The sequence below is a fragment of the Hordeum vulgare genome, chromosome 5H, assembly GCF_904849725.1.
Source record: "Hordeum vulgare subsp. vulgare chromosome 5H, MorexV3_pseudomolecules_assembly, whole genome shotgun sequence".
Lineage (NCBI taxonomy): Eukaryota > Viridiplantae > Streptophyta > Magnoliopsida > Poales > Poaceae > Hordeum > Hordeum vulgare.
In genome coordinates this window covers 37245072-37317160 of record NC_058522.1, presented here as the reverse complement: position 1 = coordinate 37317160, position 72089 = coordinate 37245072, and the positions used below count along the sequence as shown (strand labels likewise).

At 44.5% G+C, this 72089-nt stretch overlaps 1 protein-coding gene across 2 annotated transcripts; it reads right to left on the bottom strand.

The window, feature by feature from the left end:
• Positions 1-64648: 64648 nt before the first annotated feature.
• Positions 64649-69685, bottom strand: LOC123400159 (serine/threonine-protein kinase Nek2). Of its 2 annotated transcripts, none has more exons than XM_045094576.1 (15): positions 69247-69685; positions 68425-68566; positions 68269-68335; positions 67884-67949; positions 67732-67778; positions 67605-67650; positions 67441-67521; positions 67299-67341; positions 67157-67206; positions 66998-67079; positions 66860-66909; positions 66510-66583; positions 66368-66419; positions 65801-66259; positions 64649-65573 (listed from the first exon to the last, which is right to left on the bottom strand). In XM_045094576.1, the coding sequence occupies exons 2-15, from the start codon at positions 68508-68510 to the stop codon at positions 65001-65003; spliced, it is 1776 nt and encodes a 591-aa protein (XP_044950511.1). In that variant the 5' UTR covers positions 68511-68566; positions 69247-69685; the 3' UTR covers positions 64649-65000. The 2 variants fall into 2 exon arrangements, with proteins under 2 accessions (XP_044950511.1, XP_044950510.1); XM_045094575.1 differs by having other exon boundaries at positions 69350-69685.
• Positions 69686-72089: the final 2404 nt, after the last annotated feature.

Genomic DNA, 72089 nt, shown 5'->3' with positions numbered 1-72089 from the left:
CTCATGTGCCGGCTCAAGAACTAAGGATGATACCTATTACTTGGCCTTTCGCGGTTTGGGGGCTAGACATGGTTTGCCCCTTTAAGATGTCGTCCAACAAAAAAACTCATATGCTGGTCGAGGTTGATAAATTTACCAAGTGGGTCGAAGCAGAACCTGTTGGTGCTTGTGACGCGGAGACAGCGGTCAAGTTCTTGAAAAAGCTGATCTTCCGGTTTGGATATCCACACAGCATTATTACTGATAATGGTACTAATCTATCACAAGGAGAGATGCAGGAGTTTTGCCACCGTGAGCACATCCGTCTTGATGTCTCTGCAGTTGCTCATCCACAATCTAATGGGCAGGCGGAACGGGCGAATCAGGAAGTATTGCGAGGAATCAAACCCCGACTTATGGTTCCCCTGGAACGCACCCCAGGGTGTTGGGTTGAGGAGTTGCCTTCAAAACTGTGGAGCATCCGGACCACCCCAAACCGTTCTACAGGTTTTACTCCCTTTTTCCTGGTATACGGAGCAGAAGATGTTCTTCCCACTGACATTAGGCATGACTCGCCCAGAGTTGCTGCTTATGTGGAACAGGATAACGAGTTGGCGTGTCAAGATTCATTGGACGCTTTGGAGGAAGCATGCGACTTGGCTGCCGCCCGATCGGCTATTTATCAGCAAGACTTGCGGCTTTACCACAGCCTCCGGGTCAAGAGCCGAACCTTTCAGGAGGGCGACTTAGTGCTTCGATTGATCCAAAATCGCACTGGCATGCATAAGTTATCACCACCATGGGAAGGACTGTTCATCGTCAGCAAAAGCCTTCGCAACGGGTCATACTATCTGGTGGATCTTCGGCCTGATCGGCCAACCACGGAGGCTGAGTCAACTCGCCCCTGGAACATAGCCCACTTGCGGCCTTATTACACTTGAGCTATTGGCTCTGTTTTTTCTTCTCTTGAAAAATTGGAAGTTTTTCATTTTTATGAAGCGATAAAATTGATGCCCATGAACTCGGGGGCTTTCCTGCTATTTCATCTTATTGAAAGTATGGATTTTTTATCCTGCTCCTTAACAAGTCGCCCAAGCATGGACGCTATCCATACCAGAGAGCATAAGTCGCCATGCACTTATTACAACACTGGGTATCGATAAGCCAAAGAGGATCAAGTCGCTACAAGCGCGTGATTCAAACATAGGCGCCTTATATGATTTTGTGGATTAGGCCGGCTTACTTGGGGGCTATTTGTTCCCAAGTCGTTTTGTGGTAAGAGTGTACACGCTTCTACAATCCTATGACCGTTCTTTCCCCTAATCATAGGTCACTTGGGGGCTTCCTCTCACTGAGATCAGCCTTACTACCCATTTGGCCTGCGAAAAATTACCGCATTACAAATGGTTATACTGGACTGTGTGTTGGCCGAATTGCCATATGGACCCATGAACTCTTGGCGAGTTACTCCGCTTTATGGACCCTGAACTTGCCTTGGTTAAAACATGTGTGGTACCGGCTAGCGCCCCACATGGAAAATAGAGAAACCATTGGTTCACTGAACCTGCTTCATTGAAGCTTGACTCGTGCCTGATCAGTCGGTCTAAATACTTGAGCTTTTTTATACAAAAAGTCTCCCTCGGGTAGCACTTGAGTTTATATAACTCGTCCTATCCTGTCGCGACTTGAACGAGCCGACGAAATTCCTACTTTCACCTTTCTGGCACTGCCACAAGGTTTTTCAAATTTTTCAGACTCACCCTAACATCCTGAGTCGGTTATTATTTATTATCATCCATTACTCACTGAGGTGGTTTGATGTATGTTTTTAAGCCTAACAGGTTGATGATCAAAATCACTATTGCCATGGCGGGTCAAGCATCATAAGACGCCCTGAGGGCGACACAAGGGTTTTAAAGAAATCACGGAACAAGGTTGTTTTCTACGAATGACTTATTACATGGCTCTGATGGCCAAATCCATGAAAAACTACTCCACTGATGTCCCCGGGTCAGCTTGCTTTGAGCTCTGACCGACTTCAATTTGCAAGTCGCCCAATACCCAATTACACTTGGATAAGGTGGCGAATTCATCTTCATCGTTCAAAAATGATGAGAGATCCGCCTCCAAATCAAAAGGGTTCTTGGGTCGACACAGAGTCAAGCTGGTTGTCACAAAGGTTGGCGGATTTATTTTCTTATTCTTGTCATCATAAGCAGCTTGATACTTTGATAAATCCAAGCTTGCTGCAAGCTGAGTCGCCGCCAAGTGGGATTCTTTGACAACGCGCTGATAATCCTCTTGAGCAAATTCTGACCTGTCGTCCTTGAGCTGGCGAAAGCCTACTGCTACTTCTTCGGGTTTTAACTCTGGAGCGTATGCTAAGCACCCACTCAACGTAGTCCGTACCCCTTTTCGGGCAGCTGACCGGGTTAGCTCACCTATCTGAGGCGGAAGGGTAGATAAGCAGCCAAGCATCTTTTTGATTGATGTTATGGGTTCCTTGGCACCCATCACTGCCTTCACGGTCAGCACGCTTCCGGTATACAGTTGCTCTGTTAATGTGTAAATCGCCTTCAGCATCAGGACACAATCATTCTGAATGTTGGCGGCTCTCGGACCTATACAAGGGATAATGATGGTCAGTAACTTCTTCATACCAAGTTATTGTTTACAAAGTGCAAGATCAGGGTTTTGTTTCTTACCAAATGTCGTGGATATAAGTCTGACAGTAGAAAGGGGGTAAGATAACGGAGCATGATCTATCAAGATGCACATGGGTGACACGGTGGTTTTAGCGAGTTCGGGCCTCTCACAGTGGAGATAACAACCCTACGTCTCGTGCTCCGGAGAGGCTTTGTTTTATCTGTCATGGACATGAGTTACATGGTATAGAGAGAGCCAGAGCTCCAGGGAAGGAACGAGCCCGCAGGGGGAGAAGAAGAAGAAGCTGTCCCTAGCTATGTGGAGGGGGTGGCTTATATAGAGTGCGCCACCTCCTCACCTCTTATGTTACAAGATGGGGCATTGATGCCATAATGTCAGCCCACTAGAGATGTCTTGTCGACTGTTGGTATCCGCATGGCCGAGTGAGTCATACGGTCGAGTGGTTGACTGTCATCCGAGTGGATGGAATGTACTTGTCTGAGTGGATCAGTACCAAGTGGATTAGATGTTGTCACGATCCAGTAGGAATTTCCCTTGTAGTCCTTAAACTAATAATGAGGTGCCCTTGGGTAGGACGTATTGGTCAAACCTATGACCCTACCCTAGGGCTATATCCCCGTCACCAAAGATAGCCTGTGCCATGTTGGAGATATGTTGCTTTAAACCGGCCAGCTCTTATTGCACGGCTTCCAATTTTGCTTCAGCTTTTTCCGCTCGCTTTACCGCGGCGTCTTGATCAGCTTGAGCCTTCTTGTGGGCGGCCTTCAGCTTCTCCATCTCAGATAAGATTACTTGATATTTTTCTTCTGATTTTGCCCGTGCATCTTGTTTGTCGGCTAAATTTTTCTTTTAGTCGCCAAATGCCGACTCAGCTTGGGCAAGAGATTCCTGTAAAAATATATTATCAAGGGGCAAGTTTCAGAATTATTGCAAGCAACATCTCTGACACTTGGGGGCTAATGTATAATTTTTTAGACAAAAATATACAATATCAAGACCCGGCTCATCTTTCAACTGATGACCCGGCCCTTGGGGGTTACAGGTTGAAAGATTTTTTCTAAAAACAAGACCCGGCTCATCTTTCAACAGATGACCCGGCCCTTGGGGGTTACAGGTTGAAAGATTTTTTCTCAGTGACAAGACCCGGCTCATCTTTCAACAAATGACCCGGACCTTGGGGGTTATAGGTTGAAAGATTTTTTCTAATATCAAGACCCGGCTCATCTTTTAACAGATGACCCAACCCTTGGGGGTTAATGAGGATGGTATGCATTAAGGCGTACCTCATGTCTATTCTTCATCATAAGGAGTAGACTCTTCTCCATTTCATAACTCGCCTCCAGGCGACTTGCAAAGCCGGAGCAGGGTTCTTTAAATTCAAGATTTTCATATTGAGATAGCTTGGCCTTGGAAATTTCATGTTGAATAGAAGGCTGGGTTGATGTTGGTACGTGCTTCGACAAGACTGCTGAAGCCGGCTTAGAGAAGCTAGTACCAGTGATGATTACAGCATCTGGATCCTCTGCCGTTTTCAACAGACTCGGCGGATTGGGCGTTTCCGTGCCTTGGGAGAATTCGGGAGATCCGCTTGGTCATCGGATTTATCCTTTGCCGGGTTATCCTGAGTCGGCGCCAGTTTTTCAATAGGCTCCGGAGCTGTAGTGGAAGTTGACCCGCCAGTTTTCCTTTTCTTTGCTTGTGCCCTAAAAGAGGAGGGGTGTGCTTAAAAACATACATCATCATCATCAGGACAATTTAAGTGTTATAAGAATTTACCCTGGAACGCGGATCATCGGCGGAAGGGCTGACATCACTGAGTCGCCTGACGAAGGGGGAGAATTCTGCAAAAGTAATACCTCAAGATATGAGCAAGTTATAAGTATGATCCGAAAGGAAACAAAAGGGGACGCTGTTAAAAGGATACCTCATTCTGCCTCTTCTTGGTAGGAGCTTTCGCTGGTAACCCGGACACCAAGTCTCCAGAATGACTCCGAGTTTTCCGATTGGAAGCATATTGTGTTTTCTTCAAAAGGAAATTAGGATCCAAACAAGCATTTGGGTGAGACATGGGAACCTTCCCACAAATCCTTCTGGCCGGCTTAGGCGAAGGAAACAGAAATTACCTCTACGGAGTCTTCTTGGCTTTCGTTACCCTCATTCTACACAAGAGATACAGAGGTGTAAACACAAAATTATAGCAATGAATGGCAAGACAAAGAAGATAGAATTTTACCTCTGAAAGTACATCGCCGACTTGGGATTCGTCCGCATCAGCGGTTCAGTAACGGCGGCTTTGCCTTTGCTCTTGGATTTCTTCTTTGGGAGCGGCCTGGCTTGCTTCAAGGCCACCTTTTTCGGCCTCTTGGACCAGAATTTGTCACCTTTCTGAAGTGGCATTTTTATTATGAGAATCATAATTCGAGTAAGTCGGAAAGAATAAAGTAAAGGCAGGTTAAGTTATTTACCTTAGGTGCCGGGTTGATCTTGCAGAATGGCTTAAGACCTATTTGGCCACACTTGGCCAAGGGCTCACCGGTCAGCTTCTTGATGATGGACACAATATCATTTTCTGTCAGTGTTGTACGGAAGTAGCACTGGGGATGGTCCAAGGTGCCATCAAACTCACACATTAAGCCGTCTCGGCGACTTAAGGAGAGGTTGCGCTATTCAACCCAGCAGCGGATCAAATCAATCCCGGTAAGACCGTTGTTTGTCAGAGATCGTAACTCGGATAGCACCGGGATAAAATCTGACTCCTCTTCTTCAGTAAGCTTGTCTGGAAGTTTCTTGGCAATAAAACCAAGACTCGCCCCAGCCTTTGGGATGGCCTGGCATGGCGAGTGATGGGAATGACCTGTCCCTGCGGCGTTGAACGTTGACGCCTCCAAGTTCCAAGCTAGGGCCATTGGAAAATTCGGTCTAGCGATTCAAATGAAAGAAATACCAGAACAAAGGAACGGAAGGTTCCATCCGCAAGTAGGCTTCGCAGAACACTTGGAACTGACATAAGTTACTAATCGAGTTAGGTCCTAAGTCTTGGAGGCGGACGTTCATGAAAGTCATGGCATCTCTGAGGAATTTTGACCCTGGCGGCTTAAACCCCCGTTCGAGGTGCTCAGCAAAGACAACTATTTCCCCTTCCTTCGGGTTGGGAATTTCTTCTCCAAACCCGGATCGCCATCCGATAACCTCTTTCGGGTCGAGATTTCCCGTCTTCACACAATCGTTGAGAAAAGCTTCATCAACTTTGGTCGGGAGCCAATCGGCTTTGAAAACGGTACCCATGGCTACAAAGGAAAAGATTACGGGTAAATTAACTCACCGAGCACATACTGAGTGGTTAAAAGATCAATTAATTCACCGAACATTTGTCAGGTGACTAAGGGAGTGTGTTGACTCGCCAACAAGGGGCCGGGTCAGAATACAAGGGTGATTTAGGAATTTCCTTCTGCTTAAGAGAGACGACTCAGAGCTTCAGAGATGTTTGCTAAAATGGTGAAGTACGGATCTACAAACAGGTTTTATACAGCAAGCAGTAACATATAGATCTACGGAGCAGGCGAAAGTGAATGAAAAAAGGCCTGGATAAAGTAAAACAGCCTATGGCTAGGGTAAGAATAGTAAAGCTGATTTGATAGAAGCCTCTTTAGATCCTCAAACAGGAGCTGATCAACTGAGGCTATGGTCGATGCTACTGTACCTACTATTATCGTTGTGAACTAATCAGCGATTATGGGGGCATTCGAGGTGTTCTAAAGAAACTGGCAAGCAATGAACCTCGAGGAGCTAAGATCTACCTCTAATGGCGAAGGACTGACCTGATGATGGCGACCGGAGGCGACCGAGGAAGATCCGCGGCGAGTGTTGCTCGCTTAGTCGGCCTAGGGATGCGTCGGACGCGGTGGCCGGAGACGGAGATCCTCGGGCGGCGATGGAGTTCTTGGTGCAGTTGCGAGGAAGAAGGCATCGACAAAATGGGTAGGAGGGAATGTTCCATGTCCCCTTCCCCCAGCCTATTTATTGGGTCGGGCGCTGGAATCAAGGCGCCTCGTGCGGGAACTAACGACGGGATAAAGATTCGCTATAATGGCGCCCAAAATTTTTGGGATATCTGTGACGAATGATCCGTTGGGGATTACGTCATCATTTCTTCCGAGATTAAAGGGATAAGATGATGTCAACAAGAAGTGGTTCGGCGACTTGGGTATCTCCACGATAGGGTGGCGGATAAAGCGTATGATGCGTAAAAAGAGCAGAGTGAGTCGCCCCTCGCTAGGTGAGAGTTGACATGAACAGGTTCAGGTCGATCTGGGGCCTAATGTTGGGGATATTATCTGTTGTCTGACCCGCCCTAGTTGGGTCGGGTCACCAAGCGGGCGACTCATCCTTTGGCGATTCAAGCTTTGGCGTGTGAGCCCAGGAGCTAGATGGCGGTTCAAGATCCTCGTGGAGAATCAATCATTGGGAAGGCCTCTAAGTCTTGGAAAGCATGGCGACTTAGAGAAAGAAAGAATCATGACTTGCATGATTCTAAGTACTCTTGTAAACCCTAAGGGCTTGACCTGTATATAAAGGCGAGTCCCGGGGAAGGAGAGGGCATGTTAGAAATCATCGAGTGCTAGGTCAGGCGAGTTACGCCCACCTTGTAATCGAAACACCATCAATACAACACAAAGCACGACGTAGGCTTTTACCTCCTCTCGAGGGGCCGAACCTGGGTAAATCTCTGTCTCGCTCTCGTTCAACCCATTTAAGTCGCCACCAAGGTGCGATGGCTCCAACACTAACTCCTTTCACGAGGACATCTTCCGTGAAAAAACCACGACACATGTCTTTGCATATTTATAACCGCCATCCTTTCGAATTGTCCAACGTTATCCATGGACAGCCCGAGTATGTGTAGATTGGATTCGTTTTCCCGTATGCTGTGCTCTGGATCCGATGCGGAATTTCTCAGTGCCTCCCTGTTGTTATCCGGGTACACATCCTCTCTGCTTATTGCTGAGACGTGTATCAGGAGAACAACGAGGAGGTGCTGCCGAAATTCTGCATCGCATCTGGAGCAGAGCATGGGAAAACGAACCCAATCTATACATACTCGGGTGGGATTAGGACCTATCTTTACCTATTAGCATGTCATTAACATGGCGAGGACAAGAGGACAAGAAAGAGGAAAAATGAAAAGAAGGAATAAGAAGAAGAAGAGAAGAAGAAGAAGAGAAGAAGAAGAAGAGAAGAAGAAGGAGAAGGAGCTAGCCCTCCTTCTTCTTCTCTCCTCCTTCTTTTCCTTCTTCTTTTCTTCTTCTTCTTCTCTTCCTTCTCCTTCTCCTTCTCCTCCTCCTCCTCCTCCTTCTTCTTTTTCTTATCCTTTTCTTCTCTTGTTGCTTCTTCTCTTTCTTCTTCTACGTAGCTTATTTTCCCCAACATAGACATACTTAGCTAATTGTCCTCCAAAATGACATAATTAGCTTAGTTAGGTAAAAAAATCATAACCTTGGTTAGCTCATTAAAATGACTAATTTAGCTCCAAAATGACATAGTAAGCTCATAATGGCCTATTTAATAAAAAATGACCTGTGCTTACCTAACTATCCTCCAAAATGACATAATTAGCTCCAAAAAGGCACAATTAGCTAATTTAGCTCGAAGAAGAGGACAAGAGGAGAATAAAGAGGAAAAATGAAAAGAAGGAAGAAGAAGAAGAAGAGAAGAAGAAGGAGAAGGAGGAGAAAGAGAAGGAGCTAGCCCTCCTTCTTCTTCTCTCCTCCTTCTTTTCCTTCTTCTTCTCCTTCTTCTTTTCTTCTTCTTCTCCTCTTCATTCTCCTTCTCCTTCTCCTTCTCCTTCTCCTCCTCCTCCTTCTTCTTCTTTTACTTCTCCTTCTTCTTCTCTTCTTGCTTCTTCTCTTTCTCTTCTTCTACATAGCTTAGACTCATCCAACAAAGACTAAATTGGCTAATTATCCTACAAAATGACATACTTAGCTTAGTTAGGTGAAAACAACATAAGAACCTTGGTTAGCTCATTAAAATGACTAATTTAGCTCCAAAATGAAATAATAAGCTCAAAATGGCATAAGAACCTCGGTTAGCTCATGAATATTATATACTTAGCTCGGCTTCCACCTAAATGACATAATTAGCCAATTTAGCTCCAAAATGCCTTAATAATCATAGTTGGCTCCAAAATGGCATATTTTACCCAAGTTAGCTCTAGAATGGCCTATACTTAGCTTGGCTTCCACCTAAATGACATAATTAGCTTAGTTAGCTCCAAAATGGCCTAGTTAATAAAAAATGACCTATACTTAGCTAATTATCCTCCAAAATGACATAATTAGCTCCAAAAAGGCATAATTAGCTAATTTAGCCCAAAGAAGAGGACAAGACGAGAAGAAAGAGGAAAAATGAAAAGAAGGAAGAAGAAGAAGAAGAAGAGAAGAAGAAGAGAAGAAGAGGGAGAAGGAGAAGGAGGAAGAATAAGTAGAAGAAGGAGAAGGAGGAGAGAAGCTCCTTCTCCTTCTTCTCCTCCTTCTTCTCCTTCTTCTTGTCCTTCTTATTTTCTTCTTCTCCTCCTCTTCCTTCTCCTTCTCCTCCTCCTTCTCCTCCTCCTCCTCCTTCTTCTTCTTATTCTTTTTCTTCTCCTTCTTCTTCTCTTCTTACTTCTTCTCTTCTTGCTTCTTCTCTTTCTTCTTCTACGTAGCTTATTTTCCCCAACAAAGACATACTTAGCTAATTATCCTCCAAAATGACATAATTAGCTTAGTTAGGTAAAAACATCATAAGAACCTTGGTTAGCTCATTAAAATTACTAATTTAGCTCCAAAATGAAATAATAAGGTCAAAATGGATTAATAATCATAGTTGGCTACAAAATGACATATTTTATCCAAGTTAGCTCTAGAATGACCTATACTTAGCTAAGTTCTCTCCTAAATGACATAATAATGCTATGTAGCTCCAAGATGACCTATTCCACGTAACTTAGCTATTAAATGACCTATACTTAGATAAGTTCTCTCCGAAATAACCTATACTTCTCTTCTTCATCTAGTATTGTTCTTCTAACTTTCTTATTTGTCATTTTGCAGATTACATTCACTTCACGGGAAGCATGGATTATATTGATGGAATGCTTGAATAGGGTTTCTTGTACCATGGCTTCACGAAAGCTTGTATTGAAACTATTGTAGTATATGGATATATATGAAACTTTGTATGGATGGATGAAACTGGTGTAATATATGGTTTGGTACGGATGCAACTTGCATAATATGTATGTACTATGGATGAAAGTTATTTTAATATGGTTATGAGTACGGAAACAAATTTATTTCTGTCAAAAAATATATATATATATATCCTGATTATTGTGAAAATTGTTGGATACAATAGACAATAAAATAAACAAGGGATGTTTTGAGCCTTTGCCGTCCGCCCACCGACGGCAAAGGCCATAGGGCAGACGGCAAAGGGGGAGGGCTGACGGCAAAGGTGGGAGGGGCTGGGTGCAAAGGTGGAGGGAGAGAGGGGCTGGGTGCCCCCTTTGCCGCCGGCCTCAAACATGGCTGACGGCAAAGAGAGGAGGGCTGACGGCAAAGGTGGGAGGGAGAGAGGGGCTGGGTGCCCCCTTTGCCGTCGGCCTCTGTAACGACCCGACTCAACGAGTCAAGCCTCTGGTGTTTCTGTACCATCCCAAGATCATGCTGGTACACACACAGTACATAATGTATATATTCAAGAGTGCAATCACACAGCTTTAATAATCGAAATCTCATAAAGAGTACTTTATTACAATAACGGAGTACCATAAAGTGGCTGAAGGCCAAACTCATGAGATTATCTAACGAAGACTAAGCGGAAGCATCAGGTAGACGAGTCCATCCGACTCCAAGGGCATGTCGCTGAGCGTAGAATCGTAGCCTCACTCTTGGTCGGAAAAGTACTCTGCAACATGATACGTTGCAGCCGTGTAGGTCAGCATATTGAATATGCTGGCAAATCATCAAGAGAGGGAGTAAAATAATAATCAACTATCTCTACATGCAAATTTGGCCGGTGGAGCTAAGTTTTTGCATAAAGCCAGTTTTATCCTACAACAAAAGGGGTCGAAAGCAAAATATTACTACATAGTTTTTTGTTAACGAGATGGTTCCGCCAACCAGTTCTCGTACCTGAATAGTTGTTAACACCCACATCATTATTAAGTTGTGTCGAGAGTTCAGGGGAAATTCAATGCCTTCGGCTCAAGTTGTCCATGACCGTGGACACGGCTAATCGATTAGGTTGAGTACTCTGCAGAGTTTTGCACACGTTCCCCACAAGATTTGATCGCCTCCGGGTTTGTCCTCGCACTTCAGGGTGTTTGAAGACCGGATGATCAAAACATGGTCTTTCAACGGGTCCCTCTGAATCCCTGTCGGTGCCCATCCATTCCTACCGTTCGTCTACATCTGCTAGCACCGCCTGTCCAGAGTCGCCGCGTTGTCCAGCCAAGCCAGAGCCCATAATGACTTGTGGCTGTGCAGGTAAGCCTTGAGTCTTGAAGTCTCCGTCCGTCCCTTTGAGCCTGGGTGAAGCTTTCCGCAGGATGACATGGCCTCTCCAGCATCCCGGGCATCCACTGGGTTTTCCAGGGAGCCGGTCAACCGTCCTTCACCTAGTGTTGCATTGCGTCCGAGGTCTTGAAAATCTTGTCTTAGTCCGGTCTTGATTATAATATCAATCTCTCATCACTCGTGGCATTCACTCAACCGATAACCCGTCTACTAGAGCATAGCATATATAACATTGTCGTCCCGGGGGGGCAAGTATCGGGGTGTTGGTGTTCCTACCACATGATACTACACCTATGACTAAAGTTTCCAAGTACCTAGGCAGCATGCAAATAGGGCAAAGAAGGTGATCTACTATGCATTGAAAACATAGGTAAAATAACATGATCAAAGATGACTTGCCTTGATGATAGTTGTCCTGCTCGAGCGTCTCTAAGTAACACGCTTCGCACTCCGGATGATCTACCGATACAAACACAAAGCACACCATAAGCAATTCAATCATGCCACGAGTAAAAATAACATCACATGCAATGATTGGCAAACGACTACGCAAAAGAATTTTATCGCGCTCGGTAGGACAGAAACTTGTTTCTGTTGAAAACACCAGTAACAATACTTTAAAAATTCTGAAAATTCTACCACAGCAAGATTTTATCACTAGAAAACAGTAGCAAAAAGAATCAACTCAATATCATTTTTCAAACTCCTGGAATACGCAAAACAGTGTTTAAACGAAATCTGCTCTAACTTATATTTGAGAATTCCCAACACAGAAAAATTATATATTTTTCAAAACTACAGGAAATTTGTGAGCTACTGGAAAAATAATCAATGTCATTGGACGTAGGCATAAAAAGTTGTGATCAAAACAAGATTGAAAGTTTCTGTTTTCGAAATCTGGACAGAAATTACGAAACTCCTAGTGCTAATGAGAGGCACACGTGGCAAGCTTCTAATGGCTGAGATGGAGTGCATGAAATAGAGAGAGAGAGGTTGCTACCTGCTGCTGGAGGTGTTGCACCGGCAAGAAAGGAGATGGCCGGCGAGGAAGGAGGGAGTAGCTCCGGGCGGTGGGGCGTCGGGTGGCGGCGGTGAGGTTCCTCCTCCGCGGGGAAGAGGCGGCGGTGGAGAGAGAGTTCGGGGAGGGCTCCTCCTCCGCGGCGAGGCCGAGGTGCAGCAGCTTTCGGGCTGCTGCCGCCTCTCGTGGCGGCGGCTAGGGCGGCGGTGGGGTGAGGCGCCGGCGGCGGCTTGTGGAGGCGGCGGTGGAGAGACGGCGGCTAGGGTTGGGGAGAGGTGACGGTGGGGGGGGGGGGGTTATATAGGCTTAGGGGAGGGGAGTAGAAGGAAGGAGAGGGAGAACTTTGGGAAGGAGATCATGGGAGAGAAAATAGGAAAGAGAGGGAGAGGTGAACGTGGGGAGTAAAAGGAAAAGGAGGGAGAGAAAGAAGGAAGGAGAGAAATAAGGAAAGGGGAGGGAGGACTCACGTGGGGAGGGAGTGCATGCATGGAAATTGCATGCGTGCATGCATGGGGGCTGGGCTGAGCCCTTGTGGCTCGGCCTGGCAGTTCTATATATATATATATATATATATATATATATATATATATATATATATATATATATATATATATATATATATATATATATATATATAAACAAACAAACAGCAGCAACAAAAAGAAAGAAAAAAAAACAAAACAGAAAAAAAATATATTTTCCTAGCTAACAAATATACTAGAAACAGAGTAGGTACTAATATACGTATATGCACTAGAACTTAGGAGAAAACAAAAAAAACATATACAACTAATATATATATATAATATATATATAGGAATCCTAGTTCCACCTAATGCAACTTTAAAAAAAAAGTTTTATGCAATAGGTCACACAACTCAATCGAAAAACTCAACAAAAAAATACTTCGGAGTTTAGAAAATTTGCAAAACCAAAATGGTGACTTTAACTCACAGGGGAGAAGTCATATTATCTCCACTCCGATAAATTGCCCGCAGTCACATAACGATAAAATTTTCACAAGAACACAATGATGCATAAAATATGGAATGCAAATGAATGATCTATTAACATCCGAATTTACGAAAATTGGGATGTTACAAACCTACCCACCTTAAGATGAATCTCGCCCTCGATATTCGGGTTGGCTAGAAAATAGGTGCAGGTGGTCTCGACGAAGGTCCTCTTCTCGTTCCCAGGTGGCTTCTTCCTCGGTGTGGTGGCTCCACAACACCTTGCAGAACTTGATGATCTTGCTGCGGGTAACTCTGTTGGCGGTCTCGAGAATCCGGACGGGTTTCTCCTCATATGTCAGATCGCTGTCAAGCTGTATGGCCTCTAGGGGCACTGTATCTCTCAACGGAACATCGGCCATCTCGGCATGGCATTTCTTCAACTGGGAAACATGGAAGACATCATGAACTCCGGACAATCCTTCCGGCAGTTCCAGTTTGTATGCAACTTCGCCTCTACGTTCAAGAATTTTGTAGGGGCCAATGAAACGTGGTGCTAGTTTTCCTTTCACACCGAATCTCTTGATTCCTCGAAGTGGAGACACCCGAAGATATGCTCGGTCTCCCACTTCGTACGTTACTTCCTTGCGTTTGCTGTCGGTATAACTCTTCTGCCTGGACTGAGCTATCTTGAGTCGGTCACGAATAAGCTTGACCTTCTCTTCCGAATCTCGGATGAGGTCGGGACCAAAAAGTTGTCGGTCTCCAACTCCATCCCACATCAACGGTGTTCTGCACCTCCTTCCGTATAGAGCTTCGAAAGGGGCCATCTTCAGACTGGTCTGGTAGCTGTTGTTGTATGAGAACTCGGCATACGGTAAATTGTCATCCCAACTAGACCCATAGTCTAGTGCGCAAGCTCTCAACATGTCCTCCAGAATCTGATTAACTCTCTCGGTCTGTCCATCTGTCTGCGGGTGAAATGATGTGCTGAACTCCAATCTCGTTCCCAAGGTTTCATGCGGTTGGTGCCAAAATTTTGATGTGAACTGAGTCCCTCTATCAGACACAATGCTCTTTGGTACTCCGTGCAGACATACGATCCTCGTCATATAAATCTTGGCCAGCTTGGCACTCGTGTAGGTAGTCTTCACCGGAATGAAGTGAGCTACCTTGGTCAAACGATCGACCACAACCCAAATAGAATCATAGCCAGAACGGGTCCGAGGTAATCCTGTGATGAAGTCCATACCAAGCTTTTCCCATTTCCATTCGGGTATCGGCAGAGGTTGGAGCAAACCTGCTGGCTTCTGATGCTCGGCTTTTACTCGCTGACAAACATCGCATATAGCTATGAACTCGGCAATGTCTTTCTTCAATCCTGTCCACCAGAAACTTTCTTTCAGATCCAGATACATCTTGGTGTTACCGGGGTGTATCGAGTACGGGGAATCATGAGCTTCCTGAAGTATCAACTTCCTGAGTTCGGGATCATTGGGCACATAGATGCGATCCTCAAACCATAAAGTTCCGTGTTCATGCTCACGAAAACCTTTAGCTTTCCCGTCTTCCATTTTCTGCTTAATCTCAGCTATCTCTTTGTCAGCCTTCTGTGCTTCACGGATCTTTTCCGTCAAAGTAGACTGAATTTCCAGTGTGGCAACAAATCCTCTTGGAACTATCTCCAATTTGAGATCTCGGAGATCATCGACTAACTCCTGGGGTAATCCTCCCACTGTGAGCGTGTTCACATAACTCTTGCGGCTCAACGCATCGGCTACAACATTTGCCTTGCCTGGGTGATAATGCAATCTCATGTCGTAGTCCTTGATCAACTCTAGCCATCGCCTCTGTCTGAGGTTCAACTCCTTCTGCGTGAAGATATATTTCAGGCTCTTGTGATCAGTGTAAACATCACAACTATTTCCGATCAGGAAATGTCTCCAGGTCTTGAGAGCGTGCACTACGGCAGCTAGTTCCAAGTCATGTGTGGCATAATTCAACTCATGAGGTCTGAGCTGTCTGGATGCATAGGCTACAACTTTGCCTTCTTGCATGAGCACTCCTCTAAGTCCTTGACGAGAAGCGTCACAGTAAACCTGGAAATCCTTCCGAATGTTCGGCAATATCAGCACTGGGCTGTAACAAGACGTTTCTTCAGCTCTTGAAAACTGGTTTCACAATCCTCAGTCCAAACATACTTGGATTCCTTCTTCAACAACTCTGTCATGGGCTTGGCAATCTTTGAGAAATTCTCAATGAACCTCCGGTAATATCCGGCAAGTCCGAGGAAACTGCAGATCTCCTTGACTGACGTGGGTGCTACCCATTCGGTGACTGCTGCGACCTTGGCAGAGTCCACTGCTATTCCTTCTCCTGAGATGACGTGTCCGAGAAATCCGACTTCCTTCAACCAAAACTCACATTTGCTGAACTTTGCATATAACTTATGCTCTCGAAGCTTCTCCAGAACTAGACGCAGATGTTCCTTGTGTTCCTCTTCGTTCTTGGAGAATATCAGTATGTCATCGATGAACACCACGACAAACTTGTCCAAGTACTCCATAAATACCTTGTTCATCAGATTCATAAAATATGCCGGAGCATTAGTCAGTCCAAATGACATGACCGTGTACTCATACAAGCCGTACCGAGTGGTAAAGGCTGTCTTTGGTATATCCTGTTCACGAATCTTCAACTGATGATACCCGGATCGAAGATCGATCTTTGAGAATATGCGAGCTCCAACTAACTGATCAAACAGATCATTGATCATCGGCAAGGGGTACTTGTTCTTGATAGTCACATTGTTCAATGCACGATAATCGACAACCATTCTCAGGGACTTGTCCTTCTTTTCAACCAAGAGCACTGGGGCTCCCCAAGGTGAAGAACTTGGGCGAATATACCCTTTGTCCAATAACTCCTTAATTTGCTTCTTGATTTCTATCAAGTCATTTGCGGGCATCCGATAAGGTCTCTTGGATATCGGGGCTGTTCCGGGTAATAGCTCAATCAAGAACTCAATCTCTCTATCGGGTGGCATGCCCGGCAATTCTTCCGGAAATACATCTGGGTACTCCTGTACAATCGGTACTTCCTCCTGGACTACTCCCGTGAGAGAGTTTACTCGCTTACTCCGGGTCGGGCGCTGAGACACGTACTTAATCCGCTTCTGCTCGGGGGTGGTGAGCAAAATAGACTTAAGGGCACAATCGATATTCCCTTCATACTTGGCCATCCAATCCATGCCTAGGATTACATCCAATCCCTGTGACTCTAATACGATGAAGTTGGTCGGAAAATTATGGTTCCCGATGTTGAGACTCAAAGCATGGCATCCTATCCCGGCTGTCATCATGCCTCCTGGGGAACTGACCTTAATAGGTTGGCTGACGGTTCTAGTTGGCAAACTATACTTTTCCACAACTACCCTTGATATGAATGAATGCGTTGCACCAGAATCAAAAAGTACCAATACAGGATGTGAATTTAGCAAAAACTTACCAACCACAGTATCGGGGTGATCATAGACCTCTTCCACATCAATGTGGTTCACCTGAGCTCGAGGAAAAGGATTGGGCTTCTTTGCTGCAGAGTTGCTGTTGCCGTTTCCATTTCCCTGCTTGTTCTGGGGACAATCAGTGGCATAGTGTCCCTTCTTCTGACACTTGAAGCAAGTGATGTGAGTCAGATCCTTCTGAGTTGGAGCTGAATTCTGCTGAGTGCCAGTACCGCCATTCTTGAAGTTGTTGTTGTTGCGGTGATTCCCATTTCCTCCATGGTTGTGGCCTCCATGGTTGTGCACAGGGTGGTTATGCTGAACATGTCCACCAAACTTACCGGATCCAGTCCCGGTATTCCCTGGATAAGGGGTGTAGCGAGGCTTCTGCTGAGTGCCGGAGTTGAACTTTCCAACCCCATACTTTCGCTTGCGGTTCTCCATCTGCTGATGTTTCCCCTCCAAGATGAGGGCCTTATCAACCAGCTCCTGATAGTTGTTGAAGGTGGCTACCGTCAACTGAATGCTCAGCTCATCATTCAGTCCTTCCAAGAACTTCTCCTGCTTGGCCGCATCATCGGCCACATCTCCAGGTGCATAATGGGCGAGCATGCTGAAATCATCAACGTACTGGGCCACAGTGCGACTCCCCTGGCGTAAGTTGCGAAACTCACGCTTCTTCAGACTCATTGTACCAGCTGAGACATGCGCGGTGCGGAAGGCTTGCTTGAATTGCTCCCAAGTGACTCCATCAATGGGATAAGTGGTGGTGTAGTTCTCCCACCAAGTAGCTGCAGGGCCTTCAAGTTGATGCGCGGCAAAACGCACCTTCTCAGCTTCAGTACAACCAGCAATGATAAGTTCACGCTCCATCTTGCGAAGCCAATCATCTGCCACAATGGGCTCAATGCTGCTGGAGAAAGTTGGAGGGTTCAACCTCAGAAAACAGGTAAGGTTGTCTGCCTGGGGTGGGGGGCGGTTGTTGTTGTTCTGGTTCTGGATGATCAGCTGCATCAGGGTGTTTTGTTGCTGGATCAACTGGGTGAGTTCCGGCGGAAAGTTGGAGGTAGGGGCGCGTCTTGGAGGCATCTGATGTTTGTAGAGGGGTGAGATTAGCATAGAACAATGGTCTAGAGGAATTACACTACCCATATGAATGCAACACACAAATATCACACCACACATTTTATTCAAACATCACAAAGGTTCACACGGGGATACAAAATTCGATAATCCTAAACATCGGCCTAACACGTAAAACGATAAAGTAAATTTGGTGGTCTAGTCTAAGTGTCCTCCTCAGAATAGCATGGTGTCGGGTCCTTCGGTGGAGCTTTCTTCATAGTCCTCGTCGTTGCTGATCACGGGGCTACGTCTCCTTCGGGATGAAGGTTCTCGCCCATGTCCAGTTCCTCCTCGAGGTATGCAACTCGAGTCTTCAGCTTCTTGATCTGCTCCAGAAAATCCTTCACTTCCAGCTCATGCTCATAGTGGGCTTCCCGGGCTGCATCTTCAAGCTCAAGCTCGCGGAGTGACAGTTGCTTGATCTTCCTGGCGTCCTTGATCGCGTGATACTCCAGAGTTCCGCTGTGCTTCTCCAAGGTCTGGGCATAAGACAAGAGAGCGTCATTGGTCTTGTTTGAGATGATGTCTCCGTCTTCATTTCTCCGGGATACAGCGAACAGGTCTGGAGAAATAGGGCAGCCTTTGTATTCATCCTTGATACGTCCGAGTGCACAATGAATCGCCATGTCCCTTCCGAGAATCCAGCTGGGTGCGATGAACTTGAAATCCATCGGCTCAGTGCGCGGCTCGAATGTCCTTCCGGGAATATGCACCTCGATCCTGTAGCGTGAATCCTCCGGGTAAGACGAAGTTGGCTTCCCTATGATAGTCGGCACAGCAATCCTCAAGTCTTTGGTGATCTGCACCAGCTCTTTTCCGAACGGCATAGTGGTGTCGGGCTGGCAAAACTCCATGAACTTAACAGGGACGAAGGTGGTCATCTAAACATTGGAAAATCGGAGAGAAGTCAGAAATGATCAGAAGAGGAAATAGAAGATATAAGAGAAAATAGTTTTCTTCCTAAGGCTTTTCCATTCCTAGAGGTTACGTCCTAAGGTCAGCGTGTGCTCTGATACCATTTCTGTAGCGACCCGACTCAACGAGTCAAGCCTCTGGTATTTCTGTACCATCCCAAGATCATGCTGGTACACACACAGTACATAATGTATATATTCAAGAGTGCAATCACACAGCTTTAATAATCGAAATCTCATAAAGAGTACTTTATTACAATAATGGAGTACCTGGCAGTTCTATATATATATATATATATATATATATATATATATATATATATATATATATATATATATATATATATTTATTTATTTATTTATTTAAACAAACAAACAGTAGCAACAAAAAGAAAGAAAAAAACAAAACAGAAAAAAAAATATTTTTTCCTAGCTAACAAATATACTAGAAACAGAGTAGGTACTAATATACGTATATGCACTAGAACTTAGGAGAAAACAAAAAAAACATATACAACTAATATATATATAATATATATAGGAATCCTAGTTCCACCTAATGCAACTTTAAAAAAAAAGTTTTATGCAATAGGTCACACAACTCAATCGAAAAACTCAACAAAAAAAATACTTCGGAGTTTAGAAAATTTGCAAAACCAAAATGGTGACTTTAACTCACAGGGGAGAAGTCATATTATCTCCACTCCGATAAATTGCCCGCAGTCACATAACGATAAAAATTTCACAAGAACACAATGATGCATAAAATATGGAATGCAAATGAATGATCTATTAACATCCGAATTTACGAAAATTGGGATGTTACAGCCTCAAACATGGCTGACGGCAAAGAGGATAAGCGTGCCGTTAGCATTTGACGGGAACGTGTGTGGATCTGCCATCCTATTTTATTTGCCGTCTGCCCCCTCATGGCAAAGATTCTTTGTCGTCCGCCTTACAAAAGCAGACGGCAAATAACCTCTTCACCGAACATTTTTTTTCCGTCAGCTGACGGACGGCAAAGCCTTTGTCGTCGGGTGTTCCCCCCTTTGCCGTCAGCCATGGTAGACGGCAAATTCTCAGATTCCTGTAGTGCATCCAGAAAACAAGTAGGCGAAGATGGAGTACTTCGACCCCACCTTCCGGCTGCCATCGATCGTGATGGAGAGGCGGTACCCTGCCGGCGTCGTGGTGGAGAAAACGCTCGACGTGTGGACGATCTCACGCTGGAGGAGTGCTAGGGATTTGGCCGAGTGGTTCCTCCGTGCGGGCTTCGTCCACCTCCCAGCGGGCTCGTCGGTGATGTTCCGTATGCAGGAACTGCGTCCAAACTCCAGGTCTTTGTCAACACGGCTCATCGCCAACTTCGCCAACAGATTTGATGCGAACCACCTACTGGGTAAGGTGTTCTGGTGTGAGTGCGAGTTCATCGCATTCACAACCTACAACATCTTCATGGATCTCGACATGATCTTCTCCACCCGCAACGTCATCCATAGCCTCCCCTACTACCTCGGTGAGAATGACATGGAGGAGGAGCACTGAAGAGGAGGCGAACGTCGTGAAGCTTGTCTTTCCCTAGGGTGTTAGGGATTTTAATTTTTATATATTTGTATATTATGTATTGCCCTAATGTGAACATTTTATCTATGTCGTGTTTTAAGTAAGACTATGTTATGCTTGCTACTATTTATATTATGGGTACCCTTATATTATCTATGCTATGCGTGTGCACTATATTCTAGGCCTGAGAAATCTTTTTTTGAATTGTTTGGATTGTTACCATATGTGTCATGCTTTTCCTAAAAAAACGTATTTTGGGGTTATATATTTGTTGAATTTTTTTAGCAACCATTGTTGACTTTGTAGGTGAATTTTTTTTATCAAAAGGGGTTCCCCCCACTGCATTTTATTTCTAAAATGGAGCACACAACATCCAAACATATTTTTTTAAATGTGAAGCTTTTTAGGTGCAATCAAATTAATAAAGAAAAAAATCAACACATGCACTATATTCTAGGCCTCTTTTATCTTTATGGGCCTTCGACAGTCAACGCCTTGCGCAGGCCCAAAGAGAATCAACCGTTTCATTTTGGGCAGACGAGTGAGCGAGCATAAGCAACCTCTCGTGGATTGCCCATCGTTCCAACGGTACGGAGCCATCCATGTGATCCAATGACGCGCGAAGACTGCACACAGTCTGCCCCGAAATTCCTTCCAGAAGACCGTATTTGAGGGTTGACGCTTGGTTTTACGGTATGATCGAACGACTGCAGTTTGATGCTAGAGTTTGGGGAGATGTTGTGGGGTTTTGAGCCGGTCAGCGGGGTTATCTTAGGTTTGACCAACTTTCAAATGACCTTAACTAATTCAAAAAAAACAAAAAAAATATGAAACCTTCGCGTTTTGTCATTTTATAAGACATAGTTACCATAAAAATATAAACTTGGTTTAGGAACATTTTTATGAAAAAACATTTTTTTGAGGTGAGCTACCATTTCCAAGTTCAAATGAGAAGAACTAATTAAAAAATCAAAAAAAAATATGAACCTTACACCCATCATCGTTTTATGTGACTCACTTGCTCGGAAAAATAATAAACCTCGTTTATGGGTATTTTCATGAAAACACCTTTACAAAACATAGCTATCATGAATGAGGTTGCATGAGATTTAATCTAGGATTTACGGCTAAGCATGTCATAGTTTTTCAAAATGGTCTCACATTGGGCATGGACCCTATATTTAACATGCATATGCCAAATATTTTAGAAGGATGTGAGCTTATTTTTTTCATTATTGAAAATTTAAACTATTTTCATGATGATTTCTATTGAAAATGGTCTTCTTACCCTAACTTCGGAGATCATCACTATGCCATATTTCTCATGACTACGCAGATACATCGGATTGATCATCTAACATGTGTAATAATTCAAAATCATTGCACCGTCATGTCACACGGCAATGGATTTTGAATGTTGCTTATAATTCAAAGGTTAGTTCAAATTCAAATTTCATGCCTAAGCATGTCATAGTTTTTCAAAATGATCTCATATTGGGCATGGACCCTATATTTAACATGCATATGCATAATATTTGAGAAGGATCTGAACTTATTTTTTCACTTTTGATATTTTAAACTGTTTTTATAATGATTTCTATTAAAAATTGTCTTTTTACCGTAACTTCAGAGCTCATCACCATGCCATATTTCTCATGACTACGCAGGTACATTGGATTGATCATCTAACATGTGTAATAATTCAAAATTATTGCACCGTCACATCATAGGGCAATGGATTTCGAATGTTGCTTATAATTCAAAGGTTAGTTCAAATTCAAATTTCATGCTAAGCATGTCATAGTTTTTCAAAATGATCTCATATTGGGCATGGACCCTATATTTAACATGCATATGCATAATATTTGAGAAGGATCTGAACTTATTTTTTCATTTTTGAAATTTTAAATTGTTTTTATAATGATTTCTATTAAAAATGGTCTTCTTACCCTAACTTCGGGGCTCATCACCATGCCATATTTCTCATGACTATGCAGATACATCGGATTGATCATCTAACATGTGTAATAATTTGAAATCATTGCACCATCACATCACAGGGCAATGGATTTCGAATGTTGCTTATAATTCAAAGGTTAGTTCAAATTCAAATTTTATGCCTAAGCATGTCATAGTTTTTCAAAATGATCTCATATTGGACATGGACCCTATATTCAACATGCACATGCCTAATATTTGAGAAGGATCTCAACTTATTTTTTCATTTTTGAAACTTTAAACTATTTTTATAATAATTTCTATTAAAAATGGTCTGTGATTTGATTACATCAACAATAAGTGCTCCTATTTTGTCACATCACATTCAAACATCGCATCACTTCACATCACTGTGCATTAACTTTAGTTAAACATTAATGCTAGCCACACTGGTCGGCAATAGTTCAGAACTCTGCCATGCATTAAGTAAAATGATATCTAACTAAAAACATAAAACTAAAATAAAAACAAGGAGGTGCACTGCCCTAGGCGTCCTCATCGTCGTCGTCGGGGCCGGTGAGGTCGACGAGGGTTGGTGCCAGGCCAACCCAGGGGAACATCGTCTCCGAGTTGGTGGCGATGTCGTACGTCGGTGGCTGCACCGCCATTGCTAGGCTTCGACACGGCGCTCCTCCTCCTCTGTCTCGATGTCCTTCTCCCACTCCTCGAGCCTCTTACCCTCTTCATGCTCTCCCGAATGTGCTGTTGTCGCTAGTGCTCCACATAAATCTGCTCCTACTTCGGCATTGTCCCCATCCAAACGGGTGGTGCGCTCACCCACTCGCGCACCACCCCCTCCTATATGTACTCGTGGAGCTTGATGGTGATCGGCGCCGGCTCGATCCTACCAGGGGACGGCGGGGGTAGCGGCGACACCACACAGCTGCCGGCAGCGGAGAGCACAATAGCCTCCACCATCCGCACCTGGTAAGTTGCATCCTCCTCCTCCTCATTACGCGGCTCTTCCTCATTGCTTTCATGGAGGGTGTTAACAACGCCTCCTGGTACGCGGCCTCTTCCTCGTGGTCCTCATCGTGCATGAAGAGAGGCGGCGGGGGTGCAAGCTCGCACGTCGCGGACGCCACGCCGGCGCTGCTCCTCGTGCGCAAACACAAACAAGGCCTCCCAATCAGGAGAGTCTTTAGCATAAGCCGGGTTGAGTCGCTGCTCAGTCGTGAGCTGCTGCCGTCAGCACCTCACCTCCTCCGCATGCGCCCTCACCGACCGTGGCACCGCCGACACTGGGATACTCTCGGATCCAAGTGTCCGCCATGTGGCAGGACCACATCGGGGTAGGGGAGACAGATGCGGTGCTCCGAGTGCCACCTCGCATGGTGCACTGGGACGCTAATCCGCTGTTGAGGCAGACGGGAAGACGAGGCGGGGTTAGCGCATGCCAAGTGGCGGCGAGGGCCTTGCCCTTGTTCTTGCTAGAGCTCGAGTCGGCCACTGAGAAAATGCCATGGTTGCTACTCGCTAGGATTTGTTCCCGGCGGGCTAGGGTTTGCATATCGTGCCGGGGGTGAAGGGGGCAGACTTTGCTTTGGAAGGGTGGAAACTGTTGTGGACTGGCCGCTCCACGGGTTTCCACTTAAAGAAGGACGACGACCCGAAGATGGGTTGCTGACAACCGAGGCCCGCCACGCGTGCGCATTTACTTTAGGATGTGCTGGTAGTTGGAAGGCCACCATGCGTCCCCGAAGCAGACGAGGAGAAAGCGTGTGCATGTCCATTCGGCGTCTTTGTGGCTAGAAATGGGGCGGGCCGGACTCGCTTGTTAGGTCCAACGGGCGACAAAGTCCAGCGTGGCCCCACTCGTCTGTAGTTAATGGTCAAACCATTGACCCGGTGACATCCCCCGGTGTGACCAATTGTGAGTGTTTCAGACAAGGGAGTGGGAAAAGTGAACAAATGATAAGAACGCTGGGATGAATGAGTAGAAATAAGGAACTAGGGGCATAGATGTAAAAATCCCTTTACATAAAGCTTTCAATTTGTTCACACCCTAAGAGATGCTTGAACTCTAGTCTTAGAGTAACGCTCCTCCTTGATGTGACATTCCCCCTAAGAGGGATAAACTAACCTTGGGTTTTGCCGTAGAAGACTTCATGTAGGTGTAGTAGTGGTTGATGCTCATTGTTGATGAAGACCGTCTTGAGTTGGGAGCAATTCTTGTTGTTTCATACTCTTCTCACCTGCATGGGTTAGTCCCATACACAAGTAACAAATACAAGGATATCTATGGACATGGAATGAAGTATATATAAGATGATGTACATTGACACATTAATTACCTTGTCCCTCGCTTACCTTTGAGGCAATGTGTGACTCCATGAATTAATGCATAAGGTTGGAATTGATTGCAACTAGTTCTTGCCAAAATGAATAAGAGTGAATTTCATGGGCGGAGTCACCCTCAAGAACTTATCTAGTTCTTCTTCCTAGGGACCCACATCAACTTGATGGGGATCCTTGGAGTTGAGGTAGCGCTTGATGAAGTAGATCTAGTAGTAGCCTTGGGAATCCACTTGACCATGGCTTGGGGTTCTTCCTCAAAAGACTCAATCTCCTCTTGAAGCATGTCCTTGTCCTTGTGGTATTGTGGTGGAAGGTCATCTTGAGAACTTGTTCCCTTGGGGAGAGTAGGATCACACTTCTCCTTTTGAGGAACAAACTTTGGGTTGGGGTATTGACCTTCTTCCCATTCAACTCCATTGGCATTGAAGTATCCAACACCTTGTATCTTCCCATGTCCTCCTTGCTTGCGTACAATTTCCTCGAATTTCTTACTTCCGGCAAGACTCTTGAAGACACCTCTCTCTATAATCCCTTTCAATAAGTCGTTTTCTTGCTCAAGTGTAACTTGGCTAAGAGCATCATTAGTGGAATCAAGAGAGCTACTAGCAACAACATCATTTGATTTAGCATTAGTGTTGTTGTTATTAGACGTTTCTTGCCTTTGTTACTAGTATGCTTAGGTTTAACTTGTGGAACAAAAGTAGACAAGAGTAATCGTTTGGCTAGATACGAAGAACTATTCTATCAAAGATCATCATTGATTGCTTTTAGAAACTCATGCTCTTGCTCTAAATTTAGATTTAGATTCTCGAAGCGTAGCTTCTCATGAGTTCTTGCAAGCTCGCTATGATCTTCTAGAGTAGATTCATGGGCTAACTTAAGAGTGTTCAATTCTTTAGTTAGACGCTCGATCTCCTTCTTAACAACATCACATGACTTATCTTGACTAGCATGATTATCATCAAGTTCATTATCATTGCTATTACTAGTTTTATCAAAGAAAAAGTCATCATCTCCTAGTAAGTCATCCTCATCACCATTAAAGTCATAGTACTCGGGGTGTGATATCTTGGGGCCTTTAGCCATGAAGCAGTTTCCAATTCCTTCATTTGGTGAATCAAATATGTCATAGCAGTTGTAGGATACAAGTGCTAGACCGGCAACACCTTCATCTTGACTATAGTCGGAGTTGGAGTGGTAGCTTCTCTTGGATTGGTTGTCGGACTCGGAGTCGTATACCCATTCACCAACATGAGCTTGATGTCCTGTTTGTACCTTTACTTCTTATCTGATCCCTTCCTTCTCCAGGAGGGTCCACGTTCATAACGATCTTCTCTACTCCTTCTCTCTCTTCGAGGTGACTCTTCTCTTGAGTTTCGTCTTCTAGGTGACTCTTCTCTTCTTTTGTGGGGGACCAAGAACTCATTGGAATAGTGTGTGGGCCTTCCACAATAGTATCAGTTTTGGTCGCGACTAGATGAACGCTTTGTTGGAAATATGCCCTAGAGGCAATAATAAAAATGGTTATTATCATATTTCCTTGTTCATGATAATCGTCTATTGTTCATGCTATAATTGTATTAACAGGAAATAGTAATACATGTGTGAATAAATAGATCACAACGTGTCCCTAGCAAGCCTCTAGTTGGCTGGCTCGTTGATCAATAGATGATCATGGTTTCCTAATCATGGACATCAGATGTCATTGATAACGGGATCACATCATTGGGAGAATGATGTGATGGACAAGACCCAATCCTAAGCATAGCACTGTATCATGTTGTTCGTATGCTAAAGCTTTTCTAATGTCAAGTGTCTTTTCCTTTGACCGTGAGATTGTGCAACTCCCGGATAACGTAGGAGTGCTTTGGGTGTATCAAACGTCACAACGTAACTGGGTGACTATAAAGTTGCACTACGGGTATCTCCGAAAGTGTCTGTTGGGTTGGTACGAATCAAGATCGGGATTTGTCACTCCGTGTGACGGAGAGGTATCTCTGGGCCCACTCGGTAGAACATCATCATGAGCTCAATGTGAATAAGGAGTTAGGCACAGGATGACGTCCTACAGAACAAGTAAAGAGACTTACCGGTAACGAGATTGAACAAGGTATAGGTATACCGACGATCGAATCTCGGGCAAGTTCTATACCGATAGACAAAGGGAATTGTATACGGGATTGATTGAATCCTTGACATCGTGGTTCATCCGATGAGATCATCGTGGAACATGTGGGAGCCACCATGGGTACCCAGACCCCGCTGATGGTTATTGGCCGGAAGGATGTCTCGGTCATGTCTGCATGCCTCCCGAACCCGTAGGGTCTACACACTTAAGGTTCGATGATGCTAGGGTTATAGGGAATTGTTATAAGAGGTTACTGAAGGTTGTTTGGAGTCCCGGTGAGACCCCGGATGTCATGAGGAGCTCCGGAATGGTCCGGAGGTAAAGATTGATATATAGGATGGATGGGTTTGGACGCCGGAAATGTCTCGAGCACCACCGGCAAAGTGACGGGACCACCGGAAGGGTTCCGGAGGCCCACCGGGAGGGGACACAAGCCCCGGAAGGCTACATGGGCCAAGTGCGGGAGGGAAACAGCCCCTAGGTGGGCTGGTGCACCCCCCACACTTAGCCCAGGCGCACCAGAGAGGGATGGAGGGGAAACCCTAGGCGTTGGTGGGCCTAAGGCCCACCTAGGGGTGCGCCAACCCCCTCTCCTCCCTGGCCGCCGCCCCCTATCCCCTCTAGGGCTGCCGCCCCCCTCAAGGGGGAAACCCTAAAGGGGGTGCCACCCCTCCCTTCCCCCTATATATAGTGGGGGTTTTGGCCTTTGGAGATACGATTTTCCATCTCTCTCTCGGTGCAACCCTGCTCTTCTTCTTCCTTCTCTCCCACGGTGCTTGGCGAAGCCCTGCCAAGAGACCTTGTCTCTCCATCGACACCACGCCGTCGTGCTGCCGGATATCTTCACCAACCTCTCCCTCCTCCTTGCTGGATCAAGGTGTGGGAGACGTCACCGAGCTGCACGTGTGTTGAACGCGGACGTGTCGTGGTTCGGCACTAGATCGGAATCACACCGTGACCTGAATCACCACGAGTACAACTCCATCAACCGCGTGCTAGTAACGCTTCCGCTTAGCGATCTTCAAAGGTATGAAGATGCACTCTCCCCTCTCTCATTGCGGGTCTCTCCATAGGAAGATCTGAATATGGTGTAGGAAAATTTTGAATTTATGCTACGTTTCCAACAGTGGCATCCGAGCCAGGTTTTCTATGCGTAGATTCTATGCATGAGTAGAACACAAAAGAGTTGTGGGCGCTGATTTTGTCAATTGCTTGCCGCTACTAGTCTTATTCTTTTCCGGCGGTATTGTGGGATGAAGCGGCCCGGACCTCCCTTAGACGTACGCTTACGTGAGACAGGTTCCACCGGCCGACATGCACACCGTGCATAAAGGTGGCTAGCGGGTGTCTGTCTCTCCCACTCTAGTCGGATTGGATTTGATGAAAAGGGTCCTTATGAAGGGTAAATAGCTTTGGCATATCATCGTTGTGGCTGTCACGTAGGTAAGAAGGCGTTCTTGCTAGAAACCCAAATCAGCCAGATAAAACTTGCAACAACAACTAGAGGACGTCTAACTTGTTTTTGCAGGGTTTGACATGTGATGTGATATGGCCAAAGTTGTGTTGTTACATGTGTGATGTATGAGATGATCATGTTATTGTAATAGGATTCATGACTTGCATGTCGATGAGTATGACAACCGGCAGGAGCCATAGGAGTTGTCTTAATTTATTGTATGAGATGCAACACCATGTGTTTACTACTTTTACTTCATTGCTAACGGTTAGCTATAGTAGTAGTAGTAGTAGTGGTAGTAATAGTAGTAGTTGGCGTGACGACTTCACGGAGACACGATGATGGAGATCATGGTGTCACGCCGGTGACAATGATGATCATGTGATGCCCGAAGATGGAGATCGAAAGAGCAAAGATGATAATAGCCATATCATGTCACTATATGATTGCATGTGATGTTTATCATGTTTTTCATCTTATTGCTTAGAACGACGGTAGCATAATAAGATGATGCCTCATAAAAATTTCGAGAACGTATTCCCCTAAGTGTGCAACGTTGCGAAGGATCGTTGTCTCGAAGCACCACGTGATGGTCGGGTGTGATAGATTCTAACGTTCGCATACAACGGGTGTAAGCCAGATTTACACACGCGAAACACTTAGGTTGACTCAACGAGCTTAGCATGTACAGACATGACCTCGAATGCAATAGACCGAAAGGTCGAACATGAGTCGTATGGTTGAATATGATCAACATGAAGTTGCTCACCATGACAACTATTCCGTCTCACGTGATGATCGGACACGGGTTAGTCAACATGGATCATGTATCACTTAGATGACTAGAGGGATGTCGATTTAAGTGGGAGTTCATACTTAATTTGCTTAAATGAACTTAATTGTCATGAACTAAGTCTAAAAGTTGTCTTTACAAATATTATAGATCCGATGGACAACGCACCTGTCAACCTCAATTTCAACGCATTCCTAGAGAAAAACAAGTTGAAAGATGATGGTAGCAACTATGCGGACTGGGTCCGCAACTTGAAGCTCATCCTCGAAGCAGCTAAAAAGGCTTATGTCCTTAATGCGCCGCTAGGTGACCCTCCTACTCCCGCAGCGGCCCAAGACATTCAGAACGTCTGACAGACGCGGAGTGATGACTACTCTATGGTTAGGTGTTGCATGTTATACAGTTTGGAAACAGGGCTCCAAAGGCGTTTTGAGCAACACGGAGCATATGAGATGTTCCAGGAGCTGAAACTAGTTTTTCAAGCTCATGCTCGGCTCGAGAGATATGAAGTCTCCGACAAGTTCTTTAGCTGTAAGATCGAGGAGAACAGTTCTGTTAGTGAGCATATACGCAAAATGTCTGGGTTACGCGGTCGTCTGACTTCGCTTGGAGTTGAACTTCCGTATGACGTTGTAAATGACAGAATCCTCCAGTCTCTCCCACCAAGCTACAAAGGTTTTGTGCTGAACTCCAACATACAAGGGATGGAGAAGACCATTCCCGAGTTGTACTCGATGCTGAAGTCTGCAGAAGTAGAAATCAAGAAAGAGCATCAAGTGTTGATGGTCAATAAGACCACCAGTTTCAAGAAGGGCAAGGGTAAGAAGAACTTCAAGAAAGATGGGAAGCCGTTGCCGCGCCCGGTAAGCCAGATACCAGGAAGAAGAAAAAGAATGGACCCAAGCCTGAGACTAAGTGCTTCTATTGCAAGGGAAAAGGTCACTGGAAGCGGAATTGCCCCAAGTACTTAGCGGACAAGAAGGCCGGCAACATTAAAGGTATATATGATATACATGTTATTGATGTGTACCTTACCAACGCTCGTAGTAGCTCCTAGCTATTTGATACCGGTGTTGTTTCTCACATTTGCAACTCAAAGCAGGAACTGCGGAATAAGCGGAGACTGGCCAAGGACGAGGTGACGATGCGCGTCGGGAATGGATCCAAGGTCGATGTGATCACCGTCGGAACGCTGCCTCTACATCTACCGTCGGGATTAGTTTTAAACCTTAATAATTGTTATTTAGTACCAGCTTTGAGCACGAATATTGTATCAGGGTCTTTCTTAATGTGAGACGGCTAGTCATTTAAGTCAGAGAATAATGGTTGTTCTATTTATATGAGCGATATGTTTTATGGTCATGCTCCGTTGGTGAATGGTTTATTCTTGATGGATCTCAATCGTGATGTTACACATATTCAAAGTGTGAGTACCAAAAGATGTAAAGTTGATAATGATAGTCCCACATACTTGTGGCACTGCCGCCTTGGTCATATCAGTGTTAAGCGCATGAAGAAGCTCCATACTGATGGACTATTAGAGTCTCTTGACTTTGAATCATTTGACACATGCGAACCGTGCCTCATGGGCAAGATGACTAAGACTCCATTCTCAGGAATAATGGAGAGAGCAACCAAATTATTGGAAATAATACAAACTGATGTGTGTGGTCCAATGAACATTGAAGCTCGCGATGGCTATCGTTATGTTCTCACCCTCACCGATTATTTGAGTAGGTATGGATATATCTACTTGATGAAGCACAAGTCTGAAACATTTGAAAAGTTCGAGGAATTTCAGAATGAGGTTGAGAATCAACGTGACAGAAAAATTAAGTGTCTATGATCTGATCGTGGAGGAGAATATTTGAGTCACGAGTTTGGCACACACCTAAGGAAGTGTGGAATTGTTTCACAACTGACGCCGCCTGGCACACCGCAACGTAACGGAGTGTCTCAACATCGTAATCGCACTTTATTAGATATGGTACGATCTATGATGTCTCTTACCGACTTACCGCTATCATTTTGGGGATACGCATTGGAAACTGCAGCATTCACTTTAAATAGGGCACCGTCTAAATCTGTTGAGACGATACCGTATGAACTATGGTTTGGCAAGAAACCTAAGCTATCGTTTCCTAAAGTTTGGGGCTGCGATGCTTATGTGAGGAAACTTCAACCAGAGAAGCTCGAACCCAAAGCGGAGAAATGCGTATTCATAGGATACCCTAAGGAAACTATTGGGTATGCCTTCTATCTTAAATCCGAAGGTAAAACCTTTGTTGCCAAGAACGGATCCTTTCTAGAGAAAGAGTTTCTCTCAAAATAAGTAAGTGGGAAGAAAGTAGAACTTGATGAGGTAATTACACCCCCTCTCGAACCGGAGAGTAGCGTAGCGCGGGAAATTGTTCCTGTGGCACCTATGCCAACTGAAGAGGAAGTTAATGATGATGATGATCATGAAGCTTCGGATCAAGTTGCTACTGAACCGCGAAGGTCCACAAGGGTACGCTCTGCACCGGAGTGGTTCGGCAACCCTGTGATGGAAATCATGTTGTTAGACACCGGTGAACCTTCGAACTATGAAGAAGCAATGGCGGGCCCGGATTCCAACAAATGGCTTGAGGCTATGAAATCCGAGATAGGATCCATGTATCAGAACAAAGTATGGGCTTTGGTGGACTTGCTCGATGATCGGCGAGCCATAGAAAATAAATGGATCTTAAAGAAGAAGACTGACGCAAACGGTAATGTGACCGTTTACAAAGCTCGACTTGTCGCAAAGGGTTTTCGACAAATTCAAGGAGTTGACTACGATGAGACTTTCTCTCCCATAGCGAAGCTGAAGTCGGTCTGAATCAGGTTAGCAATTGCCGCTTTTCATGATTATGAAATTTGGCAAATGGACGTCAAAACAACGTTCCTTAACGGGTATCTTAAGGAAGAGTTGTATATGATGCAACTAGAAGGTTTTGTCGATCCTAAGAGTACTAACAAGGTATGCAAGCTTCAGCGGTCCATCTATGGGCTGGTGCAAACATCTCTGAGTTGGAACATTCGCTTTAATGAGGTTATTAACCGTTTGGGTTCATACATGTTTATGGAGAAGCCTGTCTGTACAAGAAAGTGAGTGGGAGCTCTGTAGCTTTCCTCATACTATATGTGGATGACATATTATTGATGGGGAATAATATAGAGTTATTGGAGAGCATAAAGGCCTATTTTAACAAGAGTTTTTCAATGAAGGACCTTGGAGAAGCTGCATACATATTAGGCATCAAGATCTATAGAGATAGATCGATACGCCTCATAGGTCTTTCGCAAAGTACATACCTTGACAAAATATTGAAGAAGTTCAATATGGAAAACTCAAAGAAGGGTTTCTTGCCAGTTTTGCAAGGTATGAGATTGAGTAAGACTCAGTCACCGACCATGGGAGCAGATAGAGAGAAGATTAGTATTGTCCCCTACGCTTCAGCCGTAGGCTCTCTAATGTATGCCATGTTGTGTACCCGACCTGATATAAACCTTGCCATAAGTTTGGTAGGGAGGTACCAAAGTGATCCCGGTATGGAACACTGGACAGCGGTCAAGAATATCCTTAAGTACCTGAAGAGGACTAAGGAGATGTTTCTCATTTGTGGAGGTGATGAAGAGCTCGTCGTAAAGGGTTACATCGATGCTAGCTTCGACACAGATCCGGATGACTCTAAGTCACAGACCGGATACGTGTATGTCATGAATGGCGGGGCAGTGAGCTGGTGCAGCAGCAAGCAAGAAGTCTTGGTAGCATCTACATGTGAAGCGGAATACATAGCTGCTTCAGAAGCGGCTCATGAAGGGATTTGGATGAAGGAGCTCATCACCAACCTTGGAGTGGTCCCAAGCGTGTCGGGTCCGATGACACTCTTCTGTGATAACACTAGAGCCATTGCCATAGCCAAGGAGCCCAGGTTTCACCGGAAGACCAAGCACATCAAACGCCGCTACAACTCCATCCAGGACCATGTCCAGAGTCGAGTAATAGATATTTGTAAAGTGCACACGGATCTGAATATTGCAGACCCGTTGACTAAACCTCTTCCTCGAGCAAAACATGATCAACACCACAATGCTATGGGTGTTCGATACATCACAATGTACTAGATTATTGACTCTAGTGCAAGTGGGAGACTGTTGGAAATATGCCCTGGAGGCAATAATAAAATGGTTATTATCATATTTCCTTGTTCATGATAATCATCTATTGTTCATGCTATAATTGTATTAACAGGAAACGATAATACATGTGTGAATAAATAGATCACAATGTGTCCCTAGCAAGCCTCTAGTTGGCTGGCTCGTTGATCAATAGATGATCATGGTTTCCTGATCATGGACATTAGATGTCATTGATAACGGGATCACATCATTGGGAGAATGATGTGATGGACAAGACCCAATCCTAAGCATAGAACTAGATCGTGTTGTTCGTATGCTAAAGCTTTTCTAATGTCAAGTGTCTTTTCCTTCGACCGTGAGATTATGCAACTCCCGGATAACGTAGGAGTTCTTTGGGTGTATCAAACGTCACAACGTAATTGGGTGACTATAAAGGTGCACTACGGGTATCTCCGAAAGTGTCTGTTGGGTTGGTACGAATCAAGATCGGGATTTGTCACTCCGTGTGACGGAGAGGTATCTCTGGGCCCACTCGGTAGAACATCATCATGAGCTCAATGTGACTAAGGACTTAGGCACAGGATGACGTGCTACGGAACGATTAAAGAGACTTATTGGTAACGAGATTGAACAAGGTATGGGTATACCGATGATCGAATCTCGGGCAAGTTCTATACCGATAGACAAAGGGAATTTATACGGGGTTGATTGAATCCTTGTCATCGTGGTTCATCCGATGAGATCATCGTGGAACATGTGGAAGCCACCATGGGTATCCAGACCCCGCTGATGGTTATTGGCCGGAGAGATGTCTCGGTCATGTCTGCATGCCTCCCGAACCCGTAGGGTCTACACACTTATGGTTCGATGACGCCAGGGTTATAGGGAATCGTTATACGAGGTTACGAAGGTTGTTCGGAGTCTCGGATGAGATCCCAAACGTCACGAGGAGCTGTGTAATGGTCCAGAGGTAAAGACTGATATATAGGATGCATGGGTTTGGACGCCGGAACTGTTTCAGCACCGCCGGCAAAGTGTCGGGACCACCGGAAGGGTTCCGGAGACCCACCGGGAGGGGCCACAAGCCCCGGAAGGCTACATGGGCCAAGTGTGGGAGAGAACCAACCCCTAGGTGGGCTGGTGCCCCCCCCCCACACACACACACACACTTAGCCTAGGTGTGTGCCAACCCCCTCTCCTCCGTGGCCGCCCCCCCCCCCCATCCCATCTAGGGCTGCCGGCCCCCTCAAGGGGGAAACCTTAAAGGGGACGCCACCCCTCTCTTCCCCCTATATATAGTGGGGGTTTTGGCCTTTGGAGATACGGTTTTCCATCTCTCTCTCGGCGCAGCCCTGCTCTTCTTCTTCTTCCTCTCCCACGGTGCTTGGTGAAGCCGTGCCGGGAGACCTCGTCTCTCCATCGACACCACGCCGTCCTGCTGCCGGAGATCTTCCCCAACCTCTCCCTCCTCCTTGCTGGATCAAGGTGGGGTAGACGTCACCAGGCTGCACGTGTGTTGAACGCGGAGGTGTCGTGGTTCGGCACTAGATCGGAATCACACCGCGATCTGAATCGCCGCGAGTACGACTCCATCAACCGCGTTATAGTAACGCTTCCGCTTAGCGATCTTCAAAGGTATGAAGATGCACTCTCCCCTCTCTTGTTGCTGGTCTCTCCATAGAAAGATCTGAATATGGCGTAGGAAAATTTTGAATTTATGCTACGTTTCCCAACACGCTTCTCTTCATATCTTGAGTTGGAGGTTCTCTCTTTGCCTCTACTATTGTAGAACTTGTTGAGTTTCTTGACCATGAGGCTTATGTCTTTATTGGTGACAAGTTTGTCATTTGAGGTAGCAGGAGCATCACTTGAAACTTTGTAAGCACCGCTTGACTTGTTGTGCAGCTCTTCTTTGTCCTTAAGTGACAACTCATGAGCGAAAATCCTTCCAACGACTTTTGTTGGCTTGAGAGCTTTGTAGTTTGGCATCATTTGGATCAATTTGCACATAGTGTCGTACTTCCCATCCAAGGCTCTAAGTATCTTCTTGATGACGAATTTGTCGGTCATCTCTTTGCTTCCTAAGACGGCAATCTCATTTGTGATGAGAGCGAGCCTAGAGTACATCTCAGCGACACCTTCACCATCGTTCATCTTGAATTTTTCAAGCTGACATTATAGCACATCTAACATAGATTCCCTAACAAATTCGGTACCTTCGTGCATATCAATCAAAGGGTCCCAAATTTCCTTGGCATTATCAAGACGGTTAATCTTGTTGAAATCCTCGGGCATAGGTACTTGAATTGAATGTCGCATGCTTGAGAGTTGTATTACAACATCATCAATTCTTCTGCGATGCTTCACGATCTGTCTCCCTTCCGTCACCAAAGAATTCACCTTGTAAACCAACACGAACAATAGTCAAATCAATGGGGTTATGACCAAGAATAGCATTTTAATCTTATGCTTCCAACTAGCAAATGGTGTACCATCAAATTATGGACCCCTACGCTGGTAATTTGCATCACTAGACGCCATATTCTCCTAGGTTATGAAACCAATGCAATGGAGACCAAAGCTCTGATACCACTTGTAGGATCAGAAGTATTTCTAGAGGGGTGATTAGACTACTTGACCAATAAAAACTTAGTCTTTTCCCTATTTTAGTTGTGGGAAAGTTTTATCAATTGTTGTAAGTCAAGCATACCCTACACAGGCAAGTCTAAGAGTATATAAGCGGAAAGTAATAACATGCACATGTAAAAAGAGGGTAGGGATAGGAAGATCAAACGCAAAGGTTGACATGGTGATTTTTGGCGTGGTTCCGATAGGTGGTCCTATCGTACGTCCATGTTGATGGAGACTTCAACCCACGGAGGGTAACGGTTGCGCGAGTCCACAGGAGGTTCAACCCATAGAGGGTCCATGGAGAAGCAATCTTGTCTATTCCATCATGGCTTACGTCCATGATGAACTATCCTCACTCGGGGTAGATCTTCATGAAGTACGCAATCTCCTTGCCCTTACAAACTTCTTGGTTCAACTCCACAACACAAAGTAGGAGGCTTCTAGGAGACACCTAACCAATCTAGGAGGCACCACCATCCAAAAGGTAATAAATGCGGTAGTACGATGAATTCCTTGATCTTGTGCTTCAAAATATAGTCTCCTGAACACTCCATCACTCTCTGACAGATTCGACATGGGTAGAAGAGATTGATTGGGTGGAAAGCAACTCGGGGAGGCTAGAGATCAAGTTTCAAATGGATGGATTGGAATATCTTGATATCAACACATGAGTAGGTGTCTCTCTCTAATAAAAATTGATATGGCAAGTGTATGTGTGTTCTGAGTGCTTCCTCTGCGAATGAGAGGTGGTGGATGTGTATATATAGGCATCTTCAAAAATCCAACTCTTACAATATTATTGCCCAACTCGGTGAAATCGAAGTGAGTGTTGGTGGCACCGACTTGCACAAAATGTGTCAACTTTTGTATTCTTCGTGAGACTGATATAGGAATCTCGGTGGTAGCGATATGGGTGACCTAGGGCAGTTTACAAATCTCGGTGGGACCGATTCCAAGACTCGGAATTTCTGATTCTTGAAAACGACATACCAGAAACTTGGTCACTGGTTTCGGTGGCACCAAAAGGAATATTGGTGGTACCAAGACTCTAGGGTTTGGAAAAGGTTCTGTCTCGTGGAAAATCGGTATGGCCGAATGGGAAAACTTGGTGGCTCCGATTTTGCTGTTTATGCTTTGGACAGAGAACTTTTGTGGGAGAATGGATGAGTATTTTTGGTGGCTATCTCTAAGAACTTGAGCAACTAGTTCATCATAGATACCTCACCCCCTTTTAATAATATTGGCTTTCCTATGGACTCAAATGTGATTTCTCACAAATATAAAATGTTGAGTCTTGTAGCTTGAAACTTGGCCAATACTATTCCTTTCCTTATACCAAGGGGTTCTCCTCACAATCCTTAGCCAATGCATCTTTGAAGTTTTGTGAAATATACTTAGATAAAATCATTAGTTCAATGACACATGTGTTGTTATTAATTACCAGAACCACCTTAGAGATAAGTTGTGCTTTCAAGACCACGTTCAATGCCCTTCTAGACAACTGACGAATTGCGCTAAAAACTGTATCCAAAAAATTCCCGTTTGGATAATATTTTGCCCGAAGAAGTAGAGCACCTAGACTATTAGCATACTCAATCAAACATCATGTTTGTTTTGCTAGCAGGGCTTGATTAAAAGCACGCATATTCCTAAACCACGTGCCACCCTTAGATTTTGGGAGATGATATTTGTCCCGACTACGCCAATCATCTTCCTCTTTCCTTTATGAACTCCCCACCAGTATTGCCTTATCAGTTTTGTTAGGTCGCCATAGACCAAAGTATGCAACTTAAAAACACTCATAACACATGTCATAATAGCCTATGCCACAGACTTAATGAAAATCTCCTTATTACTAGATGACATAAATTGTTCACTCTAGTCTAGTAGTCTTTTACTAAGACTAGCTTGAATTGTCTCAAATCTCCCTTTGTGCATCCTTCCTTCCCGTACAGGAAGACCCAAATAGTAGCTTCCGCCGTCAAACGGGTTTCAAAGAAATGCATGGAACACTTAAAAGGGTTAATATCAAGAATACCCTTTAAAAAGAGTTTAACTAGTCTAATAGAATAAGTAACGAGGTGACACATGCAGAGCCTGAACCTTGGGGCAAGATACAAGAGGTGGTAAGTGTTCTCATCCTTAACCCCACAATAGAGCATGTACAAATTGTAGCTTGGTGATATATATCTCTGTTAATCTGTATCGTCGGGCTTAGACGCTGCACACCATCTAAAAGTTCTAATATTTTGTGGTATGTTGGCCTTTCAAATGATACCTCACAACATAATTTCTTCATTAATGGACTGCTAGTTAGGCCATTGCCGACCACAAATGCTCCTATGTGAAAAATTCATTTTTACCCCCCAATGAGGCCATGAGACCTTTTCTAGAAGGACGAGTTAGTTGGTTTTGTCTAAACCTCACGGAGAGTTTTATAATGTAGTATGTCCTTATTTCTTGGCAATTCTTACCATACATGTATTGGCGTCCTCGGTAATTAGCTTCTAGAGTCATTTGATCATCAAATATTTATTTTAATTCTCAAGGTCCTCCACCGCGAGACCACGTTGGTCCTTTGGGTGACATATAACATCCATTTTATTAGTTGATATTCATGATTATGTTCATTAGATTACCAAAATAAATCTGGATCTATAGTAATCCAACCCTTTCCTTAACCCTTTGTTCAAAGTCATCCTTGTCCCATAAGACATGAACTTTCCTATCCAACATGCCAACTTTCCATCGAATCAGTCTTCAATAACATTATATTCCTTGTTGAGCAATATACAAAATGCATCAGAATACCAAGATATTTAAACGGGAATGAGAGAGACTCACAACCAAAAGTTATTTGGACTGATCCTGCTTTAGCATTTCCAAACCAAAAGAGGTCGCTCTTATGAAAGTCTATTTAGAGCTCAGATAACTATTCGAAAGGACAAATAATTACTTTCATGTTTTTGGATTACTCAATGTTATGCTCCATAAAGATGATAGTGTCGTCGACGTATTGCACGACACATACTCTAGCATCGAGTGGATTTGGGATAAGTCTTGCAACATTACCCTCTTCCTTAGAACGGCTAATAAGCACTGCTAGAAGGTCTACAACAATATTGCAAACAATGGGAGACGGAGAACCCCCCTGGCATACTCTCTTTCTGTACCTGCACTACCCCTACTAATAAATGAATCAGCTGATCGGTACCATTTTCCTGGAAAGCCTTTCACACCCATAAATTGTTATGAGAAGGGTGATTTGACTTTATTATAGGTCTTTTCGAAGTCCACCTTGAAAATAACTCCTTCAAGTTTCTTAGAGTGCAACCGGTGGATGGTTTCATGCAAAACTACAACTCCCTCTATGATTTATATTCCATGCATGAAAGTTGTCTGCCTAGGTTTCAACACCTTGTGAGCAATTGCACTCACATGATTAGTTGCGACTTTGATAAAAACCTTAAAGCTAACATTTAATGAACAAATTGGATGAGACCGTTCTATCTTAACAACCATTTTTTACGACGAAGGGTGATAATGCCTAAGTTTGGTTTATACAAGGGTAGATCCCCTCCTCTCCTCTCGCGATGCTCGGGAGGTAAACCCTAGCCGCTGACGGAACCCCCTCCTCCTCCCCTCCCATCCCTCGCCACTGCCAGTGGGCGCAACCGGGCGAATCCCGTCCGGCAGCAACTCAGAGTTTCTCCTCTCCTTGCTCGAGTGGTTCGACGCGGGGCGGCTTACCCGGGTCTGTGTGTCGCGCTAGGTGATAGGTGAGGCAGCACCTCGACGCGCCGGTGCGAGATTTTGTTGGCGGCATGGCAGTGGTGCATTAGGCGGTACCGCGGCGGTGCTTCCGGGGGTTGGTACTCACGGCCTCCTAGATCCGATCATGCGGGGGTGTCGTGGGGGTGGCAGCGTGACGATGGTGGTCGACCCTCTCTCCTCTGCTCTTCGGTCGGTGGGTGTGGCGGACGGTGGCGGTCGACTGGTGGATGTCGGTGGCTCGGTGGGGGTGTCGTTGGTTCACCGGTGGTGGTGGGGGCGTACCGGGGAGGGAGGCAGGGGACCTCCTCACCATGACGATGTCTCGGTAGTCCATGTCCCCGGTGGAGCGATGTGGTGGTTGCGGCAAGGACGATGCCAGCAGCTGCTAACGACCCTCCCATACCTAGATGTGGTTGCCTTCCCACCAAAGGGTCCGTTTTTGGGGTGGAAGTGGGTGCCTTCTACCTCTTATTGGTCGGTTGAAAGTGCATGTAGATGTAGTTCCCATGTGTGGTTTTCATAATTGATGACAATCCTAATGGACTAATGTTTGCATTGAGTTATACATTTGAAGGAATGTTCTATTTGCAATACATGAAGAATATTGGTTGAATTGAAGTATGTTTGTTCCATGAATATGAAAGAAGGAGCTCGGATGAATTATAAATGAATGTCATATACATATTGCTGTGCGTGCATCAAGGATGAGTTCAATGGTTGAATCAAATATGATACAATCAAGATGAATTCCATGTGATGAACATGATGTGATCTATCTGGAGTTCATTGAGGATCTCAGACAGTCTCATGCTTTGGCTTATGGTTTGAACCATGATGGATCAAGATCTTGAGAGAATAATTAAAGAGAAGAATTCTACATATGTCTTGAAAATAGGATCATGATGAGCTCATATCTTGTATCATGAAGACGAGCAAGTTATAGCCAATATGAAATTCATGGAGAAACTTGGTCATGGTGAATTGAGATATGGGTAATCATTTCCTAAAGCAATGAAGCCTAACAAGAAATCAATCGGGCCTTCAAGACATCAAGATTAATCATGGATCAAAGATAAATGTTGACGAGGATGAAGATCAAAGAGTTAACTCAAAGTTGGTCATCACACAAGCGCAAATGATGTACCACATGGGATCTTGTGGTATGGTAAGTAATTGTCAATTGCACTTTGTGTACTAACCCATAGTATGTGTTGTCTATGTCTATGAGGGTTACATAATTCTCATGGGCTCCCATCAAGAAAGAGATTCCAAGTGTCCATGAGAGGATGACATCAAGTGTTCATGATCATCTTTGACAAGGGAAAAATCAAGATAACCATTCCTAAGGATTACATGCTTGAAGCTTGTGGGTGTTCACATGATGGTATGTCAAGTTCATTTGAAGTTAAAATTCTCATCCATTGATCATCTTTAGTTGGATTTCAATTGCCTCTTGTGGAAAATATATGTATTATCACATTATGGGGGAGTGATATGCTTTGGCATATCACAATCCTTGGTAATATAAACATTTGATGAATGCCACTTAGAATCTATTATTGAGATTATTTTATATCTTTGTGGCTTGCCATGCTCAACACGTCTCTATTTGCATAATAATTTTTGTTGTTGTTTAATTCCTTAGATGTGTGTGAGTATGACATTCTACTGCAGGTTTATTCATGGTTTAGATTCTAGATCGTACTTAAAAGAAGAGTATATATGATGCAAGCCTTTACAATTGTTTCTCTACATGGTGATCTAGATAATTGGCATGTTAATAATATGGTATCTAAGCATTGTGCTTATTTCTAAACTCTCATATCATGCTTGTGTGAGTATAAATGACCTTGTGCTTATCTGGAATCTATCACTGAATGATAATTCTAAATACCATTGTGTTATCTTACACATGGTATTCCTTGTATGGTAGAGTTTCATGGTCATCTTTATATCGGCTTTGCTTCTACTTGCATTTTATAACTTGCCGAGAAATTCATTTTTTCCCAGTAATCTCCCATGCTTTTGTCTGAGTTCATATTACTAGTTTTATGGTATTGTGGGAATTATTATCTTAATACTTGTACTATAATATATCTACTTAAGTGAGATATACATGTAAGAATATGTGCAATGCTTATCTTATATGCTCATTTGTTTTGCTTGGTTCATGTGTTGAACTTGGTGTGCTATCATATGTTGATTTGTCACTTTGATTTATTTTGGACAACATGAATGATTGGTGAGGTAATTGGAAGTATTAACAGTTATGTGTTCATTTGTCCAATTTGTATCTCTTTGGATTTTCGTAGGCTTGTGTAGGCATATTTACTATGTGTAAATTCTCATGCCTTGTTTACTTTATTTTTGATCCAATATATATGGTAAATCCGTCATATCCTTCAAAGCTAAGATGTGCATGAAATTGAAATTCATATCTATATGCACATAATTGAGTGGTTTTTTCCTATATATTGTAGTTAGACTAACTACTTCGGACCCAATAAGTTTGGGGACCATATTGTACTTAAAAGTGATCTAGGTACATTGGAGAAGCATTGTTGTCTTGGCTTATTCATAAATAAGGTGGTGTCACCACGAGGGAATTAGAACCAAGAGTATATGACTCAGTCATTACTACTCCATAACAATGCTTTCTCAGTAACAAGTATTTACTTCATGCAAGTAGAGTCAACCTTGTGTAGGTTGCATCATAGCATGTAATAGTACTTATTCTATTTGTGTTTTCCTGCATGTTCTTGAAAACACTCTATTGCAATGGTTAGACAATTGAGTAGAATCATCTAATGGGGATCTACAATATCATATTCATGGTTCATTTATCCCAAGACATGCCAAACAAGCTATTCATTGAATATCAATTCCTAAAATGTTCTCTCATGTGCAATTTTTATGAAAATTCCAAAAACACTGTTGTTAGAGCATATTTCTCCATATGTGGTTTTGGTAATTGATGATTATATTCGAAGGATTTGTCCATATGCACTTCTTGAAGTCCATCTCTTGGTTTCAAGGAGTTTATATGATGACCAAGGTGGTATTCAAGGTATTATCCAAAGATTCATCATAATGACACAAGGTTGATCAAGACTAAGCAAATAGTAAATCAAGAGGGTCAACACACAAAGTGTACAAGATGTACCGAGAGGGATCAAGTGATCCCATTGTATGGTAAGCATTGTCCATAACGCTTTTGTGTACTAACCCATGGTCTTCGTGAGAGTTCTATGTGGGGTTAGGTGTGTCTCCATGGGTTTGCGTCAAGAGGAAGATCTCATTCAACCTATGAAGGATAACATCAAGTGGTAATCATCATCAAGATTGCGGTGTGCAAGATCAAGTGGAGCATCATGAAGATATCATGCTTGAAGCTTGTCGCCCATTGTGGTGGCAATGGACTTGTGAAGATGTGTTGAAGAGTGGCTCACCCAGTTAGTATGGGGGGCAATTAACTGGTCTTCATCAAACCAACACAATCAATAAAGGTGGTCCATCTTGAGTAAGCAAAGATCATCATCATCTAGCTCAAGAGGACTAGGTACAAGGTATAGGTTTGCCCTTGATAGGTTTTCTATTTTAGGATATATTGTCGTACTGTCAAGGGGGGCTCTCAAGTGAGTAGCTTGATCATATCATTCGTTGAGAGCTCAAACCATTTGCATTCTTGCATCATATTTCTTGGTTCTTATTTGGTGCTTCTCTTTGTGAGTTTTAGAGCTTATGGTCATCTTCATGACAAGCTCGAGTTCATCGAAAGCGGAGTCCATATGCATCTTCTATGATGTTTTCGATGTTGGAAGTTTTTGCCGGTTCTTCATTCATAAAGGTCTCACATCTCTATATCATTGGCATTTTCTTAACTGCATGTTCTTAAGATTTCTTGAATCCAACAAGCTTGAGTTTGCTCGATTCAGAGTTCATATGCGAAAATTTTGGCAGTTCTAGTATCCAGCGGTAGTACCGCTCCTGGTACCAGTGGTAGTACCGCTCCTGGAGAGGTAGTACAGCTCGTGGAGTGGTAGTACCGCTCCCAGAGCGGTTGTAGTTTTTTATTACCGCTCTTGGGCGGTAGTACCGCTCCCTTGGACTTTCTTCGCATCTACAGCCTCAGCGGGGGTAGACATGGTAGTATTTTTTTACTATCGTGCGGTAGTACCGCTCCTGGCAGCGGTAGTGCCGCTCGGCTCGGGCTGTGAGTGGTGGTAACGGTTGGATTCTTTCCCCCACTACATAAAGGGGTTCTTCTTCCCCATTGGATTGAAACCATCTGTTGAGCTCGTGTTCTTGCCCATTGTTGACCTTCTTAGGGCTTGATAACTCTCAATCCCTCCAATGATTCTTGCTAGTTCTTGAGGGAAGAGAGAGAGGAGATCTAGATCCACATATCCACCAATCACTTTCTCCTCTGTGTGATCGGAACCCCTTGGATCTTGATCTTGGAGTTCTTTGTGAGCTCCTTGTTCTTCCTCTCATATTTCTCCATAGCTTTTGTTGTTGTGGAGGGAGTTGAGTGTGAGGGACTTGACCACTTCGTGTGTTCTTGCCATTGCATTAGTTGCATCGGTTTGAGTTCTCCACGGTGATACGTGGAAGTTAGAAGTTGAGAAGCTTATTCCCCTTGGGTACTTGGTACCCCTAGAAGCTTGGTGGTGCCTGGGAGCTCAATCATTGTGGTGTAAAGCTCCGGGCGAGCATCTCGGTCTCCAAATAAGTTGTGGAGATTGCCCCGAGCATTTGTGGTCACCTCTAAGCCATATTCCATTGTGATGAAGCTTCGTGGTGTTGTTGGGAGCCTCCAATTAAGTTGTGGAGATTTCCCCAGCCTTGTTTGTACGGGTTCGGTGACCGCCCTCAAGGGTCCCTTAGTGGAATCACGACATCTTGCATTATGCGAGGGCGTGAGGAGATTACGGTGGCCTTAGTGGCATCTTGGGGAGCATTGTGCCTCCACACCGCTCCAAACGGAGATTAGAATCCGCAAGGGTGTGAACTTCGGGATACATTGTTGTCTCCGCGTGCCTCAGTTATCTCTTACCCGAACCCTTTACTTATGCACCTTACTTTGTGATAGACATATTGTTTCTTGTCATATATCTTGCTATTAATTAGTTTTTTATCTTTCTTAGCATAAGTTGTTGGTGCACATAGGTGAGCCTAGTTGTTTTAGGTTTTGTGCTTGTCAAATTAAACGTTAGTTTTATTCCGCATTTGTTAAAGCCTAAAACGTAGTTATTTTAAAGCGCCTATTCACCCCTCCCCCCCCCCTCTAGGCGACATCCACGCCCTTTCAACTATAATTGCTCATAGTATTGGTATCTTCTTAGTAATTCATGGTTATAAAAATGAGATCAATTTGTGCCATGGTATTTGTGTCGTGTGCCTTGCTCTTATGTTAGGATAACATGTGTATGATAATGGATTCACTTGTGCATATCATGTTCTTATCAATTGTGACTATTTTATGTATGCAAGTTTCGTTGTGTATACATAGACTACTATCGTACACTTCATAATTTTTGCACATAAGTAAGTCCCATCTTTGCGATATCACTTGATCCTTGCCAGTCACTTGGTTCCTTCCTTATTGATTCATTGGTGGTATCGGTAAGAGGTTGCGAAGTGAGTGCTTATATGTTTTGCATATAATCTTATACACTCATATGTTTGGATGTATTTTGGACCTATATACTTATCATAATGATCGATTTGGATATTCACATTATATCTTGTCCAAAACATGTTGTTTGGATCTTTGAATGTTTCCCTCACATGTCAAATGCTTATTTTCATATCACATCTATTGCAATCTCTAGATCCTGAGCTCCTCAATTTTCCTGCCATTGAATATGTGCATTTTATTTCACTCACATCTTTTAATATGCGTACTCTAAGGAGGAACTCATTGTCTTCGAGATTTGTCCCATTTTGGCATTTGTTGCCAATGGGGGAGAAGCTTAGAGGATTTAAGATAATTTAAAAGTGCATATGGCTTATTGTTTATTGCATTAATGAATATATAGAGAGAGAAAACTCCACCTAGTTTATGTCAACCAATATATGCAAGCAAATTCATAGTTCGTTCACAGATGCATATATTGTGGGGGGGCTTGCTCTATATATTGTGTAGTATTTTGATGTTAGTACACCGAGTGTGATAAACTCAAGGATCTTTGTGACACTTGACGCTATCAAAACCTTCCCAAGTATGCAATATATCCTAGGGCAAATTGCAAAATTGTCTTAAAATTCAATATATTATTCCTCTTGTTGTGATTGTCATCAAATATCAAAATGGGGAGATTGAAAGTGCATATAGTTCACATGTGTGGTTTTGGTAGTTGATGACAATCCTAATGGACTAATGTTGGCATTGAGTTATACATTTGAAGGAATGTTCTATTTGCAATACATGAGGAATATTGGTTGAATTGAAGTATGTTTGTTATATGAATATGCAAGAAGGAGCTCGAATGAATTCTAAATGAATAGTATATACATCTTGTTGTGCATGCATCATGGATGATCTCAATGATTGAATCAAATATGATACAATCAAGACGAATTCCATGTGATGAATAAGATGTGATTTATGTAGAGTTCATTGAGGATCTCATATATTCTCATGCTTTGGCTTATGCTTCGAACCATGATGGATCAAGATCTTGAGAGAATAATTAAAGATAAGAATTTTACACATGTATTCAAAACAGGATCATGATGAGCCCATATGTTGTATCACGGAGACGAGCAAGTTATAGCCAATATTTTATTCATGGAGAAACTTGATATGGTCATGGTGACTTGAGATATTGGTAATCATTTCTTAAAGCAATGAAGCCTAACAAGAAATCAATAGGTCCTTCAAGACATCAAGATTAATCATGGATCGAAGATAAATGTTGACCAAGATGAAGATGAAAGAGTTAACTCAAAGTTGGTCATCACACAAACGCAAATGATGTACCACATGGGATCTTGTGGTATGGTAAGTAATTGTCAATTTCACTTTGTGTACTAGCCCATACTATGTGGTGTCTATGTCTATGATGGTTAAGTAATTCTCATGGGATCACATCAAGAGAGATATTCCAAGTGTCCATGAGAGGATGACATCAAGTGTTCATGATCATGTTTGACAAGGGAAAGTTCAAGATAACCATTCCTAACGATTACATGCTTGAAGCTTGTGGAAGTTCACATGATGGACAAGTGAAGATGAATACAAAGAAAGGCTTTCCAAATTTTGTATGGGAGAGCTACTTGAAGATTTCATCAATGTCTTGCCTTCAGCTTGGGCCAAGAAGAAACAATAACATCAAGCTCATGTGAAAGGCTTGACTCACACGTATTAGTTCCTTTTACGTTAGTGGTGTGGAGTGATGATCATCGAATAAACATATACACTCAAGAATGGATTATCGAAAGCTATGTAGTGTAGCTATTTTATGATTCTTGAGAATTAGGGATCCCGCACTATTAAGAGGGGATCAATGGGTCTCGCAAGAAACTTGCTCAAAAATCTAGGAAAGACCTCTCTCTCTCTCTCTCTCTATTTCCCTTACGGTTGTTCTCCTCTTGTCCGGACGACCGGTGGTTCTCGGATGTCCGGACGCCGGATGACCGACGTCCTCCGGAAATTCGGACCAGTCATCAGATCCAAAGCCTCGGATTTCCGGTCCCTCTAGTCGTCCGAGCTCCGGACGTCTGGGTACGGTTGGTAATCCATAGCCACTCACCAAATCCAAATTGTTGGACTTCCGACCCCTTCCGGACGACCGTGCCCCAAACGGCCGACGTCCTCCGGACGACTGTATGTTGTTCACTATTTCCATGAGATGTTGTGTTGACCTTCTCCTTCCTGTTTCTTCGGACGACCGACCCGTGTCGGACGTCCGACCCCTCATGGTTGTAAGGAAGATCGAGAACTATCGGACGTCCAGCAAATGCACAACATAAGTGGCTCCAACAACCATTTTTCTATCACCACTATATATAGTCTTCTCCCACCTCGTGTGGGGCTTGTCCAACAGAATCAAAATATTCCAAGAACACCTTTCTCTCTCACTCCCATTTGTCTATACCAAATCCTAGATCCCAAGTGCATATGTGAGTTCCTTTGAGTGTTGTTCCAATCAAAAGATAGATCGTCTCCCTCTCCTCCTCTCAAGCAAACTATTTGTGATTTGAGAAACTTTTGAGCAGTTCGTGTGATCTTGTTACTCTTGGAGGTTGGAGACTCCTAGGCGGTAGGAGTTCTTCAGAGAGGAATGAAACCTTTGTGATTTCCCCTGGAAAGTTTGTGAGGGTTTGGAGGCCACCTCAAAGGCCTACCACTAGTGGTTGGGAATCGCCTTTGTGGTGATATCTCAAGGAGAATAGGGTGAGCCTTCGTGGCGTCAGTGTGCCTTCGTGGTAACATCCACCTCTCTAACGGTGACTACTTTCCTCCGAGGAAGTGAACATCGGGATACATCCTCGTCTCCGTGACTTTGGTTATCCCAAACCCTAACTCCTTACTTGTGGTTTACTTTGGTTAGTTGAGCGTACATTCACTAAATATTGTTGTCCTCTTTATATTGTGTTGGCTATTTCTTTGTACAGATTAATCATTTAGGCCTACACTTTATATCCCGCAATTCATACTTGCTACTATTGATATATCCTGTGTTTAGTGTGATTTGCTAACTTGTGTTATACCCTTACGTATCTTGTGATATTACTCAAGTAAGTTTCTGTAACTTACTTGTGCTTGTGAGTAATCTTGTTGTGTTCATCTTAGTAGAACAAGTTGATGGTGCACGTAGTTGAGCCTAGTATATTTAGGATTTACGCTTGAATAGTATCCTCTTAGTTTATTGCCTCATTAGGATAAAGCCAAATCCGTAGAAGTCTTTAAAACGCCTATTCACCCCCCCCCCTCTAGGCGACATTGTGTTCCTTTCAATTGGTATGAGAGCAAGGTCTCTCCTTATTAGGCTTCACCGCCTAGAGAGTATCGATGTCAACTAATGGATTAGTGGACAATCACACCTTTGATTTTGATGGCACAAACTATCGCTTGTGGGGAATTCGTATGCTTTATCACCTTCGGGCCATGGGCCCAAATGCTTTATGAATTGTTCTTGTAGGGATTTCTTTTGCAAAGGATGATCCATCTCCATCTATAGATGACATGTATCTTGATTGTGATGCCTCCCTTGTCATTCATCAAACTATAAGCCCTGAAGTGTTTAAGTCAATCTCGACTTGCAAGTCGGCTCATGAAGTTTGGACCAAACTCGAAGATATATATGGTGGGTCCAATCTTGATGAAGACAATATTATGTTGAAGGAGTTTTTGCATGAGCTCTCCACATTTTTCTATCATGAAGATCCCTCCATTGCTTCCACCTCCGATTACTTGCACACTTCAACATCTTCCACTCCACCAACATGTGGCCTCCCACAAGGTAATGACATGGTGAGTGAATAAATATCTTGTGATGGTGTTAAGCTCATTATTAATGAACTTGCTTGTGTTGATGCTAGTGGTGTATCCTCTATGGACATGGGCATATCTAGCACCACACATAGTGTAAATTGTTGTGTTGATAGTCCATGCATATCACCTAAGGATTCCTTGATAAATGTTTGTGATGATATGTGATACGTCCAAAATGCATCACTATTTTTTATCATAATTTGTCTCTATTAGTTCATATATTTCACAATATAATGTTATTCTTACATTGTTTTGGCTTATTTTACACAGTTTACAACTTTCCGGTGCCGAAACAGCAGACGCGGGATTCAGCGGAGAAAATAGCATGAAGAGTTGCCATATGAGAACATCTCCAAATAAGCTGAAATTTATGGGGAATAAGTTTCCGAAGAAATCACGAAGACAGGCCGAAGAAGGGCCGGGGGGGCCCACCAGGCACCCAGGCACCCTGGTGGCGCGGCCCCCCTAGGTCGCGCCACGTGGCCGCCTGGGCAGTGGGTCCAACCTCCGGTGCCACCCTTGGCCTATATGACCCTGTGACCTAAAAACCCCAGGGAGAGAAGAGTTTCCGGAGTTCCGTCATCGCTCCGTGACGGAAACCTACAGAGAAGAAAAGACCTTTCTGGCGGGCAGATCCTGCCAGGGAAAACTCCTCCCAGAGGGGGAGATCGTCCTCATCGTCATCACCATCATCACAGGCATCATCGAGATCATCATCACCATCATCCTCATCACCAGCACCATCTCCATCTTCACCCCAACTCACTTTACCATTGCAATCTGAGTTGTACCTTGCACTATTCATCCCCTTTACTCTACTGGTGTTGATTACTCTTTTGTGCTGAATGTTATTGAGTTTGGTTGGATAATTATTGTTATGACCAGATTGTTCATCATATTTTCATACCCTCTGACCATGATCCCTTTTATGTCTTGTGAGTAGTTCCTTTAGTTCTTGAGGACATGGGAGAAGTCTAGTTGATAGCAGTCATATGATGTTGAAGTAATATGTGTTGATTGATATTTAAGTTGTGGTGTTATTCTTCTAGTGGTGCTATGTGAATGTCGACGACATAATACTTCGCCTTTTTAAGGACCTAGGGAAATGCATTGTGTATAAAGCATGCTTATGGTGGGTTGCCGAAGTGACAGAAACTCTAACCCCAGTTCGCATACTTTTGCACGAGGGAGTATTGGATCCTAAAGTTTATTGCTATGGTTAGGCTTTGCCTTAATTTATATCTTATATTTGTGGATGCTTGCAAGGGGTTTAACCATAAGTGTGTACTTGTCTTAGCCTAAACGGTGCACTAGCAAAGATCCACCCACATAACACTTATCAACACAAAACATAGTATTAGACGGAATATGGCGAAAGCACTTGACTATCTCTCGTGTGTGTCCTCAGGAACGCCTTAGTCTTTATAAGTTTAGACCCCGGCTTATCCTTTGTGTTCAAAAGGATTGGGCCACTTGCTGCAGCTCAGCACCATTTACATTCCCTGCATTTAATTCATTTTTGCTTATAACAGAAAACCCATAAAAAGTTACCTTTAAGTGATTGCGGTCATTCCTTGCTCAATGTCACACCCTATTTTTTTCTACCACTTCCGTGTAATGCAAAAAATCTGAGCTTGTTAAAACTTTTTCACAACTAATGATGTGAGTGCCATGATTGTCATTGTATGCTTGTGTGTTTGATCATGTGATGATAAAAACCCCATTTCACAATATTGATTTATTTCCAAAAACCTTTACTTGTTTCTGATTAAGGTAAAACCCTACTTTGAGTTGCACTACATGCCCTTGATGGCAAGAAGTGTTTCTACCCAAAGTTGGTAATCTGATTTTAACTTAATTCTAGTGTTTCAAAACCACAAAATAATTATTTTAGAATTACTTTCCTAATTAACTTACATGTCCATTTCTGAGGCCAGAATTGGTATTCCTACTTGGAAAAATACTTTTCTGCCTTACAAAAATAAGATTAAATTTGAAGATGATCACAAGGACATATATTTTCCATACATAATATTTTAAACCCCTATTTATATTATAATTATGTGAGTAAAACCCTGAAAACCATATCTGTCTGTTTTGACCTTTTGAAATATTTCCAAAGGAAGTATTCTCAATAAAATCCTAGAAAATTCCAGTAGTATCCCTAAGCCATATTTGGTGTCCACATAAAGAATCACCTTGATCCAAGGTGATTAAGGACCCCAAATAACCCTAAAACCCCTTGTGTCCAGATTGGAGTTAGAGCAACTCTACATAGCAAAGTTTGTCCAATGATGCTGAAACTTTGCAGGAGTGCCTAACACCTCAAATGAGGGTTCCACACCAAAAATGAGATTTGTAGGACTTAGTTTGCACACACTCTCTTTGGAAGGGACAGATCTGGTCAAATAGTGGTTTTTTCAAGTTTACAAAGCTAAACTTGTCCAATGGAGCTCAAACTTGGTGAAACCCCATGTTTTAGCACCAAAACCAAACCTGTTAAGTTGCAGCACCAGTGGTGGGGTGCAACCCCCTCAAACCACTGTCGAGCACCTTCTTACATATGGGTAAAAGCCCCTCTTAGCCACAGCTAAACCCAACCCCTTTGCTCCAAACTCAGAGATTAGATGGCTAGTATCAATGCCTAACCCCAGTCAACTGGCCCCTCACTAGTTCAAAGTGGAAATGACAAAAAACCCAATCTAAGCTTTAGTTCAAAACTGACAGCACTATTATTCCTTGTCTCCCTTGACCAGCCGAACCTCCCACGAGACCCAAACGGCTAGCCACACTCCCAGCCAGTGCCAGGACATGCTAGACACGTCCAAAGTGCCTCACAACGCACCAGCATGCCGTGGCATGCCAAAACTGCGCTCTGGGTGCGCTACAGGAAGCCACCAAGGTGGGGGCGACGCTCTCGGTCAGTTCCAGCCTCCCCCGAGGTGTCCAACCTCTTCCCCGACAACCCCTCTGCGTTGAGCAACCCTCAGGGCCCCTCCTCTCCCGCGCTAGAGCTCGTGCAACGCGTGCCCGCGCGCACCAGAACCGGCCAAGGTTGCGCGGCCACAGATGATCGACTCCTCTCTCTCTCTCTCTCTCTCTCTCTCTATATATATATATATATATATATATATATATATATATATATATATATATATATCTGTTGCAGATGGTTCTGGTGGTCCAAAACCACGTCCTAAGACCATGGTATCGACCCCAGCTCCTCCTGCACCCCCATGCGCGCCACGGTGAGCCACCGGCGCTCCCGAATCGGCTCACCGTCGCGGGCCTATTTATAGCCCTCCCCCTCACTCCTGCACCCCTCAGATAGCTTCACCGCGACCACTAGCACCTCCCTATCCACCCCAGCAAGACAGCAGAGCCCCGGTGCTCGAGATCGACCGAGGCCCCTCCGCCTTAGAGCTTCGGTCGATCTCCGGCTACACGACGGATCATGCGTCCCCGACCCACCAAACTGATCCCCTCAACCCCAGGAAGCTTTCTCCCAACTCGCCCGTGCATTTCCGTGCCCCTAGCTATCTCCTCGACCACCTCTCGAAACTCCTCCGCCGCGGCCTTCTCGTCGTCGGCGAACCCCTGCCTCTCCGTCGTTGTTCCGACAACCAGCAGGTAGGCGGCGTCATGCCGAACCCATTCTTGTCCTTGTTTGGGCTTGAGGACGTCGGCAGCCTCGCCGGTGTGCTCCTCCTCCTCTCTGGCCGGAGGTAGGAGACGACCCCGACACGTGTGCCCCACCTGTCGGTGGCCCAGCCTCCTCCCCCGCGCTGCCCGCAGCCGCTGACCACAAGGCCCCGCACGTCAGGTTCAAACCTGACGGCGCGCGTGCCTGGGCAAGCTGTCGGCTGGCCTTGGGCCGGCCCAATTCCAGGCCGATCCAGGCCAGGGCTTTAGCCCTTTTTCTTTTCTTTTTAAAATATGTTTTCTAAGATTTTTACAAAAATATTTAACCAGTGTAAAAATATAATTTTTTCACTGTTATTCTTCTAAAAATGTGTAGTATTTAATGAGACCAATGGATGAATTTTCAACAACTATTCTGTTTTACAATAATAAAAAGGACTAATTTGGAATAGTTTTGCTTCTATTTGGTTGATTTTAAAAATGTTCCTTCATTGGAATCAGAGGCAAATATTTTTCAAAATAACAACTTAGATTTATCAATAATATAGAACATTTTTAAAATAACTTTGCGATCTGTTTTTGAGTGAGCTATTTCTTATTTATTCTTTTTACGACGATAGGCAAGCAGCCCTTTGACCATGACTGAGCATATGTTATATTGCATGTTAAAATAGCAAATATTTCCGTTGCATATGATCATAAATGTCGGTAAATCATTTGATGTGATGTTACCGATGGCTCCTCCGGAGCACATGCATTAAGCTTGATCCTACCCCTTTGAGGATCATGCGAGTATCATGTTGACAAGTAATTATAGAGTAAACAAGCATGATCATGTTGTTGGTATAAATCAAGAGTTTATGAAAACCCCGTCGGCTGTCACTAATGCCCGAGGGTGATGATGAGTTAGGTGGCCAGTTTTGGTGAAGTGGTGCACCGGGTACTTTTGAGTGAGTATGGTTTCGGAAATGGGATTAGATTTATGATGTGTCGACCGTCCCAACCTTACCAGTATGACCATGTTACCCCTTATGGGACGGGGCTATGTTAATTACTCAGATCGGTGCTAACAAAGAGCCACATTACTAGTGGCGGGAGTGATGTGTGGTCACTCTCGTGATGGGTCGTGCCAGGTAGGACGACTATGCCATTTTTATGAGTTCCAAGTACACCATTGGTCCCCACATGGTTGGTACTGTCCAGAGTTGGTGCTCGTAAGACGTACAACATGTGGGCTAGCTACCAATCGAGTGGACCTCTTTGTCTAGTATCGTCAGGGGAACGGCATTGATCGGGTACTTGCCTCGGGTATGTTATATACCGCGAGTCGTGGATGACACGGAAGTTTCCCAGATCTCATGGGTACAGCGTACTACCTCTGCACAGTGTAAAACTATTCGAATAGCCATGTCCACGGTCAAGGACAGTTGGGTAATCCTGCTTAAACTACGTCCAGTTGTTTCCGCATAAACCAAGTGTGTGTGAGTTGTGATAAAAATGAGTTATTATGAAGGTAATGATATGACCAAGTTTGGTGACTTGGCATATAGGGTGAACCCGGATGGTTCAACCCTCAACAGATATATTGATATCTGTAACCTGTTCTTCAAAAGTTATTCTTTAACTTGATGCATATTCATGATCATTCCACCAAGATGAGTTACACCAAAGATGCATGATATTGGTATCCTTCACTTTCATTGTTCATATCATGGGCTATTTGCGAGTACATTCAAAAGTACTCATTGGCTTGCCACTGGTTATATTACTGACCAGACACGGAAGTACCAGAGTTTGGAGATGAGTACGTCTTCGGAGACGCCCCTGCGAACTAGGACGCTTCCGAGTCAGAATGTCTGTCGGTGTACGCTTGATGGCATGGGCACCCGCATAGCCCCTATGATTTCCGCTATTAGATGTATCAGTGTGATTTGGCCTTAGGCCTTGTTTGTGAACTTGACCATTCGGTCATGTGTTGTAATAGTCGATATTCGGATGTAAGACTCTTTTATTCGGTATCTGTGCTCGGTGAGCATTGATCTTTGGGATCACTGAGCACGGCGACCTCGACTCGTAAGTCGGGGTCCCCACACTCAAGATCGCTTGTCAGTACCTTCTACTCCTCGTTGGGTTCGACACTCTTACTTATCGAAAAGGATACGATAGATCCCCTACACCTGTGGGTCATCAAGACCATTTTTTGGCGCAATTGTCGGGGAGTGTAGCGCTATTGGTAAGTGAAATTGGTAAGGAAACCTTTATGTTGTACGTGTTGTTTTTATTTTGCCGTTTCCGCTTTTCGTCCCTATGGACAACTTTGCTCTTGGTTCATTGCTTGTGGGGAACCGCCCCACCGCTATTGTGGTGGAGAAGCCTCCCCCACCTACAGAATTTGTGCCCTTTAAAATACCAACTGGTATTATTGATTGTGTCTTGGCTAATCGATATGCACGAGATAGACATCCAGGCGAACACTTGTTATATCTTTCACAACTATGCTCCTTATTTAAGCTTGCAGGTATTTCGATGGATTTTTTTATGAAAAAGATATTCTCTCTATCATTAAAAGATAAGGCTTTGGATTGGTATAGGCTTCTTGATAACTCTCATTTGCTAAATTGGCAAGATCTTATGCCTCTCTTTTATGCAAAGTTTTATCATCTTCATGAAATACATCGAGACATGAACTATATTTATAACTTTTGGTCTCGTGATGGAGAAAGCATCGCTCAAGCTTGGGGGAGATTGAAATCCCTAATGCTCAAATGTCCCAATTATGAGCTCCCCAAGGAAATCATTCTTACAAACTTTTACGCAAGGCTTCCTCGTCAAGATAAAGAGATGCTTGACGCCTCCTCTAGTGGGGCATTCTCCAACAAAAGCACTGAAGCTAGGTGGGATCTTATTGAAAGGATCCAGAAGAACACTGAAGATTGGGAGATTGATAAAGGTATTGAACCCGTTATAAATTATGAGCATGATTACATTGAGAGCTATGTGAAAACTGATTACTTCAATACCTTTTGTGCTAAGATTGGTCTTGATTCCCGGGTTCTAATTGATTTATGCAAAGACTTTGCCTCTCGTATTGATTCCTCTAAGAAGAAATAGGATCAGCACCATAAACCTTTTAAGGAATTACCTCTTGATATCAATATTGCTGACCCTATCTTGCCTGCAGTTTTATATGAAAAGCCCCCTTTTCCCACAAGGATGAGGGAGCATTCTCTTGTCACGGGCATACTGAATAAAAGTGAAAGAACGACTAATGAGCATGGGGACCTGATTAAGGTCAATCCTCAAGTTGCATTAGTCAAGGATCTTGTTACTAGTAATAATGAGGATCCCAATATAAATTTTTGTGATGTTTCTACTAACCTTGTTACAGCCAAGAATAAAGGCCCAATTTCAGGTACTCCAGTTGTATCTGTTAAAATAGGAGATCATAATTATTATGAGCTATGTGATTTGGGATCCAGTGCTAGTGCTATTCCTTTTTCACTTTATCAAGAGATCATGAATGATATTCTACCATGTGAAATTGAAGATGTTGATGTTACTATTCATCTTGCAAACAAAGAAACTATCTATCCTCTCGTAATTGTGCGATATGTTGAAGTCCTGTGTGGAAAGGTAAAATATCCTACCGACTTTCTAGTACTCGGTTCAGTGCAAGATAGTTTTTGCCCAATTATCTTTGGTAGGCCTTTTCTCAAAACTTGTGGAGCTATTATAGATTGCCGGAAAGGAAAAGTATCTGTTGAATTTAATGGTGAACCATATGAATTTAACTTTTCTAAATTCTCGAAGCAAACTAGTGGTACTGATTTGCCTAGTAATGATAAAATTATTGAAGAGATTGCTTCTATTGCTATTCCTCCTAACGATCCTTTGCAACAATTTATGGAGGACCACGAGAATGATATGCATATGTAGGAAAGGAATGAGCTAGACGACATATTCTTGAGACAACCTGCTATCCTGAAGCACAACCTTCCGATTGAGCCTCTGGGAATTCTATCAATACCAAAAGAAGACTCGGTGTTTGATCTTAAACCTCTTCCCAATACGCTCAAGTATGCTTATTTAGATGAAAAGAAAGTATATCCTGTTATTATCAATGCTAAGCTTTCAGGATATGAAGAAGAGCGATTATTGGAAGTCCTTCGTAAACATCGAGGCGCTACTGGCTATACCCTTGATGATCTTAAGGGGCTTAGTCCATCTATTTGTCAGCATACTATCAATCTTGAGCCTGATGCTAAATCGGTTGTTGATCATCAACGACGGTTGAACCCGAAGATGAAGGATGTTGTGAGGACCGAAATCCTCAAACTTCTAGCCGCAAGTATTATCTACCCTATAGCTGATGGTAAGTGGGTAAGTCTGGTACATTGTGTTCCCAAGAAAGGAGGTACGACTATGGTTCCTAATGATAAGAATGAACTAATACCTCAAAGAATTATTATTGGATATAGAATGTGTATTGATTACAGGAAGCTGATCAAAGCAACCAGGAAGGACCATTACCTGCTGTCGTTCATCGGCCAAATGCTTGAAAGGTTATCCAAAAACACTCACGTTTGCTATCTTGATGGGTATTCTGGCTTCTCTCAAATTTATGTTAACACTGCCGATCAAGAGAAGACCACTTTTACTTGTCCCTATGGCACTTATGCTTATAGACGTATGTCTTTTGGTTTATGCAATGCTCTTGCTACTTTTCAAAGGTGTATGTCTGCTATCTTTCATGGTTTTTGTGAGGTGAGTGTGGAGGTTTTCATGGACGATTTCTCCGTCTATGGAACCTATTTTGAACATTGTCTCCACAACCTTAATAAAGTTTTGCAAAGATGTGAAGAGATGAACTTGGTACTCAACTGGGAGAAGTGACACTTCATGGTCAATGAGGGAATTGTTCTTGGCCACAAGATTTCTGAAAGGGGAATCGAGGTGGACAGGGCAAAGGTCGAAGCAATCGAGAGGATGCCTTTATCCAAAGGACATCAGAGGTATTCGTAGTTTCCTCGGTCAAGCTGGTTTCTATAGAAGATTTATTAAAGAATTTTCTAAGACTTCGAGATCCCTCACTAATCTTCTCCAGAAGGATATTCCTTTTGTGTTTGATGAAGATTGAAAGGAAGCCTTTGAAGTTCTTAAGAAAGCTTTGATAACCGCCCCTATAGTCCAACCACCTGATTGGTATTTGCCTTTTGAAATCATGTGTGATGCTAGTGATTTTGCTGTTGGAACTGTGTTAGGACAAAGGGTTGATAAAAAATTGAATGTTATACATTATGCTAGCAAAACCCTTGATAGTGCTCAAAAGAATTATGCTACTACTGAAAAGGAGTTTTTAGCAGTAGTGTTTGTTTGTGATAAGTTTAGGCCTTGCATTGTTGATTCCAAAGTCATCATTCATACTGATCATGCTGCTATTAAGTATCTTATGAAAAAGAAGGGTGCCAAACCATGGATTATCAAATGGGTCCTTCTTCTTCAAGAATTTGATTTGCAGGTTGTTGATAGGAAGGGAGTAGACAACCCTGTAGCATACAACCTTCCAAGGATGGAGGACATATCACATGATCCTATTCCGGACAACGATAGCTTTCCTGATGAACAGTTAGCTGTTTTGAGGGTACAATCTAATTCCGATCCATGGTTTGCAGATTATGCTAACTTTATTGTTGCAAATATTTTTCCTCCAGGTTTAACATTCCATCAAAGGAAGAAATTCTTCCACGACTTGAGGTATTCCTTTTGGGATGACCCACATCTTTTTAGAGAAGGTGTGGATGGTATCGTGAGGAGATGCATACCTGAGCATGAGCAGAAGGATATCTTGAGACAATGTCATGAGAGTCCTTATGGAGGACATCATGCCAGTGAGAGGACCGCACACAAGGTTCTCCAGTCAGGTTTTTATTGGCCTACTGTTGGGGATATTATCTATTGATAACCCGCCCTAGTTGGGCCGGGTCACCAAATCTGGCGATTCATCTAAGCATGGTCCGATCCTTGGCCTGGCAAGACCGAAGGTTGTATGGCGGTTTACAACTTTCGGAAGGTTTCCAAGCTTTGGAAGGATGGCGACTTAGAGATCATAAGAGTCACAGTTTGTAGAAAGGAAAGTACCCTTGTGAACTATATGGACTCGACCTGTATATAAAGGCGAGTCCCTGGGAAGAAGAGGGCAGGTTAGAAATCATCAATACAACTAAAAGCAGGACGTAGGCCTTTACCTCCTCACGAGGGGCCGAACCTGGGTAAATCGCCGTCTCTCTCCCGTTCAACCCCTTTGAGTCGCCACCAAAGTGCGATGGCTCCAATACTAAGTCCTTTCACGAGGATATCTGCCGTGACAAAACCACGACAGTTGGCGCCCACCGTGGGGCCTGCGCACGATGGAGTTGAGTTCTCAAAGGGAGCCCTACCAGGGTTTGGGAGCTACGCGACGGGGCTCATGACTCGGAGCCGCCGTGGGAAGTACTACATCAACAACCTGCAATGGGGGCCCGAGGCGGATTCGATCGAATCTGGTTACAGGGTCCCCTTCGGCAAGATCAACGTCTTCATCGGCATGATTGGATCATCCGTGCCTGAGCCGTACATCTCCACCGACATCGTCGAGCCGGCCAGGTACGTCCGCCCAGTAACGACGCCAAATCTAACTCGCCCGGTCTTTGTTGGGTTCACGCAGGGATCGGAGGAACCAGAACACTCAGCGACCTAGGAAACCACACCAATCAACACTGATGACGAATCATCCATGGGCGATTCAGATTCAATCCGGTCTCTACATGGGGATTGTCTTGGGGGCTTGTCGCTGGCCATGGACCCCGAAGTCCTTGACCGAACCCGCCGTCAGATCGCCATTTACATGGCTGGGGCGACTCAACCCTCGCCAAACCCGGCAGGCGGGGATGGAACTGGCGAGACATCTAGAAGCCCGGCCGCTGTCTTGGTGGAATTAGCAGCGGAAATTACAAGGATTATGGCGACCCCCATCACACCGGAAAACCAGGAGGCAGTAAACACGGAATTGGCAAAACTAAGAGAAGCAGTGGCAAAGGCTCATCAGGATGCCGAGGTGGAGTCCACTAGGATCGAGACCCGGCAAGCTCAAATTACCGCCGAGATAACTCGCTTAAATACTGACAACTGGCGACACCAGCGCGCATCTGACGCCGTCCATCAGCGGAGGCACCAGGGTCGCCTGCCCCCTGATCTCAACCCGACCCGCCTGTTCGATACTCTGCAAGCTCCTGGGGCGGGAGCCGCCCCAGGGGGAGGACCAGGCCAACCGCCTAACCCGTTGATTCAACCAATTGTGGATCGCATTCCCCGATTCCGGACACCTCAAGGTCACTTTTCCAACCCAGTGGACAACGTCCTCGCCGCAACTCGCCATTTGGAATCTCTTCCGATTCACGGCAATACTCTTGTCGAGATAGAAGCAAGGAACGCCATTGAGATGTTGAAGACGGTGGTGGTTTAAAATGCCCAATTCTCACATAGCCTAGATAGGCTGCATTCCACTCCCCAGGCGAGTCACACCAGGAGTCGGCTAGAGGACCAGCCCGCTGTAAATAGCGGACCGCGACTCATCCCCCAGGACAACCCGCCTGATCATCAAAACCCGCCGGGCCGGGATCTCCCAGACATCCAAGTCGCCCCAGCCCCTCTCGTCGGGAGCGGTGGACGAGTGGGGGTGCCGTGCTTGGCCCCCGCCCTTCGCAACGAACGAATGCCCAAGGATTTTAAAGGACCAAGAAAGGTGCCTAACTACACCCCGGACCTTGAGCCGGCGTCGTGGGTCGAGAGTTAGGAAATCGCCATGGACATGCTCGACGTAAACGAAGCAGTTTGCGTCAGATACTTCACAATGATGCTCGAAGGGACAGCGCGTACTTGGTTAAAAAACTTACCCCCCAACTCCATCCAGACCTGGGCTGAATTGAAAGAGCGCTTCATCAAAAACTTCCGAGGAACCTGCAAACGTCCAATGACGATTGTCGATCTGCAGCACTGCGTTCAGTGCCCCGATGAGTCGGCCCACCATTGGTCACGGCGGGTCGCAGAAATTATTCATTCATCAGACGGTATTACGGCGGCTCAGGCTGTGTTGATCCTCGAGCAGAATTGCCATTACGAACCTCTGGTGCAGAAGTTGGGGTGACTCAAGCGAAAGGTCCAAGACATGGGGGAGCTAATGGATACCCTCACTAGATACGCTGAAGCGGACGACACCAAAGATCCCGGTGAGGACGGTAAAGCTAGCTCGCCAAGGAAGGGCGAGTCATCCAAAAATCATACCCGGTTCCAGGGACGTAACCGCCACAATCAGGGAGCCAATGGCAAGAGAAGGCAGCAGGAGGAATCTTCGGATTTAGTCGCCAATACCAACACCAACAATGGCAACCAACGCCAGAAGAAAAACAGGGGGTACATTGGTAAAAAGCCACGTAACTATGAAGAGTTACTCAAGGGCCCTTGCCCGCACCATGCCATGGCAGACGGACCGGCGACTCATTCCTGGGAGAACTGTTACGTGATGCGGGAGTTTCGGGCGAAGGCGATCAAAAAAGGGCAAAATGGTGACCCGGACCAACGGTAGGAGCAGTTTGCTGCACCCAACCAACGTCAGAACCCCTTTGGCGGTTTTCCCGAGCCGGGGGCTCAGGGGGGTCGCAGCCGAGCAGTGGCCAGTATCTGGTGCATCACCAGCGGCGGTATAACCCGCCCGGAGTTTTTCAGCAACCGCCCCCACAGGGGGCTTCGCAGGGCCAGGATGACAACGGCGGCTTTCGCAACAACCCCAAACAGTTAAGCAATGGGCAGTACCACGTTTTCACCACCAATGCTTGCAGGCGTGATAAAAAGGTGAGTCACCAGGCGTACAATGTGTCTGAGCCGGCACTTCTCAGGTACCTCCACTCGTCCGAGCAGACCATATCATGGAGTAGGGAGGATCATCCGCCAAGAGTTGACAATCCTCGCGACTTAGCGTTGGTCGTAGCTCCCCAAGTTGGGGGGTACACCCTATCGAAAGTACTAATGGATGGTGGCAGCAGCATTAATATCTTGTATTTTGACACTTTCCAAAGGATGAACCTATTGGAAAAGGATTTGATGCCTTCAACCATGGTATTCCACGGAATCGTCCCGGGCAAGTCGGCGTACCCCATAGGCCGAGTCAGACTCACAGTTGCATTTGGAACAACATATAACTACAGGAGTGAGTCGTTGATGTTTGAGGTGGTCAAATTGAAAAGCCCCTACCATGCGCTATTTGGGCGGCCGGCTTACGCCCGGTTCATGGCTCGCCCATGCTATGTTTACCTTAAACTCAAGATGCCTGGTCCTAAGGGACCCATCACGGTTGACGGTGATAGAAGGATTGCAAAGGAATGTGAAGAAGGGGACGCGTCTTATGCGGAAGTCGCCTGCGCTGCAGAAGAGCTCAAATATCATCGGGCCAATGTTGATCCGGCCGACATGTCACCCTTAAAGAAGCCAACGACAGATGTTGAGCCGCCCCTCATGTTCAAACCAACGGATGACACTAAAACGGTTGATTTCGTTCCTGGCGATTCATCCAAGCAGTTCACCATTGGGACGGGTCTGGATCCCAAATAGGAAAGCGCGCTCATCGAATTCATCCGTGAGAATCGGGACATCTTCACATGGAAACCTTCTGACATGCCTGGTGTGCCGAGAGAATTCGCTGAGCACCATCTTAATGTTGACCCAAAGGCAAAACCTATCCAGCAGTATCTTCGCAGGTTTAACGAGGAACGGCGCAAGGCAATCGGGGAAGAGGTTGCCCATCTCTTAGTCGCCGGATTCATCGTAGAAGTTTTCCACCCCAAATGGTTGCCTAACCCGGTCTTGGTACTCAAAAAGAATGGTACTTTCCGTATGTGCATTGATTACACGGACCTCAACAGAGCTTGTCCAAAAGATCCTTTCACTCTTCCCCGCATCGACCAGATTATTGACTCGGTGGCGGGATGCGAACGTTTGTGCTTTTTGGACGCCTACTCTGGATATCACCAAATCAAGATGGCCGTGGAGGATCAAGAGAAAACAGCTTTTATAACCCCCTTTGGGGCTTTTTGCTATGTGTCCATGCCGTTTGGACTCAAGAGTGCAGGGGCGACTTAACAGCGTTGCATCCAGAATTGCCTCCGCAACCAAATCGGACGCAACGTCCACGCCTATGTCGATGACATTGTGATTAAAACCCGCCAGGGGGAGACGCTACTAGAGGATCTCAAGGAAACTTTCGATAATCTGCGGGTGTATCAGATGAAGCTGAATCCCACCAAGTGTGTTTTTGGTGTTCCTGCAGGGAAATTGTTGGGCTTCCTGGTGTCTGGGCGTGGCATTGAAGCTAACCCGGACAAAATCAAAGCAGTTACGTCCCTTGGAAAATTGGCAAATGTTAACCAAGTCCAACGAATGGCGGGTCGCATTGCGGCTTTAAATCGCTTCATAAGCCGCCTGGGAGAAAAGGCGATTCCCCTTTATCAATTACTAAAGAAATCTGATCATTTTGTTTGGACAGATGAAGCTTTCGAAGCCTTGAAACGGCAACTGGTCAACCCGCCGGTCTTGGCCGCCCCGGCTGAGAAAGAACTCATGCTTTTGTATATTGCGGCAAACTCTAAAGCAGTAAGTGTGGCGGTGGTCGTCGAAAGGAAGGAGGAAGGGAAGGAATACCCAGTACAGCGCCCGGTGTATTTTGTCAGCGAAGTGCCTTATCATCCTTCATCTGTTGGTTGGGCCGACGGCGGCGGCGTCTCATTCTTGAAGGCGTCGTCGTGGCTAGTCTCCCCCTTTGAATGGTCCGGTTGAAAATCACGATCCTTTGGATCCGGCGGCGATGGCACTCCGATGTCGTTCCCCTTTTTGAAAGCGTCGTCTTGAAGGCATGTATTCACCGAGCTTGTCTTTGTGGCCGCTCCTTTACCTGTTGTATTTGGCCTTGGGTGTGTTGTGTGATGGTGTGGTGTGGTGTGTAGTTGTTTGCGATGATTGTAATCGGTGGTAGTTGCTTTACAATATAAAGCTAAAGAAACCTTTTGGGATACAAAGAAGATTCTCATTGTATAATAACCCTACTAACATAACACCCCTGATGACCGGCCAGAATTTCTACTAGAACTCAGCCGGAAACCCATCTGTCCCCCCGTGCCTTGTGCCTTATCATCCTTCATCTGTTGGCTCACCACACTTCAAACCCCTGCTGCCTACGGTAGCACTACGCCCATAAACCCTCAAGAAAGAATCAGGATGAAAGACAAACACAACCATTCCAAAACCCATCTCGAGAAACGGGAGGCCCTGACATGACAAGCAGAAGCACATTTTGACTGATGCGCACAGCTACTTCATTAGGCAGTACGTACCTGTACATAGTATATAGATTACCAACGCAAGGCAAGGGTTGTTTGCTTGGCAAAGACTCAAGAGACTAGGACCCGAGAATCCAAGATGGATCCTGGACGCAAGCGATCGACAAGAAGACTGTGCTCCGTCGCCATCTACACGGTACAAGTGCCTCTGCGGCGCCCGCAAGGCGCCAAGACATGCCCCGTGCGCCGTGCTCCCGAGATCCACGCCACCCTTCTCCCATCCCCCTCTCATATCCAAGGCAGCTGGGCTGGGGCACATGGGGAGATTCGGGCCCGTGCCAAGCCCCCAGGTTCTCGTTTTCGTCTTCTCGTCTCGTCACCACATGGCCTCACCGTTTGGCAGCTACCCCGGCTGAGATCCTTGCTTGTTTAAGGACAAGCCATGGTTTAAATTCAGCTTGGAATCAAGCTACGTATGTTAGGTACATGGCATCTACCCATTTTCAAGTCAGAGCAACATAAATAAATAAATAAACCTTCCATTTCAGCATTTTTATAGTTACCAGCTAGGTTTGTAGGGAAGCATAGGATTCTTGCATTTGACCCAATCAGGACACAGATCATGGCATAGGCATAGATGATAGAGGATCATGGCATGATTGGAATGGCTACAAGGGTTCAAGGTCCTTGCCAGATCCAGGGTTCCAGCTTACTTAGTGGTACAATTCTACTACTGCTACTGCTACTACTTCTGCTGCTACTAGTGAACTGAACTGGGGTTACTTACTAGCTATAGCTAACAAGTTAGGGCAACAGCAACACTGAGATGGTGTTTGCTTTCGTCGTCCCAGCAGCTAAACTTCAGGCCTAAGGCCGATTTAATCCAACTACCTCAGCTACGCCGGTCGGTCGGTCGCGCATCACGTTACAAAAATGGCGACCGACCGACCGACCATGGAGACGAGGGCGATGCCGCTACGTCGTCTCCTTGAAGCTCTTCGAGAGCCAGATGGCCGTCTCCCTGGGGGACGCCTTCTCGGGGCCGAACGGCTTCAGCAGGATCCCCAGCTCGTCGTACCTCTCCTGCTGCAGCAGCTGCGCGCTGAACTCCAGCAGGCCCTCCAGCGCCTCCGCGCGCTGCTGGAACGACGACATGTCGAACCGCTGCAGCCTCGAGTCGTTGGAGCCCCGGCTCGACGCCGCCGTGGCGTTGCGGCCCGACGAGTCGCTCCCGTTGTCCCCGCCGTCTGCGCGCAGCACCTGGATCGTGCACTTGTCCTTGGTGATCGACCGGTTGATGAAGGGAGGGGTGGAGCATGAGCCATGGGCGGAAGAGAGCTTGTGGATGGAGTGGAAGGGGTCCTCTGATGAAGCCAGTGGAAACTCTGCGATCCTGTCAATCCGAGGCGCGTTCATGGAAACATCAGGGGAGCCTAGCTGGTCCAGAATGCTGACGCTGCGCTTGATGGGCGTTTCGTATGTCGACAGCGGGAGGGATACTCTTCGGGCCAGCCGAGCGCTCTTGTTCACAGGTGTCACTGAGGGCGGCTGCACAGGAGAAATTAGACGCTCAATGAATATTCAAACATAGGCATGCAAAACTGAAGAATGCAAATGCATGTTACAGCCAAAAAATAAAAATGTGCTATGACAGAAAAGACAGTTAGCCTCCTAAGGACTATACCTATAATTGAGGACTATGGCATTTCACTAACAAATGGAGAATAAGTTTATCAGTGATATTTAGAGCATAAAGAATCAATGCCGAAAAATACCTCAACACGGCTTGTTCTGTTGTAAGATGTTTTTGGAGTTTCAAGCCTATTCCTATTTGTGAAGGCCTTCGCTGGAGTGCTCTTGGGAGTCCTTAGGATGCTTGATGTCTTGGTTATCATGGCTTTACTTGTAACCTCGTCGTCCTCAGCCTGACTGCTGTCAATGGATAACTCTTTGCAACTCTGAGTAGTTGTATATTCTTTGATGCTCCGAGTAGAGCTAACAGAATTCCGCTCAGGTGATGGTTTGCTAAATGTCACAATCCTATGACTTCCCAAAGAGTTTCTCCTGACCATTCTTCTGCGTGCAGAATCAGGGACATCATCAGTAACTGTCATCTTCTTAACTTTGTCGGTCAGAGATTCACTGATGGGATGTATATTGCGAGTAGGACTAGATTTCAATTGGACTTGAAACACATAAGGCTGAAGTTGAGGATGTTTCAGCAGTTCTCCAGCCTATACAGGTATGAAGTGGGTATGTGCATCAGAGAAACAATTTTGTACGAATCAACACAAATACTAGTAGTAGATAAGCAAATGGCTAAGAGGGCATTGAGGAATTACGCTTGGTCTGTGCTCTGGACTTTTCCGCAGCATGCTCTTAATAAGTCCCCGACTGCATAAAGGAAGTAAAAACTAAGCATGCTCCATTCAGGTAAGATGACAAGCAAAATTGAGTGAGAAACAAAAAAGCTTGCTAACTTACAATGGACCAGAATATTTCGTAGGCAGTGGTGATACTATTGACTTTGTGATCTTGTTAATCAAAGCTTGCATGTCCTGCCATGAATTAATGACAACCAAACCCTCATTACTTTCTGGGGCCTTACATGGTTAGTACAATGTGAGCCTAGTAATTAGTACAATGCAGGTTTACTAATAATAGAACATAAACGTCCTAGACGTGTCAAATAATCTAACTTGAAGAGTATAAAGTGCTAAGCAGGTAAACAATAATGTTGCTCTGTACCTTTTAAGTTTGACCAACAATTTACAACAATCTATAAACTAATTACATACATGGACACAAAAAAGAAGGTAATGGTAGAGACTTACAAAAGCTTTAAATGCCGGCCTGAGAGCAGTCATTTCATATATACAACATCCTGAAACAGAAAAATAATATAAGTATGGAATCACAAGTTTTCTGTCTAGGTTCAGGAAAGTGATTTATCACATAGAAGTGATACATACCTAGAGACCAAATATCAGACTTGCTACCATATGGTATATCAGCAAGAAGTTCTGGGCACATATAACTTGGTGTTCCTACCACCTAGGTTCAGAGCAATATAGTACTAAGTACACCATCGAATAGTCATAAGAAAGACAAAATATATTTTGATCACTTACAGAAGATGCCAGATCATCAGAAGTCAATATTTTTGCAAGCCCAAAGTCACCTGCATGTTATTAAATTAGGAATCACATCATTACCAGGATTGCATAACTCATACATAAAGTATTGCACTTTTTCTGGGACTAAGCTACGTACCAAGTCTTATAGTTTGGTCTCTCGCGATGAAAATATTGGAGCACTGAAACAAATAGGTAGCTTCAGTACACATTATTATCAAGCCTTGCAAATATAAGTACCATCATAAGCTCCAATGGAAGCGCTGTCAGTTGTCGCTGACCTTCACGTCTCGGTGAAGAATGTGGTTTGTGTGCAAGTAATCAAGAGCCATAAGGAGCTGCACAAGCCACTTGCAAAGCTTCTGCAAAATGAGAACAGTTAAAAGTGCGTTCCTCGACAAAACAAGCTAAAGATGCCAAAATAAAAGCAAGGCCAGAATTGCACCTCCTCAGAGAAATAGGTACCATTAGCTCTTTTAATAGCTTCAGACCTGGAACAGCACATACTGTGTTAACTATAGGGACTTAAGTTGTGACCAAGCTATTTAGAAGGACATCACAGGGATACATACATGTCGCCTCCCTGACAATAACCAATAACAATGCAGACATAGCAACCCTGAAAATTGAAACACGCGGAATGAGCAGAACGCGTATTAAGTAAAACAGAAACGATTTCAGCTTCCCAATTTCCCATTTACTTCTTTCTCGTCCTTTTACCTACCTTCTCTACCCATGAATCCTTGTATTCCACGATGAACGGGTTTCTCACTGTCGCAATAAGCTGCATCTGCATGAAGTACATTTCCGCATAACTCAGTAAAAGGACAGCACAACACAAGACAATAGAAGTATCATGCAAGTTCAGAGATTCAGATCAATTCATCACTAGCCTAAACTCAATAGCACCATCAGGTGGTTATTTATTAAGTAACAAAATCTGCACCACATCTAGTTAACTTTTGTACCAAGAAAAAAAAAACTTTTGTACCAAGAATCACATCAATGACCTGCTCTTAATGAACAAAAGGTTCTTGCCTCCAAACCATAACCAGGCACCAAAAAAATGAAATGTGTAGCTTGGGAAGATGAAGCAGAAGAAGAATTACCTCCTGGTGGGCAGAGCGGCGGGTGCGGTCCGTCTGTCGCGCAAGCCGAATCTTCTTCAGCACATACCTGCGCGAGACACGGAGCATCAAAATGACTGAAACAAAACTGGTCCTAGAAGGCGAGTGAAGGGGGGTGCTGGTCATAGTCAGCCTCACTTCTTCTTCTCCACCTTGTGCCTCACCAACAGAGCAGAGCCGAATGCTCCTTTCCCAATCTGCTCCAACACCTCATACTGATCCATCCTTGTTGAGTCTGCTGCAGCTCGCACCCAGCAGGATATGCTCTTTTTAAACTAACCTGGGGAGTAAAAAAGAAGGAAAACAAATCAGTACTTCTGTCAAGCAATGGTGAAGAATAAGTGCATTGAAGTACCAAACAACTCCACACAAACAAAAACAAACGTTGAAAGTAAAAAAAAAAAAAGGTACTAGTATTGTCCAGAGAAAACAAATCAAAATGGATGGCAAAGTTGCCAATATTCCAAGAGATGTATCTTCTTGGGGTTGGGGGGGGAGGGGAAGACCGAAAGCGTGAGCTCACATGAAAACACAAGAAAAGACAAGTGATCCGAAATTACGGATGCGAAAGCAAAGCACTGGGTGACAAAACCTGCCGACAGCCCCACTAAACTGTTCTGAAAAAGAAAAAAAGGAGAAAGAGGAAACGGTGGAGAGCTCCGGGCCGAAATGTCACATCGGAGCTCAAGGAGCAAATCAGAATTCAAGACGCGGGGGGAGAAAAATAACCAGTCCCCGGGTCAAGCGCCACCAACTCCGAATCAAGCCGCCCCCCCCCAATGATTTGTTTTTCCTTTCCTTTCAACCAGCGAACGAATCCCGAATGCCAACCCCACGAGCGCATCAGAACGGATGCGAAATGGCGGCGCGCACCGCGGCTGTCGATCCAACCCAAGGAAGCAAGAACGCAGCCCAGCCGCGCACACAAGAAAGCAGAGGGGGGGAAACGGAAGAACGAACCAATCTAATCCGAGCTCGGCGGCTGAAATGCCAGCTCCAAGAACCCCGGCACGGCCGGCTGAAAGGCCGCCGGACGGAAGGGGGCAGGGCGGGGCGGACTTACGGGGTCACGCGCGCAGATCTCGCCGCATTTGACCGGGGACGGAGCGGCCGCGATTTGAAGGGGCGGCGGCGGGGAGGAGGAGAGAGAAAGATGGGGTTTTGGTTTTGGTTTGGGGTGGGCTCAACTTCAAACTCGGCGAGAACCCCGCCCGCCCGCTCGCTGCCGCTTTCCAATCCCCCAAAGCTTATATAGCCCAAAGGTAAAGGGAGGAGGAGGAGGAGAGCTAGGGGAGAAGCCTCCCCGAGGTGAGAGAAAAAGAACAGGGCTAGAGAGAGAGAGGGAGAGAGGGAGAGGGGTGTGAACTGGGAAGGCGATGGCAGTGAAGAAGAAAATGTGATGACTGATGAGAGAGAGGGGGGAAGGGGTGGGGTGGGGTGGTAGGGAGGGGGGTGGGCCCTCCTGGTGTAGTCAACTTGGGTGTGTTTTTTATAATTTTTTGGAGGGTGCAATTTTTTTTAGTTTCTTGGAGGGATTGGATTGCATCCATGATATGATGGGGAACAAAAAGGGGCCATTAGTGCGAGTGCTTATGGACTGATGGCATCTTTGCTACTCCATGATAGCACAATGCGACATTGAAAAATCATTTTTTTCAAACAAAATTTTACTGCACAGTTTCAAAAAAGTCAAATATTTTACAACAAAATACAGTGTAAATATGCATATGAGACACCACATGTGTAATCCAAACCGAACTGGTTGAAAAAATTGGAATAATCATGTGGTGCACATGGTTCTTCGTATTGGAACCGTCGTGTGCACAGCATCTCTGTATTTAGCTTGATGTGGAGCAGTTTGCATCGACTCCGCATATCTTTCGTAGCAGCAGTATTTTCTTGGAAGATATGCACAAATCTACAATCGTTTTTAATGACACTGGGGTGTATAGGGTTGGGGCTCACACTACAGGGAAATCATTTTCTTATGAGAAGGACATAATTTGAAGAGCAACTTACTACCATGGTTATCTATGATCTATTGGGTAAGCAGCAATCATTGATTGATTGTTATGACGCAAATGTTTCTTATAGTACCTATAAACTGGATTTGTTGTAATTTGAATTAAACAATGAAAATAAAGATCTATGCTCCCTCAGTTCGTCGGCAGATGACATTTATGCATCGACATAGCCTCCAATATGCATATTTGATCATTACGTTTTATACGTATGGAAACATGTTTGGATGAAGAATCAAATGGTGTTGCTTCCATATTACTGATAGAAATGGTTTTATATATACACTATTAGCTAAAATTTAAAAATTTAACTACACCCTCTATATAGAAATATAAAAGAGTTTAGATCGTTAATGATCTAAACACTCTTACATTTCTTAACGAATGGACTACTATTTAGCTAGACATGAAGCGGTTTGTATCGACTCTGCACTTCTTCCATATTTTCTTAGAAGATGCCCGGCTACAGCCATTTTAAATGACACTAGGCTGTGTAGGGTTCGGGCTCACACTACAGGAAATCATTTTCTTAAGCACCGAATACTACTAACACAACTTGCACTATTGTACAATTAGTCCACAACATCTTTATAACCCACGCAGATTTATAGGAATCCTGGACCGATGGAATGACTTCATTTGCAACGAGAGTAGACCCAATCTCTACGATTGTAGGACAGAATTAAAGAGGGACTTAACAAGAAGGGTTATCTCTAGGGCAACCAGCAAATCTATATTCTAGTCATGGATTTGACTGATTTGCTAACCTCTGGTTGATTGAGCACTAGTCACTCCTAGCTTTATTTTGCTTTCTAAAAAATATTGTATGGATATACGTATCGCAAGCCTTCCTAATTAAATATAGGTATGCAGCCTCCGTTGGCGTATTGTGGTTTCAAATTCAAATTTAACCAATAATGCACCCATGACATGTGAATGATATGACAGAAAGGTCATGAAAGAATCTCGGTTCCGAAGGAGTCATCGAATTGATGAAAAGCAAGGGTTCAAACCCCCTCGGCTTGCAAAATAGAAATAAATAAACAAATGTAGAATGAAAAACACGAGAACTTTTGCTTGACTGCTACATTCGCCGATTCGGCATACAAAATTCAGTTCAACAACCTCCTCAATTCAGACATGAAGAGCACTGTTTGAAAGGCACGGGTTTCAGTAAGGATTTTTTTGTTTGCTTGGCTGCTATAATTAAACACATTACGGTGCAATGACCGCTTGCAGCAACGGGGATGGACAAACTCATATTTCTGCCAAGTGTGCCTAGAAAACTTGAACACTTTTGCTTCCGTACATCCTTCAAAAAAAACGTAGAAAAAGAAACGTATACCCACCTCTTATTGTATATTTTTATATACTACAAGCCGTCATACGCATACCCACCTCGTATTGCATACGTATGGCAATCTATAGTATACAATACGAGATGGATATACGTTTCCCTTCTACATTTTATGAGGGGGGTGTACCGAAGCACACCTCAAACTTGAAATCATCAACGCGCCTATTTTGGAATTGCCACTTATCCCGTGAGGTCTGAAGTGCATCGGCAAAATGGAAAGGATGCAGATCGTTGGAACCCCCGACCCAAGAGGAGAACACCACCTCCTCCATTGCGAGACTCATTCTATCAAAAGCAAATGCAAGCGAAAGGAAGAGGGTGAAGACCATGATCATGATGATCACCTCGAAAATCTGACGCGAGCGCAACAATCGGACATTCACGCAAAAGCGAGCAAATGATTCAGATATCATTCAAGCAGTGTC

Coding starts and splice junctions, on each gene's coding strand:
- LOC123400159 (XM_045094576.1), bottom strand. CDS start 68,510: ATGGATCAGTATGAGGTGTTGGAGCAGATTGGGAAAGGAGCATTCGGC. Junction 67,651..67,731: donor TATTGTCAGGGAGGCGACAT/GTATGTATCCCT, acceptor GTGCTGTTCCAG/GTCTGAAGCTATTAAAAGAG. Junction 65,574..65,800: donor ACAGAACAAGCCGTGTTGAG/GTATTTTTCGGC, acceptor TCTCCTGTGCAG/CCGCCCTCAGTGACACCTGT.